Below are 72,089 nucleotides of genomic sequence, written 5' to 3' on the forward strand. Positions count from 1 at the left end.
CGTCGTTTAACTTAAATTTTTGTAACCAAAATTTAATTGAAGCAAAACTTTTGCGGACAAAGAAAAAAAAGCGTGCGGCTCGCACAAGGCATCGCCTACTTCCATCATTGATTTCACTCAAATCTGATTCATTTTTTAACTTCAATGGAAGACGGAAAACTATGAACATAATAAATATCAATTTATTAATGTCATAATCAACTTCAACTTCTTAATGTCATATCGCCAAAACTAGAGCTCATGTCTTATGTATCATGTCTCAGGTCTCAGGTCTCCGGTCTCAGGTTTCTTGTCTTAGATCTCAGGTCGCATGTCTTTTGTCTCAGGTCTCAAGAATCATGAATTATGTCTCAGGACTCTGGTCTTATGTGACAGGTCTCTTGTCTCATGCCACAGGTCTCATGTCTTATGTCTCAGGTTTCAGATCTCATGTTTCATGGCTCTTGTCTCATGTCACAGGTCTCATGTCTTATGTCTTATGTCTCATGTTTGATGTCTCATGTCTCATGTCTCATATATCATATCTCATGTCTCATGTCTCAGGTCTCATGTCTCATGTCTCATGTCTCATATCTCATGTCTCATGTCTCATGTCTCATGTCTCATGTCTCATGTCTCATGTCTCATGTCTCATGTCTCATGTCTCATCTCTCATGTCTCATGTCTCATGTCTCATGTCTCATGTCTCATGTCTCATGTCTCATGTCTCATGTCTCATGTCTCATGTCTCATGTCTCATGTCTCATGTCTCATGTCTCATGTCTCATGTCTCATGTCTCATGTCTCATGTCTCATGTCTCATGTCTCATGTCTCATGTCTCATGTCTCATGTCTCATGTCTCATGTCTCATGTCTCATGTCTCATGTCTCATGTCTCATGTCTCATGTCTCATGTCTCATGTCTCATGTCTCATGTCTCATGTCTCATGTTTCATGTCTCATGTCTTATGTCTCTTGTTTCAGGTGTAAAGTCTCATGTCTCAGGTCTCATGTTTCATGGTTCTTGTCTCATGCTTCAGGTCTCATGGCTTATATCTCATGTCTCATGCTGAGGTATCAAGTCTAATATCTCTTGTCTCAGGTCCCAGGTCTAAGGTCTTAGGTCTCAGGTCTCAGGTCTCAGGTCTCAGGTCTCTGGTCTCATGTATCATGTTCTTAATCTCAGGGCCAAGATTTTTCCAACTTCAAAAAGATTCTAAGGACATGTGTGTGACCGTGTAAAAAAATTGTAATTCCTGAAAACTATGTAAAAAAAAAACGTGTGAAAAAAACCTTGGTGTATTTATACAAACAAACATAAATAATCCAACTCATCTATATGAGAACTTTTAATTTAAAAGATGAGGATGGATATGTTTTTGTTTATCGCTATCTATTGAAAATGAGTGGTTCTTTTTTTAGGGCCGGGATGATTCATATAATACTGGCTGCTTTAAAGTATCAGTTCGAATTTACCTAAGGATCTTTCCGAAGCTTATGCCAAAAGAAGGCTCAAAAGCCTCTCGAATACAAACTCTTTCACTCCAGAAAACACCATATCATTTATTTGTTTTTTTCCTGAAATTCACTAGCTAATGATATAATTTTGCCACCTTGCCACCTTATTTGCAGGATCTTAGGGAGTTATTCCGAAGCAAAACCGAACCGAAACTTTGGAGAAGACATTCTCGTAGCAAGGATCGGCTAGTCGCGAAAAGGACAATTTCAATTAGCCATAATTTCAGCTTAAATGGATCCAAGTAACGACACAAATCTTCATGAAATCCAATCAAAATTCAAAATAGTAGGTACATATATAAAGTTTGTAAAACATTTTTTGAGAAGTTTTGGAGTTCTAATCGAATATTTTTGTGTTCCATAAAGTTTTTCGTAAACTTTTACAGTCATTAAAAATCCTTTTTTTATTCCAAAAGCCTAAATGGGGTATAATATTGTTCGCTTACCCTAAAGATTAGCATCTTTGAAACAACGTGCTTTAGTAGTTTCCCTGGACACACTCAATCCTTCTGAGCTATTTCACTTTCACTTTCCAAAAGAATACTTCACATCAAAAGTATGATTCGTTTCACTTTTATTTATTCTGGAATATTGTAGAGTTTAAACTGGAATCCCATAGAGTTTTTTTTTTGGGCAGCGTTGTTTCACTTTCAAGAATCACAGTTCATTTGTAGATTGGTTTCAACAACTGTTTATCTTTTCACACTCTGTAGTACCATCTCTGGCTAATTGTCGCCCTTCAATCACTCAGTTTCTAATCAGTTGTACTCGCACAGTCTCGACTCTAATATGCACAATTTGCCGGAAAAAAATTATCCAAATGCGGTCCATTACACAACAATTCTTTTCGCCCATCGCGGACGCCATCTTCGCCATCTTCACCGCACACGGTCGACAGTCAGTCAAACGAGAGACGACAAGAGGATGACGGAACTCACACACTGTAGTCCTACCTCCTACTATACGCATCGAGGCGAGTGTACCCGATCCTAATATTACTTTTCAGAAGCTTTGGCTCAAACAACCACCCACCCACTCATCAACTGACCAATCGTGGCCGATTTCTATATTTTCGAATTAATTGGATGATCTAAGGGACATTTTACGTGGTTTGATGAATTAATCTTCGATTCGGATCGCAACCGCATGGTTTTGGTGTAAGATTGTAAACTCTAGCGGTTAGAAAGATGCCAAAACAAAAACAAAAAAAATCCAGCCATCTTGTAGCGCGGTGTGCGAATTTCCCCGGCCGACGAAAACCCCGGATGGGTGGGGTGTGTGGGTGGACGGACACGGTGCCACGAGCACTCTCATTCGCAGGGCTACACCGTAACGCACAATTTTGTGGAATTTCGTTAACACCACATAAACGAGTACAGTACAGCTGGTGACTTGCTATTCCAAATCATCCCCCCTTACCACGTTTTGGACATTTTCGTTTCTTCATACTGAAGAGTAGATCTTTTATCCAATTGATAAATCAAAACCATATGATTTATGAAGTTGGTGTTTTGAATCGTTTATTTGCTTCATGTGTGAACTTAAACAAACAACCAATTGTTCTCAAGCAAAACTGAACTGTGGACTGTGGACACCATTATTCAGTCAGCAATACGTATCGTAAAAGGGGGGAATAGGGAATACTTTAGAACTATTTCCGTAACATTTCTGTCAAATGCTGCTTGTTTTGGTTATCGATTTGTTTAGATGGTGTAGTTTGTTGTCCTGAACCGAACTTCTTCAGAGAAATAAAGTTGAAAAAGTTTTTACTATCAATTTTTGAACATTAATCTTTGTTTATTTTCCTAGTGGGGTGAATAGAGACAGTCGCTTATTTATTGAGAAACTTGCGTACTCAAAAACTGTTCAACAATAAAACAACGTAAATTTTAGCCTTACAGATATTTTTTTATTTTTTTAAATCCCTAAGAATCACCTTTTTTAAACCCCCTACTTGTAATCGAAGAAATGTTCACGGTGGTAACTAATTTCAGGGGCAAAAATCTCGTAAAAAAAATTTAGATTTTAATTTTTAGACTCTCTGTAAAAGCTGAAAACTCTTTTCTTCCAAGATCATCTTAAAAGTAAATTTTCATCAGTCATTTTAAACTTTTTTATGGACAAGTACTGAATAACCCCACGATTAGCCAAAGAATATTTTGATAAGATGTGTCAAACCGTTCGAAGCTTTTGAATCAATTGTCTTTGTTTTTTCGCCAAAATTAATATGAAAGAATTTTTAATCAAATATCAAACTTGTGGACATGTCACATTATTCGGATTTGAAATTTTGAAAACATTTTCTCCTTCTTTTTTGCTTTTATTTGAAGTAATATTACAGTGCACACAGTGGTCCAGGACCGTACTTTATCGTAACAAATGATGTCTCCAGCAAAAATGCTCATCAAACCATAACAATCTTAAATCAAATATAAGAGCCGTGTCATTTTTTTTTTCCAGTGAGCAGATAGAGCAGAACTATCTCCTACATAGTTGTAGCCAATGGTTTTTGAAGCAACTTTACCCAGAACACTACATACATACAGAAGACGTTTCGTAAGCGAGTTATGATTTTTTGTATATTAAAATGTTAGAGTGTGTCGAAAACCGTTTTCTGGTTCTAACTTTTGAGAATAAATTCATACAATAAAAATGTCTTCTAAGCATTGGTATGAAATAAAAATTTGCCCATTTTTCTCTTGAAGCAAAAACTTGTATCTGGAGGCGTTCGTTAGTTATAAGGGATTTTTTTAAACTTGTAAATTTTAAACCGTCATGCCTCGGATAAGTGCAAACCAAAAAATTATTTTATGACGGCATTATTTAGTTTAAATATCAAATTTGATTGTGAAATTATGGGAAAAGTTAATTTTTTAAACTCGAGAAAAAAATCCAAAATTTGTTAAATTCACACGTTTAATGACCCTGTGAAAAAGAACATCTCAATTTCTCGAATTTTCATCGTTTTGTTATTGTCTCTGAGTCCATTACGATGCTTACATAAGCAATTTAGCACGTTTTTCTCGCTTTTAGTAAAATTTGAAACAAATTAAAAATTTTAAAAATAATAAAAAATAGTAATTTTATACTTGTTTTTTTTTTATTTGACTAAATGTGCTAAAACGCTTATTTAAGCTTTGCAATGAACTCAGAAAATAACAAAACGATCTCTCTCCGTGGTCCGATTACCGTGGTTGAATTAAAAGGAATCTTTCGATTGCTTTGATTCAACAAAACGATGGAATTTCGACTTTTGAACGAGAAATGGGGATGATCTCTTTCATAGGGTCTTTAAATGTGTCAATTCCCTTCCAGCTGGAGTGTTCCAAACGCCATTTTGAAAAAAAGAATCAAAATTAACTTAAAATTTTTTTAGAAAAATCTGTTGAATCCATAGATGGAAATTGATGAAATTTTCTGCGAATTTTCATAGTAATGTAATGTTTTCATGTGCAAAATTTTGTGGCGATCTGTCAACTGGTGTTTGGGATAGCGTCTATGGATAAGTTCAAACACCAAAATTAGAGTCGCTGGAAAAACAATGTTTAAAAGCTTAATTCATTTAGAAATGGGACAGCTAATTTCCTAGTTATTGGACTTACAAAATTTTGACAACATTTTGCCTATAAAAAGCACTATCCGTCCTATTTTTTTTTTTTAATTTTCAAATTAACGCGTTTTTAAGATATTTACGATGCATAAGAAAAAGAAAAAAAATGTTTCACAGTTTCCTTCAAAATCCATCATTATTAAATCGATAGCTGGAAAAACCGTTGATTATTAAAAAAAAAATCTGTGGTGGAGAAGTATGCAAACACTGTTTAAAATGGCCATAAAGCTCAAACCATGGTCGGCCACAACAATTAAGGGTCATCAGGGTCAAACAATTTTTGCACTTTTTTGATAAAACAGTGAAAAATTACAAACATTTTAAAAATAAAGTTTTCAGTTTTCTTTTTGTTTAATTCAACCTATTTACGGGAATTTTAACGAATTTGAAAGAACTTTTCAAACACATTGAATCCAACATGTTTTAAAGAAAAAGTGAAATTGGTTTGCAGGCTTCAACAAATTTGTTAAATAAAATTAAACCGTTTATTTAACTTTTTTGGGTAGGTATGTTTAAACCAGGGTTGAAAGTATTTTTTCAGCACGTATCCGGGCCGGAGAAATCCGGGCAATTTTAAATGAAAACCTGGCAAAATTCGGGTATTTGATTTCAAAATTGACGACCAAGAATTCGGACAATATCCGGGCAAGTTTTGTCAAACCTCAGAAATTTCTGAACAAAAATCAAGAAAAAAATTGATTTTTTTAAACAAAACTTTTCGACAGTTTTTAAATCATATTTATTCTTCCAAAAAACCTTTCATAATTATTTTTCATACATAACTTCAAAAATATATATTGGTAAATATTGATTCCTCTACTGGTTTGAAGAGTATCAATATTATGATCACTATACTATGTTAAAAAAAAATAATTTGCATACAAAATATTTATGTGGTACGTGAAATCATTTTATGTTAGTTTTCACTCATTTCCAAGTGTTGTCTATGGCCGGACACTACGAATTACTTCAACAAAGTTATGACCAATGGCCCCAAAACGTAGCAAAATGACTCAATCACTTGCAAAGGTGGGGGGGGGGGGGAAATACGGTTTTTCAAATACTGACCATCCTGGGAAGCCTTTTATAAAAGTTTTTTTGACAAACCAGAATGAAACATTTGTTTCGAAAAAAAAAACTAGAGAAATATTGTTTATGACCGGACAGCAAAATTGAAAGTTTTTCAGAGGACACAAATATTTTCGCTTTTGAATACTTATCTTCTGCTTACCATTTGATTGTGTTATAGAGAGGAAAAAAACCAGTTTTAAATTAAAATCATATTTAATTTAAAATATTTTCTTGTCCGGTCACAGACAACAATATGGTGTCCGGTAATTTTTTTAAATTTCCTTAATATTTCGTTTGAATTTCCGTTTTTTTATATCTTATGTACTGTAGACGAAAGATAACCAACCAACGATGACTTTTATGTGCAATTCACATTTCACAAGTCGAAAAAACTGACCTCAATACAAATGCAAAGTTTATGCAATCATCTACGTTCTACTAGACAAAAGTTTTTGATGCCTATCATTGGTTTACCTTTTCAGATTGGATTATCATATTTAAAACACCATATCAGGCTGCTATTTACTTTATTTTTATGGTGTTAAAATATTATTAGGTAAATGCGTTTTCGGAAAATCGATGTTTTCTGGTCATAAGCGGAGTCCGACGATAGACAAGTTCCCCCTAATACATAATTGGTATGAAAATTTAAAAAAATCAGCTGCCCCTAATGGAAACTTTTGAAATGTATCCTTATCGTTTTATGTAAGCAAAACAGTTTTCCACACAACCATAACCTTGAAGCACTGATAAATGATTTAAAAGCTTTAAAACCACGTGGTCGAGCCATACAAACTAACGTTATCGGACTCCCTTCGCCGGTGGGTGGATGTTGATTGCTCCGTCTCTCTCAAAACACCGAGAGTGGGTGGTTTGGCGGCCATCGAAGTCGGCCGAGAGAAAAAGCTCGTGCGTCGACATTGGACACTTGGCACTATCAAGCGAAAAACGTCAAGAAAAAAAGAGTGGTCCTTATCACACACACGCACGCCACCCGGTCGGTGTTTCCGAAAAATTCGCCGCCGAAAAACTGGAACCAAACGCGGAAGGAGATGCGCACGCACTACTGCTTCTAATCGAACTGAATAATTCCAACAGTGAGGCTGCCAAAAGGGTGCAAAATCGGTTCGGTGGATTCAATTGGGAAAAAAACCAGGAGCAAAACCTCATGTCTCATAATCATCCCTTCTGTTGCCGTTGGCTGCCAATCGGGTGAGATTCTCTTCGACGCTATTTTTTTTGGCTCTCACGCCAGGCGTCGTCGTCGACGTTTTTAAAAAAGCATTCCGTTCAAAAGCCTAACCGGTACAAAGCATAAAACAGGGGGAAAACGGGTTGTGCGAGTTACGCACCTCAGCTGAGTTGTAGCGGCGAATGATGAAGCGAAGTTTGAGAGTTTAAAACGGTTCGATTTCGGCGATGTGTGTTTGTCGAACAATTTGTTTGAAAACTTAAATCCAAGAAAATTAGATCTTGAAGAACACACCACTTAGAAATGTTCTTCAAAGTTGATGTCAGACTCACTGACGGTCAGAGTAATAGGATTAACATCATTAACCGAAAAATCACTTTCCACTTTTAATTGACTACCCGCATGGAGCAGTATCATACAATAACGATCCCCATTATCTTCTTCCCAAGACACCCAAAAGATTCCAATTATAGTTTTTGGATTATAAATGAACGATTATACTAATCGTTTTTTCATCAAATGGAATCGTTTAGACAGAAATAACGATTCAGGGAACGGGTTGTTAAGTAAATAAACGATTCATTTTTTTTGCTTTTTTCTAGAGAGATTTTTCTAGAAAATGTAGGAAAACGATAGATGTAATCGTTGTTATATCATCAATTTCAACTTTTTAAAACGATACTATGTATCTTTGAAAGATCTTTTCACGATTTATGAAGTAAAAGAAAACGATTCGTGTTGAAATTTATTAAATTTTATTCTATTTGTTAAACTATGGCATTTGATAGTTACATTATTTTACCGTTACCAGGTCCTAACTCTTTACTGGTTCAAATTCGGCGCATTTTGCAATTTTTCTAACAAGCATATTGTTGTAGCTACATTTCTTGAATTTTAAGGTAATAATGGTATTATTATTATAAAACTATATTGATTTAGATCTTCTGAAACCCTGATGGAAAACAGATCTTGGGTTCCCTTTTCCTTTCCTAAAAGTTGTTTACCAAGACTATAATGGCTCCTCCCTTTTACTAACATAGTATAATGAAATGGATACTTTCGGCAAAATGAAGCTTTCAAAGTAAAATACCTTAATAATTATAAGTATGAAAAAAAAAACTTCTGAAATGTGCAGAATTAAGACTTGATATGACTTTCTTCACGTTCGGGCACTACTGTAGTAACAATAACAGTCCTATATAGAAAAATCCCATGACCTTATCTAGGCAAGGTTCGTTATCGCCATTCTGGTTGAAGTAATGCTCGATTCAGTCATTCCATTTTCTTCAGCAACACCTCGCTGCTTCAATTACGGCATCCAACGGTGGATAGCCTTGGACAAGATCGAGCTCAATCGAAGTAATTGATGTTTGAAACATTACCGGAACCATGTGTTCGTTGAGTTTTTCAAGGTGTCGGTTTCCTAATTTTTGAGCTGCTCTGGATTCCTATGTTCGAAACGAAAAATTATTATTGTATTCTGACAAAAAAAAAAAAACTGGAAACATACCTTGCCGATTTAATGGGCAATTTTTTTTGTCTTTCGCATCCAGTTCGAAAACTGAACCATTTCCGCCGCCTGGAGCTCTTCCGCCGTTTGAGAAGAAAAAAAAAGGCTGCCGGGGTGAGGCGAGAAACGCTTTCGGCGGATGTCTTCTGTTGGATTTGGTGGTGCTGCTGTTGCCGCTGGTGGTGGTGATGGTGATACAATCAGTGACGGCTTTGCCTGTAGTCGCAATAGGAAGAACTGGACAAGTTATATGATGATATTTCCACCACACATTGCCGCTACTGTTGGTGATTGTTGTGGCTACGCCTGCTGACATTATGCTTATGGCTAAACCTGCAAAAGAAAGAAAAATCTAAAGACCATTCAACCGATGAGGGATGTTGGATCTTACCTTCATAGCTGCGTGGCCCTGTGATTTTTGATGCTAGCTGGATTCCGATCATTAGCCGTAGAAATAAACTGCGTAACCGCTAACTTCCTCCCCAAATCGTGATTTGTAACCGAAGTTCGTAACCGTTTTGGTCAACAAACCAGCCATCGTGACCGCTGCCTTAGCCACTTCCACGCCTGGTGCGGTAAACTGCGTTCGCTTTTTTGCAGTGATGATAGAAATTGTAGCTACTTAGAGCCGTTTCAGCCGCACAATTTTGTCCGGCTGTTTGCACTGGCCACGATGGTATGCCGGAAGTTCATTTATCTTCCACCGGAAAACGGGTTGTGGTGCGAAGGAACGCTTCCGACGAATGTTGTATTTGGTGGTGCTGCTGTTGCCACTGACGGTGGTGATGGCGATATGATCGGTAGCTGCTCGCAATCGTGAGTGAGGAACTGAACAAGTTTTTTTCTCACCAGAATTATGTTTACCGCTGCTGCTGTTGACGAAGTTGTGTTGGGTCCCGGCCCAGCGGTTTAGCGCTGGAACTGTTCCCGTGTATGTCCGGTCGAATAAAGAAGTTTGTTTCCGTCGAGCTGTACGGAGAAAAAAATTTCAAATTTTGCCAAACCAAACCAAATTTTTGACTTACCTTCACCGCTTAAGTTGTTGTCGGCCTTGGTGAGATTATTTTTAATTCCCTTTCTTACCATTTATGGGTTTTCTGGCTTAATTACGAAGGTTTTTCTTTCAGAATCGTGCTGGTCCAAATGCCTCGTGTTTTTTTTTTTCGTGACGTGACGACAGCATCAGCGAAGACACATTACACTCAGATACGCGAAAAGTTAATTTTTCTAGATCATTAATCGTATCTTTCGGAAATCCTTTTTTATCATCCCAAGCAAAGACGCAATAAGCGAAGACGCGAAAATATTCGTGACTATTAATGTAATCAGAATCAAATAATTCAGACGATTATGTGTACGGTATTTGATTATGCGGGTACTTACTTGAATGTATTCAGCATTGCTAATAATGCATGGTTTTAAATGAACAAAAAACTGATTTCTTTATTTTAGCTAAGTTGTTGGTGTTTCTTCAAATGGATTGTTTTTTAGATAATTACTAACTTGTACAAATGATTTACTAACAGTACCTACAGTAAATTTTTAGGATTTGCTCCAGTCTTAAATTTCTTCGCGGTCCTTAAAGTATTAAACAACTTTGTGAAGAAAGACATATTTTAATTAGTTCATTTACGCAATTGCACTTGAATTTAATCATCAAATAATGTCGATAATTGCCAATGCGAATTCGAAGGAACATTTCTAAAGTTCAATTTATCGTTACAATTATTAAAATTAAACACATTTTTTTGCATGTCGGAAATAGAACAATAACAAAACTTTAGGGATTAATACAAGACACCGTATGCCAAACTTCAGTTCACTTAGGAAAATGCAAAAATGACAAAAATGACAAAAATGACAAAAATGACAAAAATGACAAAAATGACAAAAATGACAAAAATGACAAAAATGACAAAAATGACAAAAATGACAAAAATGACAAAAATGACAAAAATGACAAAAATGACAAAAATGACAAAACTGATAAAAATGACAAAAATGACAAAAATGACAAAAATGACAAAAATGACAAAAATGACAAAAATGACAAAAATGACAAAAATGACAAAAATGACAAAAATGACAAAAATGACAAAAATGACAAAAATGACAAAAATGACAAAAATGACAAAAATGACAAAAATGACAAAAATGACAAAAATGACAAAAATGACAAAAATGACAAAAATGACAAAAATGACAAAAATGACAAAAATGACAAAAATGACAAAAATGACAAAAATGACAAAAATGACAAAAATGACAAAAATGACAAATATGACAAAAATGACAAAAATGACAAAAATGACAAAAATGACAAAAATGACAAAAATGACAAAAATGACAAAAATGACAAAAATGACAAAAATGACAAAAATGACAAAAATGACAAAAATGACAAAAATGAAAAAAATGACAAAAATGACAAAAATGACAAAAATGACAAAAATGACAAAAATGACAAATAGGACAAAAATGACAAAAATGACAAAAATGACAAAAATGACAAAGATGACAAAAATGACAAAAATGACATAAATGACAAAAATGACAAAAATGACAGAAATGACAGAAATGACAGAAATGACAGAAATGACAAAAACGACAAAAATGACCAAAATGACCAAAATGACAAAAATGACAAAAATGACAAAAATGACAAAATTGGCTAGAATTGCAAAAATGACAAAGAAATTTAAAAACTACAGTGCGACGTAGAGTTTTAAGATTTTTTCAAAATTTATGTTTTAACTAAAACATGAAAACGCAGTTTTGTGAAGTGTTTTTCAAATTTCAATGAAATTTAACCTTTTTTTTCTCAATACTCTTTTTGTTCATCAATTCACTGTATATTCCTTGTTGAGATAGGTTGGCTTTGATTTTTTGACGTCGCACCCATTTTTTCGAGCTCCGTGAAAATTTTCAATTAAATGAAGTTTTGAAAATCAGATTAAGAGTTTTTTTTTCGGTTGTGTTTCTCTTAAATGTTTGTGAACCACATATGCAGTTTATTGTGTTATGGTGAAACAAAATATTCCCCCAGCGTCGGTTAGCAATTGGAGTCAGAGAATGTGCCATTGTGGTAGTGAATTTTCCTCAGATCTCTCGCTGTTTTCTTTGGATAGTCCGCCAATAGGCCAAAAAGAAAATCATATCAGAAAAAGGTTTCCAATGAAGTTGGATGTGCATTTTATCAGATTCGATCCAATATGGAGCTTAAAAGATAGTAAAATGTTTTTCGGTGGAATAAACCACTGCATTGGGAGCAGTATTGATGGTGTAAAAAGGTGTTTTTATTTTCAGGTCTTCTAAACGTCCTCCGAATCACGGCTTACTGGGACCTGCAAATTTTCTATAGTTGTTATAAATTCTGTTACATTGATGGCAGGGCCGGATTAAGACATCGAGGGGCCCGGGGCAATTTTCCTCAGGGGGCCCCTATGATTCGATTTTTTTTTTCAAATGCTATTCTAGAGAACACAAAACATTTTAAACGTGTTAAAGTACTGGATATGAGATCAGTATAATGTCTTAAAATAGCCATGTTCCCTGCGTAGAAGAAAATGCCAGAAAATAGATGCCACTATTTTATTCGGTTTATTGATAAACGCACAGAAGACAGAAGATGTAACAAGAGAGCCAGTTTTTGTGTGATTCTTGTTTACATTACATAAAAATCGAATAAAACATGCCTATTTGAGATAGGACATATAATCTAGAACTAAGCGCATTCTAATAAAAATTTTAAAGGTATCCAATTGATTCAGTATTCAATATGAGAACCGAAATAAAATATCAGCTTATCATGAATAAGGTTCATCTGAACCTGTTTTAAGAGCTTAAGAAGGAAAAAATATCAGAATGTCAGTCAGTAGATTTCAATAGAAAAATTTAAAATTTCAACTTGAAATTTTGAAAGTATTATATGGCATCATATCAAAACTATGATTTGTCCATGCGAATAATAAAAATATAGCAGTTTCTCTTATAAAAAACGAAGATGGTATGAAGACTGAAAAGAAAGTATTAACAATTTTCGGTTAAGGTTCGGACAGCTAGATTTTTTTTCTTACCGTATGACGATCACTATAATTCGAAAAACTTGAGTTTCAAGATTAAACTAAGTCCTCTCACACATTTACATTCAACTCGCATAAACATATCTTCAGTTTTGATCAAATGGACATATTTATTCGCGCATTTTGAAACGAGGGAAACCATAAAATTTCATTCGGGAAAACCGGGAATTTGAAAATAGAAACTCGCTGGCCACCCTGTTATTCAAAATGTGACAAAAGTTTCATTCGATACCCTCGAAGACAAAGGAATGAAAAAAAAATCATTATAGAGAATATTCAAAACACAAAATGTATTTAGTACCTTAAATAAAGATCCTGAGTTCTCAAAATTCAGAAAAACCATGAAACTTCAGTAACTAAAGGAACAACATAAGATTTTTAAATCTCAATGAATTGATTCTGGAAAAAAAGACTAAAAACATAGAAATATTCATGTTAAGAGTATCACTCAATGATATTAGCAACTCAACTATGAGATCGTTTTTAATATAATTTGAGAATGGTCATTTGGAAAATGACATGCTGAATTCAGGATATTTACTGAATGAATGAACTGATGAAAATTTAATAAACAAACTCTGTACTGTCGATTGGTCCAATTCAAACGATAATTTTTTTTTTCATTTTCAAAAATAGGTAGGGAAAAGAGTTTAGAATTTATAAACCAACGGAAATTTCAACAGTAATGATTGAAAAGTGAAAATAAATAATAATATCAGGTATCAACCCGAATACTGCTCGCTCAGGTAAAATTCTGAAACGTTTATCATAATGTTTCTCTGTTCTCGCTTAGCACTGTTAGCCAGTTTTTGCATTTTCTGTACAGAATATCCTTACTGACATGTTTGGATGAAAAAAAAATGAAAATTTGAGATGTTTTGCCTCATATTCTTTTTAATTTATGTCGATTTTTTTTCTAATTCAATTTACATTATTTTTGTCCAAATTTTGAGTTGAAAATTTTGGAATTCAATGCCAAGATTTTGACTGTTAACTCAAGGGGGCACATTTAGCTTGTGTGAGAAAAACTATTCTAGATATTATTTCACGAAGGCTATTGTTATTATATTTCAAGTTTTCATTCCGATTTACTAGTTTTGATTTCTTTCCATAGATTTGAAGAAATTGAAGTGAAATGTTTCAAGTAATGTTAAAACTTTTTTCCCTCGAAGGAAATTCTTAAACATTTATTCTATCTTTAAAAATTTTATGGATGTTCTCATTCTCGGTGATTTATTAAATTATTCTCTCGATAAGATGCTGCAGCTGAAGCTGAAAAATCATCCCTTTCAGCTGAACGTACATTGACCCTTCATACATGTGTGTACCTATATCATTGTTCCTACCTTGGGCAAACAATCATTCAGAAGAGGCAGACGCCTCGACCGGTCGACCGAAATCGGAATAAGATCAGACAGTTCACTCAGAACCTCCGCCGAATGCCTTCCGAGGTTTTCCGCTCTCCGTTTTTTTTATTCACTGGATAGACCGTCTTCCGATGTTGATCCTGCCATAGGGTGCAAGGGGTGCTTATTCTCTAGACGCTTTTTTCAGTTTTTTCACTTAAGATTTATTTCGGAAGGGTCTTGTGAATCGTTTTCTTTACAATTGCTTGCATTTCGTTTTTTAACGTTTTTTTGGGGTTCATTGATCGCAACGTTTTTCTACTTACAGAATTTTAGGAATAGTGAAATCATTCAAAATTTTTATAAATATTTTAAATTTGAGGCAAAATTTTATCTGATGATCTAAAGAGTTTCGATCCAGAACACCTGGATTCGCTAAACACTTCGAACGAGTGAGAGGAAGTAAGAAACAGCTGAAAAAAATTGGCACAAGAGGGTCTAAAAGTTTACTGGTGGATAATGAAATAACCCACTTTGCAATCACCCCTTGCAACACCCTTCACTAATATTGCGGAATAATTCTGTGCTGTGTTCTTTATTGCATTTTCCAAAAAAAAACTTCCAAAAACAAAATCGACAAAAAAAATCATTTTTTTTATTTCGGATGCTGGAAGCATGACATCAGCGGAAATAATCCACATTGGCCGATGAGCGCGCCAAATGTGTCACAGCTCGCGTGAGGATGGGCTAGGGCGACCAGTTGCCCTGATTGACAGTTTAAGGTTTGAGAGTATTCAAAAAAAAAAAACGATTTAATAAATGTGGGGAATGGTGAAAAAACAAAAAGAATTAAAAAAAAAAACTTCGAGACCATATATGAGGTCAACATTCGTTTACGCTTGAAACAAAAATACAAATTTCCAAAAAATATATGGAAAATGGCTAAACACTTGATGCTGACAACTTCACCGCTGAGAAAAATTTAAATAGGCAAAGCAAGCTTAAATTGTACAATATATCCCTTTAGAGCAAGTTCACTGGTGTTGGAAAAAAAGTGGTAGAAATTTTGACATTTTGAAAATTTTACCATGCAAAAATGTTTTCGAGATCTTTGGGCGTTGTATTTTTTTTTACAGCACTGTTTCTATTTCAGCCGTATGTGACAGAAATATTGCTATTTTTGCATGACAGCATGCGAAACTACAACACGTGTTGTTAAAAAACTTGAAGGCCACAGATCTTGAAAATGTTTTTGCATGGCAAAATTTTCAAAAATGTGCCAAAAGTGACAAAATTTTTACCACTTTAACCCAACACCAGTAAATTTGCTCTTATAAAATTAGGAATTCTATAAACTACTGATTGGTCACCTGGTTTCGAAATTCGTCCTGATTTAGTAACCCTACCTTGAAAACCCCGTTCAAGTGTTCACACCAAAGCGATAGCAACAGCATCAAGCAACAATCAACAGCAGGATCAGAAGGAACTCGATATCGGATGTTGGCTCGAGGAGTTGGTCCAACCCAACGACTGACTACCCAGGACCAGAAGAAGGGGTCTTACGGTCGGTCTATTTTTCTTTCTCTCGTTTTTTTTTTTCGTTTCATTTGTGAGATCGGTGCCTATGGATTATGATTAGGCTCGGGTTGCGCGCGCGTAAACTTTTCCCCCTTTTTTCGTATGATTATCAAGCCATTGTGTGTGAACCCTTACTTTAAAGTTGATGTCTGGCGCGTTGGTTTCTCTCTCGGGCGTTTTTTTTGGCTGTGCAAACCCCTTTTTAGGTGAAACTTTAGGATTAACAAAATGCGGTACCGGTCTTCTCTGTTCTGTTCCTCTTTTTCCAGGCTCTGCTTTGCGCCTGCAGGCTGCGCTACTCACTATTGCGAAGGGACCTTATTTTTTAACGGTTTTGTCCGGATGAATTGTGCAATACCTACCGATTGTTAGGAGTCTGGCACCAAAAAGGAAACAGAGCGCCGGCCGGAGTAAGAAAGAAACATGTTAACCGTGTGAATGATATTGTACTTTTTTCCCCGAGACTTGAGAAGAGTGTTGGTTTTTTTTTCGTTTGCTTTTTTAAAATTTGGCGCATCACGATGCCAGACACAAATCTGGTGAATTGAAATAAATTGTAACTCGTTTGATGATGAATCATGCACAACACAACTAGGTAGGAGCACAACCCCGTTCAACTCGGCAGCTGTCGTTTGTTCCGTTTCAGAGGAGAAGGAGAGGCTCTAAACCTATGGTAGCTGATCGGAAGTATTAGTTACTTACCTGGAATGTTTGTACGGTTTGGGTTGGAATGATTTGTGACATATGTTATGTTAGAATTATTGTGCATTCTTTATATTACAAATCTTAGTAAAGTTAGGTGAAATTTCAGAAGAAACAATGTAAAACATTACATTCGATAAAAAAGTTCATTTTCACGGTTCCATTTCGGGATGTAAATACGTAAAAATGCATCTTAGGCATAAATTTGTAGGAAGTGCCTGCTATTCATACAGAAAATATCTGCGATAGAAAAATGCCAACTGTTGCATATGTGTCACAATCGTCGTCATCGCGGACATGTTCCAGAGATCACTGTAGGTGATCTTACCATTCCAACAGTCAAAACACTCAAAATCCTGGGTGTGACTTTTGATAAAAAATGAATTTTATGAAGCATGCCAAAGAAAGACGGGAGTCTGCTTCTAATATGATAAATGTTTTAAAAATGATTGGTTCTAAAGTAAGAGGCTCCAGAGAAACGCTAATAAAGATCGTCAAAAGTATTGTTGTTCCCCGATTATTGTATGGCATAGGTGTAGCTGGTAGGAAAAGAGAACATGTACTACCTATATTAGAACCAGTGTATAATAAAGCTATGCGATTAGCATCAGGAGCTTTTTGCACAAGTCCTACCAAATCTATGCTATGTGAAGCTGGCCAACTTCCTTTCGGTTATCTAGTAGCATTAACTGAAGCTAGAATTGCTATAATAATGCTTGAAATGGGAAGAACATTAGAAGATCTTGTCCTTATTAAAAGAGTTACCACATCTTTTGAAGCAATAACGTCATGCAGTTTTCCTAAAATTTCACCTTTGATCAGATGGGGACCACATAGATGGGATTATAAAAAACCTATAGTTGACTGGTCCATTGCCCGTCAAGTTCGTGCAGGAGATAATTCTAATAAAGTCCTATCAGTTTACAATGAATTAGTTAGAAATGTTTACCCAGACTGTGTGAAAATATTCACTGATGGTTCGAAAGCAAATGGTACAACAGGTTTTGGTATTTTCTCCGAAAAAATCACTAAAAGTGAAAGGTTACAGGATACTTGTTCTGTGTTTGCTGCTGAAACTATGGCAATTCTTATGGCCATCAAAAATTCGCCTAAAAACAAAAAGTGTGTCATTTTTTCTGATAGTGCAAGCTGCTTAAGAGCAATTGAGTCTGGAAAATCACGAAATTCATGGGTGCAATCCGTCGAGTTTAATCTAGAACAAAGAATGGTAAGCCTAGTGTGGATTCCAGGGCATACTGGTATCCTTGGAAACGAGAAAGCCGACTGCCTTGCTAACGAGGGTAGATCGAAAAGAATCTTCAAAAAAGAAATTACAGGTTCGGATGGAAAACTATTTATTAAAACGAAAATATGGCATGCTTGGCAAGACGAATGGAGTTCTACTAATCCTGCACAAAAACTTCACAAAATTAAAAATAATGTTTGGAAATGGATTGACCGAAAAGATTATTATGAGCAAAAGGTTTTGTCAAGACTTAGAATCAGCCACTGTCGTCTAACTCATGAATATCTTCTAACTTCCTATTCTGTCTCTCCTATCTGTTCTTATTGTTTAACCCATCTTACTGTTAACCATATCCTCTTAGAGTGTACCATGCTATTTCAAAAGAGACAATTTTTCAAACTTGGTAATACTGTTGGCATCATCCTGAAGAACGAAAAACAACAAGAAGACAAATTAATCCAGTTCTTAAAAGACATCGATATGAAAATACAGAAAATATCATGTGTGTTTTGACTTTGGCTATAATGATGTGAGAAAAAACTTCACACAAATTTGAGTTTTGCTGAGTGACCCCCCAGAGTGGACCAAATAAGCTAAAAAGGAAAAGGGCCTTCTGGCATCAACAGCTATTCTTTCAATTCCTTGAAATGACAAATGTTATTTTTAAATATGTACATACAGTTAAGTGGGGTAAATCGAAACTTATACTCTCACGATCTCTACAGCTAGAGTTAATAAGATGACTAGAAAAAGTGGCCCTTTAGGTAATTCTAGAATATGATGGACCTTAATTCGCTAGAATCCTGTAGGGTATACGAATAACTAGGGTAGAAGATATAGTTATTGAACAGGTACCAATCAAACTGAACACTACAGAATGATGAAAACAGAAATCAATAATAATTAAATATTACTATTGATTTATGTTCATAACCATAATGTTATTGACGTACACTATCAAATTAAAACACAATTTTCTGGCTCTATGATTTCAATCTGAGAAACAAAAGTAATGATATAAACTGACTTTTTAGATTGAGGGGAAAATTGGATTAAATACAAAAAAATATACATAGATCTTTTTGATTTTATTTTTGACTTCGTGACAGCTTTCATCATCTAAATTTAAAATCGTTAACTTTGACCCTTGAGAACGCAATTCAAAATTAAAATCGTTCTGTCGATTATTGGTGCCGAACAATGAAAAATTGTAGAAAATAGGTAAAAAACTTGAGGGAAAAAATCCTGTCTATTAAAAGTTATATTAAAGGATTTTTGATGTGGCACAACTTCGCTAAATTCAAGAGATGATGTTCACGGTACACAGGGGAAAAGCATTTTTGATGCCTGATTTTGGAATATTTGGTCGCCTGAATTCATTTGTCATATTTTGTCTATCACACCTAGTTTTAGTGAAATTTTGAAATTTTTCAGTTTTGGGTAAAATTTATCTAACATAATTGATAAACAAACTACCCAGCCAACATGAAATCGTAAAAGAAATCATCGTCGAACTCGTATATGGATGCAACTTTAATCGGAATCGTAAATATGTACACTTACCATTCGACCATATCCTATATTCATCGTAGAAGATGCAACATCTCAATGAAATACGACTTAGTTACGATATGTTGGATGACGTCGTATTTAATTCCACCGATGTCAAATGAAATCTTATAACGATCGCATAAGATTTCTTAAGATGCATTTTATTGGTACACAAAATACTTTCGAATCGAAATCGTAAATGACTTCAAATAAATTCGTAAAGAATTCTACGTAAGCATCGTCTTTCGTATCACTTGGTATGTTTACTAGAATGTCACATAAGTAGGCAAATTAACACCGTGTCTTTCCGATATAGCTACAAATATTATAACAAGTATAATTATAATCGTATAATCGGTCACTTTGCCCACGATGTAAATATATTTAATGCGATCGAATCAGATTCGTATTAACAGATACTTAGCGTTCGCCCACATCTTATCATGATATTAAAACTTCATCGTGTTGAATCGTGTTAAGTGGATGTGCAATTTTGCGATCGTGCTTGCAATTTTGTATCAGCATTTGAATTTTGTGTGAATTGACGACTAAAGCAAACGGATAAAGTAAAATAATAAAGGTAGGTTTTGAAAAAACAACGTTAGACAAAAACTTCACTAAAAATTTTTTTTCTAAAATAACAGGTTTACTCTCCCCTACTAGGCATAGATAAATAAAAAGCCCCGCCTGGAGATTACCCGGCAATTGATGAGCAACCCAACCTAAAAAAAAGCTGACAAGGTGTCGTGAATTGACGATCAGGAGGAATGAAACGCGCACTTTCCGCACGCGCCCGGTACCTGCGAAAATATATTGTTTTAAGAAGTGAAGATAATTTAAGTGCAAGTTTTTTAATGAGCCTTATTGTGTAGTGCATTTCAATGTTGTTTATAATAAAAATCAGTAAAAGTCATCAATTAATTTTATTTCTTCCCAGAGTTGTATTTCAATCACAATATTACACATAACATGCTACATAAAGTGGTCTGCAAAATCGTTTATTGGTACAAATCGTACATGAGTACATCTCAACTCACATAAAGTATCGTTTAAAGAGTTCATCAAATGTCAAATTGGATCATATCGTACAAGCTTACAACACACATCTTATAACATGTGACTTAAGTTGTCAATCGATGTTAAAATCTATGAACATCGTATAAGACTGGAACACATCTCGCATAAAGGGGGATATAAATCGACATTCCATCGTCAGATTTCTTCGAGTCATACAAGAGTACAAAACATCTCGCATAAAGGGTGACTTAAATCGCCAATCCATCGATAGATTGCTTCAAGTCGTACAAGAGTTCGGCACACCTCGCATAAAGCGTGACTTAGATCGCAAATTCATCGTCAGATTGCTTCAAGTCGTGCAAGAGTTCCACACACCTCGCATTAGGGGTGACTTAAACCGCCAACTTATCATCATATCGCTTCAAGTCGTAAAAGGGTAAAATACACATCGTATAAAGTGTGGTTGGAACTGTCAATTCTCCCATCATCGTAAATGCGCATGAATCGAATCCTTTAATGTAACGTATAAAATGACGCCAATGCGACATAAAGTACCAAAGTATTTCTAACATCGTAAATGACATCACATATGATGTTGTCGATGTCGTAAACCAGAAAATAACGAAAAGATGTACGTATATTGCCTCCACTTTTGGTAGGTATATGCTTTTTTCTAACGTCATATACGATGATTAGTGTCGACATAGACGTACGTATATCTTTTGATATACCTACCAAATTGTTGGCTGGGTACAAATACACCTACATGAAAACTACAAGCTGATTTTGAATCCTTCACCAAAGCCTTCACTCAATTAAAGATTCAGATCTGGCCTAGACATTCTACAAGTTTTATGAATTTCAACACATAAGATCACAACTATTGCTGACATCATTGAATTTATTTTTAATTAAGAATTAATAAGAGCAAGACGATGCATTTCGGCGAGCTTAGAGCAATCGATATTTCCAGATATAACATCAAAAATTAATAAATTCTAGAGAAGTTCCGCCTATGGATGTAGGTGTCCAGATTCGGATGTTATACTCCAAGCAAAAAAGACTAGTGAGCAGTAGAGGACTTTTAAAGCGGTGATGTCACTGAATCCTTTAGTGTGCCGTACGATCGATTCCAGTACCGTCAACTGGGGCATCATGCAACACTTTTCAACTTCAACGGCTTCTAAAAACTGAATGTCCACAGATAGTCATACCGCTTGTACATGAAAAGTTTTAAGGTTGATGGGACATCAAATTTACGTAGTTAGAAATATTATTGGTTTCACCAGTCATTTTTAAATGTACAGAAACATTTTTTTTTGTTTCGATTATAGTCGTTTTACATCTTTATGTCATTCTCGACTTATATCAACGATGCAGTTGGTGGACAGTCATTGAAAAACTTATCCGGTACAACTGTGACCGTTGCTTACTCTTGGTCTCGAACTCACACGGACATCGGCTCAGGAAGCTACTGACTTGCCAACTGAGCTATATCACAAGCTACATGCATACGATTTCCACCATACTAGGATAAACGGGTGAGTTATAACAAACTTTGTTTTTAAGGAAAAATCAAATGAAAACGTTTGAAAATTTATTGTTCTTGATATATTTGTGATGTCTTTGCGCATAATGCACCAATTTCAGTAATTTTTGGTTTTGTTCGAATTAAATTTGACATTTTTTTCTGTCAAAAATGTGTTTAAAGAAAAACCATATGGGTTCTGCATACATTTAGGGGTAAAAAATACTACAAACAAATCTCCTAACTGAAATCATAGAAATTTAAGATTGTATGGATGAAATTTCGATATTAACAAACGCGTGTCTCAAAACAATCATATAACAAGAATTATAAGGTGAATCTTTGATTTGCATTTTGATGAATTTTATAGCCCAGACTGGTAACTGAATTATAAAAATAATTATTCAAAAAATTTGGTGATTGTCTGGAATATATTTTTCCACCGACAGTGTTAGTATAGGATGATAAAAGCCAATACGTTATAATATATAATATAATACGTTAAGTATGTATATATATATATATATACTGGGTAAAGTATTTTACGACATCGAAAATTATAAATAATTGTACATCTATTGCTCGATTTTTTTAATGTTTTATGAGAATCAAAAACTTTCAACAACTCTCTCACGATGTGAGAAACTGCGTCATTAACATTTTGTTATCATTAAATGATAACTTTATAACATTATGTTAATATAAAAATTGAAAAAGTGTTGTGGTATACAAATGTTGCATCTAACCCTGCTGTTGCATGATGCCCTGTTTGACGGTACTGTTTTTGCTTTTGCCACGGTTAACGCTATATGTTCCTCAAATGTGAGTGATTTGTCTAGAATCACTCTAAGATCTCGTATGTATTCGCCCATTCAAGCACTGAATCACCCACTCGGTAACAATGGGTTATCTCAATCGTTCTTATGGTGAATGTCAGGATTTTGCATTTTCTCTAGATTCACGGTCATTCCATTCGCTCGGCTGTCTTTCAGGAATGACTCGAGTCACATGACTAACCACCTGGAGAGTCCGATTTTGCCAAGCTTAGCGATGTGTTATCTGTGGCGCAGTCGATCAAACGCCTTGGCAAAATCTACATAAATTGCGTTGACTTATTTCTTATAACAGAAAGACCTACTGATGAATGGAACTGACGCCATCATGTTCGTTAAGGTTAAGGTCTTAAGGCAGATCTTTTAACGGAATCCATGCTGATCTTCGACGATGATACGTGATGACTCCATTAGCAACTGAGGTCGAGAAGACTTAGCCCTCGCATGAAGTGTAAGCTGTACATGACGCTCATTAGATCGGTTGTCCTCTACGGGCACGAGACATGGATATTGCTCGAGGAGGACCTGCGTACACTCGGCGTATCCGAGCGACGAGCATCAAATCAAAAATTACATTAAGAGGAACATCTAAAATTCCAACCAACAAATCAAATGATCAGTTTGCCAATTCTGTATATTTCAAGCCTTTACTGCATATCAGCCCATATATGTCCCCGAAGTTTTTCACTTTTTCCCCGAAGTGTTTCGCTTTTAATGCATCAAAAATTCAATTATCAATTTATATAACCTTGAAAAAAAAAGTCATTTTTACACTACTTGAACAAAGAAACTATTGAAAAATCAATTTTGCTTAATTTTCTCATCCATTTTTTTTTTTGCAGAAATATTAAGTTACTTGTTATGAGTAAATGTCTAGTAATCTTAAGTTTTGTATGCAACAATTTAATTTTTTCTCTGAAAAACGTATATGATCTGCATTTTTACTCTGGAACCGAGCTGTCTAATCGTTTTTGTGCAAATTTATGAATTCTATAAATAATTTTTTTTGCTGAACGTCTTGTCGAAATTTTCGAAACATTCGAATTTAAGTAGAAATTGGAAAATAACTATTAAAAAAATACTACTGAAAAAAGTTAAAAACAAATTGAAAAAAATGGGATGTACCCATTTATATTCTTGAATACTAATTTTCACCTTTTTGAGCTCAAATACGTTAATTTGAAATTCAATTTAAAAAATTACCTATTTGAACAAAAAGCTAAAAAAAAGCTTTATTTTAAAATAAAATTAAAAAAGAATTGAGATATTTTAAATATTACTTTATAGAAAAAGACGAAGTATAAACGTTGACGGAAACACGTTTTTATGCATTTGCAAAGAAAGTTTTTAAAGGTAATATGTAATCATTTTACATAACTTGTTAAAAATAGTGACTTTAGTTATCTAATTTCAAAAATAGTAACTGGAAAGTGACAGCTTAAAAAATGTGACAATGTTACTGCTATTTTCAAAAATTATCTCGAAAAAAGATCTTATAGAAAAAAATACCAAATAAATATTTGGAATCAGTGGCCCAATAGGCCTTGTGTTATTTTTCTTTTAACCATCTCATTTCAGGAACAGATGAGCAGTGTTTCGAACCTTTAAAAAGGTAAGCTTAAAAAATTTTGCTTAAAATAAATGAATAAAATGATTGGATGAAAAATGATGTTGAAAGACATGCGAAAAAAAATCGCCTTTTCTCCAGGTAGGACTTGAACCCACTTCCCGTACTCTACCGATTGTGAGTTGTACTTCTCTGTGGTTGTACTTACCAGGTGCTGCAAATATTTCTAAAACTATTTAAAAAGAAAAAAGATTGTTGTGTAAAACGACAAAACTATATAAATAAATAAAATTAATCTTTTTAAGATAAGTTAATCACATTTCAAATCACGTTTACTTAGATATTATTGCCTACCTACCTATTTTATAAATAATTTTCTATTCATTTTAACGGATAAAACTATAAAAAAATCATGAATGAAGATCTACGAGAACTAAAAAATAATGAAGATCGACAAGATATCATAATGAAGATTGACGGATAAAGTGGGAGGGGCTTTTTTCGGCGTGGTGGAAAAAACCATCCGCTAAGCTTGGCGTGTCCAGTTCGTCACCATTGGTCAGTTGCAGTCTTTCATTTGTGCTTTTTTCCTCCACTCCTTTCCATGCATAAACTATTTCGTTACGTTGTCCGTTTTGTATCTACCTTCGCTAGCTTTGCTACCTTCATATGGTGAAGGTTCTCCCTCCACCCCAACGAAACGAAACCAGCTGTTGGCTGGTTTTTTGTTTTTAGTTTCTCTTGTAGGTATGTTATCAATATGTTGCCTTTTTCGTATGACCCATTCCACGCGTCTGTCCACCACAAAGTCACAAAGTTTTATTTTTCATGTTCGTTAATATTCATTTGCATTATTTGAAAGGTAAATTCTTCATCATTATTTTGCATTTAAAAAATCAAGTTGGACTTATAAAAAACTAGCTGACCCGGCAAACTTCGTTAAGCCTTTGAATTTCGCAAAAATAATGAACATGTAAATAAGCAGAATATAGATAAATAATTATTTACGCTCATGAAACTGGATTGCTACTGCTTTCGTAATACTTCTGTCATATTATGGTATTGTCTACCTCCAGGGGCAAAAATTTTCGAAGAATATTGACTTCCAAAAAAACTGGAAAGCTAATATCTTCTGGGTTTAGGTTAAAAATCTATTTTCTTCCGTTTAACTATTTTTTTTCATTTACAGAGGATCCTTGACACCGATATGTTCAATTTCTATTAACCCCAAGATAAGTGCCATAAAATGTTTTTTTTTTCAAAATGTGTCGTCATTTTAAGCAGTTTTGATCAACTGTCTTTCCTTTTTCGCCAAAACCATGTTTGAAATTTTCTTTATCGTATTGGTACCAAATTTGTAGAAATGGCACAACACTTTTCATGGTATGAAATTTCTCGAATTTTTTTTATGCTGCAAATATATAAATATCAACAAATTTCCATATACCATTCTGTTTTTCGTTATCTATCATGCATTTGATATGTTCTCTGTATTAGATAATCTCCTCTTAATTTTTAAAATCATCTTTTTTATATTGACTTTAACTTTATCATATTTATCGAGAAATGGATGCTTAAGCACTGAACAAAGAAAATTAGAATATTCAATATATGTGTAGTACATTGAATTATTATTCACAGCAATTTCAAATCAAACGGTTATGAAATCTTTTTTTACTTTGAGATCTTGAATTCAAAATCAGAAATGAAATTCAAAAAAGTCTTTGCAAATCTAATTCAGTTTTCATTATCTCTGTTTAGGGTCTTGAATCGTCGAGACTAAAATTTGTATTTTCCAAGCTTCTTGTATTTGAAGATGTTATTGAACCAATTATCTGTTCCTGATTTCTGATACTGAGTGTTGGATCAAATTATGAATTTTATTTTTACAAAGTCAACCCTATTTATATCCTTAATTTAGTTTAGTTTTCTAGCACTTTAGTATGAAAGGTAGAAGTGGATAGTATTTAACATTTCCTTGGTTTTCTGATGAAATTCACATAGATTTACAAAGTTAATATCATTCTATTTTCGAACTTATTCATTACATTCTTGACGTTTATAAAAACCAAGTAAATCAATTTTTGGTCATCTTATTCTAATAATTAAAAATTAGACGTTCTCTTGGTGTTATACCATAAATATGAACAGAAGATTCTGTAATGGAATATTTCAATATCCGGAATACCAAGCAAATTTGGGCTAAATTCAGAAACTGCTTAAAAAAAAATTAAAACGAAAACTTCAATAATTTTTTTCTTCGAAACACATCAGAAATTTTGAATCATATTTTAAGCATCCAGAAACCGTATCATTATTATGTTAAGAGTTGCTCGTTTTAGTACGCAAAATTTAAAAAAAATTAACTTTATAGCAAAAACGTACTTTCTGATGAATACTCATATTTTTTTTCGATTCACAGGTTATACTTAAACAAAAAATTACGTCCAGTACCCAAAAACATGGCGAATCTGACAAAATTTTAATCTTTGAAAAGATGAAGGATAATAAAAATAGATCCAAAATCAGCCTTTTATTTTAGGTTTTCATTGCTGTTTCTGTGTGTAATCAATGTAATGATTTGTTTATTTTCGTTATAAAAAATTTCACATTTTTTTTCATGTTTGAATTCCGAGAAAAACACACTTCAGCTTGAGGAACTTTCTTTTATCTTTGTTATAAATTTCCTGAAATCAAGCAACCTAGAAGCAGTTAGATATTTTCCGAAAATTAACGACCTCAATGTAGGTTTTCTTTGATGAATTTTGTATGCAAATGTCTTAAAACCTTCAAACAGCACTTTAATCGGAAGCGGTTTCTTCAAAATATTTTGTGCAATTAAAGGTTCACTTTTGCTAAAAGCATTGCACGCAAGATTGTACCGTTGTTCTCGTGAATGATACTTCTTGTGACTTTTCATATATCCTAGTGAGGACTCAGACCTTACCGCTAAAATCATTGCACGCTAAAAGCATTTTGTGCAATTAAAGGTTCACTTTTGCTAAAAGCATTGCACGCAAGATTGTACCGTTGTTCTCGTGACTTTTCATATATCCTAGTGAGGACTCAGACCTTACCGCTAAAATCATTGCACGCAAGATTGTACCGTTGTTCTCATGAATGATACTTCTTTATTATGACTTTTCATAAGTACTAGTGAGGACTCAAACCTTACCACTGCTCGAATTGTAAGAAACGCCGACCAGATGTGCCAGGTGCACTGATAAATCGGGATTTGTCATGATTGTCTATTTTCTCAATATATGTTGAGTAACTGTTTTTTAGCCTTTGGGTATGCAATGTTCAACCGGTGTGGAGCCAAAGATTTTTTCTGATATTAAAGAGAACAGCTAGGATATTTTATAATTAAGAACCACAATCGTGAGGAAATTTCTCAGCAAATAAAACACCACGATCTATACACAAGTTTTATCTTTACTGTTCAGTATTGATAATTTTGTTGTTGATAAATACAAACATTATATAATGTAGTAAATTGTAGGTTCAGCACACGACTTTTCCTTATGTTAATATTCTGCTGTTTCATGGATTTGCCTGTGTTTTAGTTGTTTTGTTCGTTTCGTTTCCTTTTATTTATTACTCATAGAAATATCATACTGGTACAGATACCTTAATAGTTATTGACTTTTACACACAGATAGAGGTATATTTTGCATCATTTTCTGCAGTTTTTTTTTCTTTTAGTTAATGTCATTACTTTTCTCCAGGTGAATGGATTCCTAATGATGTATTTTTCAACATGAAAAATAACTACTTTTCTGTAAAGTTCCTAACGCTGTCACTTCCCACACATGCTCGTAATTGTTTGTTTTTTTTACTATTTCAACCATTTACCTACACCTTTCTAATGCTTCGATCACAAACTTTCAGCTTTCTCTGAGATGTCATCCTACGAAAATTTTTTGATTCTCTTTCACCTTTCCCATCAGTCATTCGCATGCTGGCCATTTTAGTGCTCGGGATAAGTATGGATGGAGACCGGCATTTCCTCTAATGGTTACGGTTATAAGTATTCGATGGCTATTTATAGTGTATTGTGCCTACTTTGGATGTGTAGAATTGGAAGGACATAGAGCTAACATTTGGGACAATGTAAACTGTTGTAATTTTTCAATCAGAGTGGAAATAAAGTTTAGCGCTAGTGGCCTAAAATGAAACGATTAAAAACGTCTAAAAATGAAAAATCTCTTGAGCGTTTCGCCTGTACTAATCTCATTGCCCATCCGGCTTTGATTTGTTTTGAACTTTAGTTTGTGAATCGCATTCATGATTTTAAAATGAAACTTAAACTAAATACACAATTGCATACAAGAAGCAGTATAAGCATACATAGTAAGGAATAGTCGCATGCGGTTTTCGTTTCCTGCGCCTGACACATTCATATTTTTGTTTTTTTTTTTTCACTATGTTTGTTGTGTTTGAAAAAACCCCTGAGGGTATGAAAAATTATACATATCTCATAATTGTGATTTTTGTCAGTGTTTTTTTTTGTTCTTTCACGATTTAACTCCGCGACTTTCATACGTATTGGTTATCTTAGCAATAATGTTGTGTTTTCCACTATATGTATAATGTTAAGCTTATCAACAATCGGAAGCTATGCCTAGCGAGATTTTGTATAGATCAGCGAAATTTACAATAGCTCTATGCAAAAATTCGTATTGTGCCTGAAATTTGGAAAACAAAAATATTGTTGTTAAAAATATATTTCAATTGTCAATTGAGGTGTATACTTACATAAGTTTCTATCATTAAACTACGTTGTGCTCGAAGCTTTCTGACTACCGAACAGATATCGATCCGTTTCTCGGTTTTCAACTGCATTACTAGAATGCACATGGCCACAAATAAGGAGCTCTTGTCCGATCCCAAGCTGAAAAGAAATTAACGTTGTAATCGAATTTTCGTTAATTGTACATGATAAGGCTTGAGTTGATTGATTTAAAAGAAATCATTAATATACAGTTGCTCACCTGCAGTGAACGGCAATGGTGAAGATATCGTCCTGCTGAGAGCTGTGCTGCTGCGCTTGGTTGACTATTTCGATCATACCGCGGGTCACCTCCGGCACTTCGCCTTCCACCGTTGGCCACCCGTTGTACTGGAACTGAGTCACCTGGATGGTATCTTTTGTCTTGCAATTAGTCACCGTAAACTCCCGCTTCGTATAATACGGCCCACTTTCACTCTGGATGTACGTCACGAGCAAGTTCTCGTATTGCATCTCGTCATCAGCCCAGTACCGGGGACACTTATTGGGACCATCGCCAATCTGAAAGAAGAAGGTAACATTACTAAGATTACCCTTTTGAGCAGTTTATTTTCGTCTTACCTCTGAAAACATTACGATAGTTTTTATGCGCTGCTCGAAGATCATCCTCCAGAAGTCAAAAATAGTGTTCTCCATCGGATCCTGGGTAATAATAAAGTTGTTTTCATCGTCATAACCATCAATGAATGATGCATTTATGTAAGTGCAGTTGTCGTGACCCGGTATCGGAGCCAGGATGACTCGATTTTTGTCGTAGGGGACACACGCATCCGATCGATTCTTGGCCTTGTTCTCCTCGCTACCACCCATCGCAATTGTACGTCGGGAGTCGTCTTGGAAGGACTTCAGTCGCTAGAATGGAAATTTTAGCCGTTTGAATATGTTTTTGAAAGAAGGGAAATTCATGTTCTTTTTGTTTACCTGGAATTGTGCTTCTAATTTACTTATATCGGGGTTATCCGATGATGGCTGTTTCAGACTTTCCACGGTTGTAGCTAATGATTTTTGGTCAATTTCAGTATCCCCAAAGTATGCTAACTCAGTAAGGGCTCGATATAAAAATATGTATTGTTTCTAAAAAAAATGTAGTGAGTATTGGAACCCTAAAAGGTTTGCAAAAAAACCGCTAATCTTACCAGTGACTGAACGAGAAAATTTCTTTGATATCGCATATCACAAATTGTGTTGAAGATGGAAACCTGACCCTCCTCGTTCAATTGTTGTGACAGTGTATCGAGGGCCACGAAAGTACCTGTTCGACCAACACCAGCACTGCAATGAACCAGTATCGGGCCACGCTGCAATGAGTATTCTGAATTGATGCGTTTGATGAATTTGGTGATTCCTTGTGGGTGTTCCGGTGCCATGAAATCCTTCCAGGTCAGATAGTGGAACTGAGAAATGTATCGAGTGTCTTCTACATCTTCGCCAGCTGAGTTGATAGATCGTTTTGTAACCTGAAATAAGGCCATTATGAGACGAGCGTATTTCACAAAACCAAGACTACGTACCTTCAAATTTCGCACTATATAATCGGCATAGTAGCTATCGGAAGTAAAAGTAATGCACAGCTCCCCATACTGTGTCGAGTCGTTAATATTCTCCGGCCAATATTTGGCACATTTCGTTTTATTGTACTCCTCCAAATTGGTCAACATGACAATAATTTCCAAATGTTGCTCCCATATCATTCGCCAAAAATCGTTCACCGTACTGTCCATGGGTCCTTGGGCGCAGATAAACTTTTTACGTTCCTTGTAACCGATTACGAAATTGGCATTGATATAATCAGAGCCAGAGAGACCGTTCATCGTCGACAATTTGACCCGCGTTTGGTCATAAGACTTGATATCCGGATAGCGATTCTTATGTATGTTCTCCTTCAGATCAGAATTCTTCGTTGTACGATCAATAAATTTGTCTGGCAGAAGTTCAAACTCGTGCTGAAAGCCATAGTCCGAATCTTTGTGCTTTTCAAAATATGCTTTGGAAAGATCATCCTTGTTGATTGGTGGAATGACAGGAGGTTTGGCACTGTTATTGCCCAATAGGTGGCGATGATGTACATTTGAATTCCGTCCATGACAAAGGGCTCGCCTGAAAAAAAAACGTGCATAAGTTATTTATGTTTATAAGCATAAGCACTCGTATGAGAAATATATTACCTAAGTGAATCCCCTAAACTAATTGCCTCTCCTTCTTGCGCAATGTTTTTGCTAAAGTGCTTGTGTAAAAGGCAGAGCGACAGAAGTACCAGTAAAACTATCAGTATCAATCCACAAAGAATTTGAATCACTATGTTCAGGATGTACGATAGGTCCTTACTATCTAGTTCACTGGCAGCCGGAGCCCCAGCACTCATTTCCGCAAAGTACTCACTAAATGTAGACATGTACTGTAAGCCCTGATCCCCTTCTGTCCTCACTGAAAATAAGACAATTTTGCGTTAATTCAAATTCTTATAAAAAATTAAATCCATCAGTAACTTACCAACAACTTCAACAAAACCGGTGTAGTTGCTGTTCGGGTCAAGTAATCCATCGTAAATCTGCTCCAACTGATGGCCGTTTTCGTGATCGTGGAAGCTGTACGCACCGATCTCGCGTTTTTCATGACTAGAAACCTTCAGTTCATCCTCCACTGGGACCGCTTCATTGCCGGTGCGAACTGGGTTCGTGGAATTTTGATTTCCATCCTCATCCTCCCTGTTGATGGCTACAATGATAAGTTATAAATAATAACGACTTACTAACAAAGCCAAACGAATAATTTACCACTATGCTTATCGCTATGATGAAATCTGGTTTTGTACAAACATTGACGGCACAATCCGTTACTGCGGAATTCGTTGGTTTTACCGTCACCGAGGAAAACCTCCGGGCTATAGTTGAGACTAGAAAATATTTCTGCCAGATACGTTCCCCCGTGGGAGTTGTTTAAGGAGTGGACGTCCGCATAACTTGTCACCGCCAGAGTATCCGGTTCCGGGAGGGATCCATTTCGCTGACCCAGTCGAGTGAGGTAAACCTTGTAGCAGCAGATCGGACCATTGCGTTCGGTTATCCGAGGCAGAAATAGTTTGAAAATCCACTGATTGTCTTCGGTGCGAAGTTTGCCCCACATCAAGCGACCAATGTTGTCGGGAGTAGTTGCTGGCATCGTGCAAGTGGCGCTGGCCACATCACCTGGCCGTTTGGTTCGCGTCAGAGCTGCTACTTTGACCGTGTAGTTAGTGTTCGGTGGTATGCCATCGTAATCGGTTTTGGTAAACTGCTTTTGGACGTTTTTAATTTTCGGCCCGAATGTTTCGTTCTTCATGGAACCATGTTCACTTCGAAATTGCGACACACCTTCCAATACGACCTGATAGGATTGAACTTTTCCATTGGGTTTTGCCGGAGGATCCCAGTGTACCCTCACGGAATTACGTCGAGAGATATTGAAGTGGGAGCAAGTGACATTCAAATTAAGTGGCATGGATGAAAGACCGTCGCTAGTCGTCCCATTTACTTCTTCGGACCAGTTTCCGCAAACTTTGGCCAATTCACTGCATGCTCGGACTCGGAAACTGTACTCAGTGGCAGTGTCTAAATTATCAAACATATATGGAAGATTGCGTCTATTTTGTGGATAATATGTTTCCCATTTGGAATTATTTTGGCCAGCTAATGAAACAGTTAGATCGTAATATTGAATATACTCCAGTAAATCAGCTGGAGGGGCTGTCCATCCAATGGTTATGGTAGAGTGAGTATTTCCTGTAACTTCAATAAAAGGTGTAAAACTGGGATCGCTTTCTAGCGTTTTCACTTTGACCGGAGGCGACGGATTGCCATTTCCTTGGCCGTTATGAGCAGTCAATTTGATCTCATAATCGGTAGCGGGTTCAAAATTTTCCAAAACAATGGAAGAATTTCTTCCATCTATACGATTGGCATAGTACGTGAATGTTGAATCACCTTTCTTCATAAACTGTGCATTATAATGTTTGATAGGATCATTGCCATCGTTGATGGTCCAATTGAGATAGATTTTGTTCGCACCAACGGCTTTGACGTAATCGATAGTTACTTGAGGTTTGTCAAGCACAAGAAGGGCCATAAGCTTTTTGTCCGTTCCGCTTATTTCGTCAACCATAGCTGATGGGCCAACATTACAAGAGTAGGTTCCATTGTGCGTTTTAGTCACACTAGGTATTGTTAAGGTGGCGTTAACGTGTGTTCCGTTCAGCGCTCGAACGGTGGAATTTCTCAAAAAAATATTGTCGGTGGTATCGTCTTCTTTGAACCATTGAATAGAATTATTAAAGTATTCCAGTGGGTACATGTGTATGACGCAGTACAGTTGAAATTTTCGATCCTGTTTGATTTTTGTTCGCTGTGGGCTCGAAGCGATTATTTTTGGCAAAACTATTTTTCGAACCGAGTACCTTGTGAGCACAGTTTTGTCCGCCCCAAGGCAGGAGTAGTTGCCCACATCAGATGATGTAAAATTGTGTATCGTTATGGTGGAAATTACTATAGGACCAGTCGTTAGTGCATCAGCCGTGGTTGTTGTATCGATAGATTCATCTGCCGACTTATCCTGGTCACTTACAGAGAGCCGTTCGACATCCGCTTCACTGTCTACTATCATAAATGTTATCCTGGCACTAAAAATTTAAAAAAATATTATATTGATTTTGTCAGTCTTCTACAAGTTAAAAAAAAACCCTGATTACTCATATTAAACAAAATTTCAGTCAGTAACAATTATCAAAACTGTGTACCAAATTCTCGAAAGTGATATGCGTTACAATTTAATCATAAATCTATACATGTTTCTTGGTGATAAATACGCCACATGTGTTGGAGCTTATTTTTATCCCAAGTCTATGACTCACCTGCCGTCAGTGAGATTCTTTCCATCCTTCTGCCACAGAGGATTTTCCACTCCAGTAAACTTGCAGGACAACGTGCCATTTTTGCCCGCCAAGAAGTATTGTGACTCAACTAAAAGGAAAACAAATGATTAATCACAAACATGTAGTATGCATACTTTTAGGAAAGAACAGTTTAGTAGGCCTTTGGCAAAATTCATCATTAGGAAAAATAGTTCGTATATTAAGCCTCATTTCAATTGGTTAGCAATTGCTCACAGCAACCCACGACATGTCTAGTCGTCTGGAATGAGGAGTCGCCTCCTGGACGACGTCGCCTCCTTTTGCATCAAATGTATCGACAATGACTATTATGCTATGAGAGATAGAGCAAGGCGATATTCGCACCAGCAAGACAGAGATAGCAGCTACGAGCTGTGGGAAGATTGTCGATGAAGAGCACCAGAATGGATGAAAAATGGGATTCCGATAGCGGCTTGAAATATGATTTTTATCGTACTTTCGACTGCCAGAATTAACAAATTTTATCAAAAAATTGTCCACAAACGACGTACCCTTGGATCCGGTGGCTTTACTGGCGAAAATCCGTTCGTTCAGCGACAAAATACAAACAACTAGAAAGCACAAGTGGGCTTGGTTCTTCCACATTGCTCTCCCTCTTGTCGCAAGTGTGTAAATCCTGTCGTCCGTCGTAGTCTTTTCTCAAGATTTCGTGCCGATTTTGATTGCCTTTTAACCCGCTATTGCAACGGAATACTTCCGACTGTCCAAGCTCACACCATTCTCGCAAATGATCTACAGCGATTTCACACACTTTTTCTCATGCTGGTGGCTAATTTAATCTAATTATTTCGCGACAAAATAATGGAAAACAAAAACGAAGGAGGTTTGTCGAAAAGAATAATGGACACTCTTTTTTCCTTCTTTCCACACACTGGCGAATTGCTATGAGGAATGCCCTGTCGAAAAGAACGCCTTTCGGAAAAAAGCTCTTCAAGTTTTGACATTTTCCACTCCTTCGCTTGAAGATCTGTCAAACCGGCAATTGATGGACAGTGCAACCAGAAAATAAGATTCTGCGAAAAGATTTTAAACATCCAAACGAAAATGACAAAAATGACAAAAATGACAAAAATAAAATGACCACAATCACAAAAATGACAAAAATGACAAAAATGACAAAAATGACAAAAATGACAAAAATGACAAAAATGACAAAAATGACAAAAATGACAAAAATGACAAAAATGACAAAAATGACAAAAATGACAAAAATGACAAAAATGACAAAAATGACAAAAATGACAAAAATGACAAAAATGACAAAAATGACAAAAATGACAAAAATGACAAAAATGACAAAAATGACAAAAATGACAAAAATGACAAAAATGACAAAAATGACAAAAATGACAAAAATGACAAAAATGACAAAAATGACAAAAATGACAAAAATGACAAAAATGACAAAAATGACAAAAATGACAAAAATGACAAAAATGACAAAAATGACAAAAATGACAAAAATGACAAAAATGACAAAAATGACAAAAATGACAAAAATGACAAAAATGACAAAAATGACAAAAATGACAAAAACGACAAAAATGACAAAAATGACAAAAATGACAAAAACGACAAAAATGACAAAAATGACAAAAATGAAAAAAATGACAAAAATTACAAAAATTACAAAAATGACAAAAATGACAAAAATGACAAAAATGACAAAAATGACAAAAATGACAAAAATGACAAAAATGACAAAAATGACAAAAATGACAAAAATGACAAAAATGACAAAAATGACAAAAATGACAAAAATGACAAAAATGACAAAAATGACAAAAATGACAAAAATGACAAAAATGACAAAAATGACAAAAATGACAAAAATGACAAAAATGACAAAAATGACAAAAATGACAAAAATGACAAAAATGACAAAAATGACAAAAATGACAAAAATGACAAAAATGACAAAAATGACAAAAATGACAAAAATGACAAAAATGACAAAAATGACAAAAATGACAAAAATGACAAAAATGACAAAAATGACAAAAATGACAAAAATGATAAAAATGACAAAAATGACAAAAATGACAAAAATGACAAAAATGACAAAAATGACAAAAATGACAAAAATGACAAAAATTACAAAAATTACAAAAATGACAAAAATGACAAAAATGACAAAAATGACAAAAATGACAAAAATGACAAAAATGACAAAAATGACAAAAATGACAAAAATGACAAAAATGACAAAAATGACAAAAATGACAAAAATGACAAAAATGACAAAAATGACAAAAATGACAAAAATGACAAAAATGACAAAAATGACAAAAATGACAAAAATGACAAAAATGACAAAAATGACAAAAATGACAAAAATGACAAAAATGACAAAAATGACAAAAATGACAAAAATGACAAAAATGACAAAAATGACAAAAATGATAAGAATGAAAAAAATGACAAAAATGACAAAAATGACAAAAATGAAAAAAATGACAGGAAATACAAAAATGACAAAATTAACAAAAATGACAAAAATTACAAAAATTACAAAAATTACAAAAATTACAAAAATTACAAAAATTACAAAAATTACAAAAATTACAAAAATTACAAAAATTACAAAAATTACAAAAACTACAAAAATTACAAAAATTACAAAAATTACAAAAATTACAAAAATTACAAAAATTACAAAAATTAAAAAAATTACAAAAATTACAAAAATTACAAAAATTACAAAAATTACAAAAATTACAAAAATTACAAAAATTACAAAAATTACAAAAATTACAAAAATTACAAAAATTACAAAAATTACAAAAATTACAAAAATTACAAAAAATAACAAAAATGACAAAAATGACAAAAATTCCAAAAATTACAAAAATTACAAAAATTACAAAAATTACAAAAATTACAAAAATTACAAAAAATTACAAAAATTACAAAAATTACAAAAATTACAAAAATTACAAAAATTACAAAAATTACAAAAATTACAAAAATTACAAAAATTACAAAAATTACAAAAATGACAAAAATGACAAAAATTACAAAAATTACAAAAATGACAAAAATTACAAAAATTACAAAAATTACAAAAATTACAAAAATTACAAAAATTACAAAAATTACAAAAATTACAAAAATTACAAAAATTACAAAAATTACAAAAATTACAAAAATTACAAAAATTACAAAAATTACAAAAATTACAAAAATTACAAAAATTACAAAAATTACAAAAATTACAAAAATTACAAAAATTACAAAAATTACAAAAATTACAAAAATTACAAAAATTACAAAAAATTACAAAAATTACAAAAATTACAAAAATGACAAAAATGACAAAAATGACAAAAATGACAAAAATGACAAAAATGACAAAAATGACAAAAATGACAAAAATGACAAAAATGACAAAAATGACAAAAATGACAAAAATGACAAAAATGACAAAAATGACAAAAATGACAAAAATGACAAAAATGACAAAAATGACAAAAATGACAAAAAATGACAAAAATGACAAAAATGACAAAAATGACAAAAATGACAAAAATGACAAAAATGACAAAAATGACAAAAATGACAAAAATGACAAAAATGACAAAAATGACAAAAATGACAAAAATGACAAAAATGACAAAAATGACAAAAATGACAAAAATGACAAAAATGACAAAAATGACAAAAATGACAAAAATGACAAAAATGACAAAAATGACAAAAATGACAAAAATGACAAAAATGACAAAAATGACAAAAATGACAAAAATGACAAAAATGGCAAAAATGACAAAATGACAAAAATGACAAAAATGACAAAAGTAACAAAAATGATAAAAACGACTAAAATGATAAAAATGACAAAAAAAATTGATTATCGAATTATTATCTTTGATGACAAAAATGACAAAAATGACAAAAATGACAAAAATGACAAAAATGGCAAAAATGACAAAATGACAAAAATGACAAAAATGACAAAAGTAACAAAAATGATAAAAACGACTAAAATGATAAAAATGACAAAAAAAATTGATTATCGAATTATTATCTTTAATTTGCTCAGACTTTTTTAGTTAGATTAAAATAAGCTTCCTCTTGTATTGCAATGCAAAAGATGAAAAACGACCTAACTGGCTGATATATTGTGCATCTGAAAAGTCACCAATTTGGGTCTTATCATCCTAAAATAAAGTACTCATATATTGAACTTCATTTGTGATTGATCATCTTATCATGGAAATAGGGAAGCAAAGCAAGAAATAGATACCCAACACTTGCCTTAACAAATTGATTCAGTTTTATGCCCGAAAACGCGTATGCATGTCAACTTGATGCATTTGATTACGACAAGATTTATTTTGTTTGATAAATTAAATTTTTGAACGCCTTTTTTTTCATTTTTGTAATGTCACTACTTCTGATCAGAAAAAGAATTTTTGTGCTGTATATAACTCTCATTATTTAGTAGTAGGGTTGTTGTTTTTGCTGTAGTCAGCAAAAAAAAAGGTTTTTATTGATGTATGTATAATGTAATCTGATCACACGTTTTATCAATATATGTCAACTTCTGGATAAGTTACCTCACTATCAAAAAAATCATCGTAGCTGCTTCAAGTCAGGCACCTGAATAATCTTGACGACATATTTGTAGTGTGGCATCGATCGTAATAATACTTGGCTGGGTTGGGGTAATACACATTTTGTCTTTGACCATCTTATCGTCCAATGAGCTGTAGTGATATGACTAATTGGAGCTACTGCGTTTGATTGATTGTCCAATTGTGATTGTCCAAAAGGTGCTTTTATTTATGGCTTTAATTTTTTTTTGAGCACTGTAAAATCAGGCGTGTTTGGTTTGCGATTGTCCTCAAGAAGGCCGATAAAGCCTTATCATTCGGCTAGAATTGTTCAAGTAAATCTTCAAGTATCCTCTTGGTTTTTTAAGGCAAAAACTGTTTACAATTTACATGTGTTTACAGATAATCGACTATCTACTAAATGCTACGAATTGCTATAAAAGTTGTTCGTATAGCCATTTTTCTGACATTTTTATGATGAATTTCTCGTTAAAATTTCTCCAAAGTGCTGTGCCCCATTCCATGCTTCGGACTAATATGCAGTTTCAGAAGACATTGGCTGAGTTTGATTTATAAGAGCTAACCGAGCAAGTTGACAAGAATTGATAGGTACTATTTTTATGAACAACAGATCGTTCCGAGATATGGAACGATCTGTTGGTTATTGTTCAAAGTGCGACAGACACAACGTGTGCCACTTTGAAGAGGCGATGGTAGGCAAAGATCGTTTAGACGTTCAATTCCTTTGTTAAGCCTGATTCACCATTGCTTTTTTGGCGAATTGTCGTTTAATAGTGAAGATTCAGAAGTAACTTACACACTTGGTACACAATTGTGGTATCTAGTCAAAGCCTTGTATAGATATTTCATGATAAATCGTTTGAGTACACATGTGCTTCATTACGTTGACCTTCGTATATGATAGCCGAAGTATTCAGTAGACACGTTTCTATCAGCAGCAGCCTTTTCGAAACGCTTATCAGACCCTCGGATGGATAACAACATGATGACACTAGAACACTTCAGTTAAAAATAAACCGGCATGTTTGAGATGGGCAAGATGAAAAATAAAATAAATAGCAGTTATTCACCGCAATGAATTTCGAAGAACTTTCATCTTTTTTTCGAAACTCATTCGCCAAGCCCATGTTTTCATCACTCCAGCCTGGCTGAGCAATCACGATTAAAATCAAATAGCCCAATGAATGGGACCAGATATCAGTTGGTTTTACGTTCTTTTGAAAAAAAATGTCACGAGCTTTTTTTCGATTACAACCCAGCCCGGTGACGATGGCGATAATGAATTTACGATAGGTGTTCATTTGGGTTATTTCACTTTTAATCGAGTAATTTACAAACAAGCACCGTAGAAATTATCTGCCGTAATCTATCTGCACTTATGGAGCCGTATCAATTTCTGGAAGATGATAGCAATATTTATATTTTTACGACTTTCACGGTTCTTATTTAATACCACTTCATACTAATGCAACATTTAAATGACTATACCTATCCTGAATATTTACAATTTTTGTTTTGAACGTTAAATGGCCGTTTTCTCTTCTATTCGTGCTTGTGTTAATAACTTGAATAAGTACAACACTCGTTTAGATGATCATATATTTTACCTCAATCGTACAGTCACTTAATATTTAAAATGTTATTGGAGAATCCATACAAACACCCTCAAGCCACAGAGCCGATTCCATTTTTACTGGTTTGATCAGGTAAAAATTTGGAGCTCTTTTTTATGTGCTTCATACGGTGTTGCACAAAACCAAACATCAACTTTCCACACAAAAAAAGAAATTGCCTCTAAATCTGTTAGGATTTGGTTTAAAAATAATCATGTTCATGATTTAATTTTTCTTCATCCTCAACCAAATATTCAAAATTTGATAAGACACACGTTTGACGTTGGCGCTTTTTCCCCATCAAGGAAGATGCTTCGTTCGCTAATCCTGGTGCGCTTAACATCTCGCGATACCAACGCAACGGCACAGGTCGTCGGTACATCGGGCTTAAATTAAAGCATGGCAGCCCAATCCCCCTGGAGACGTCTATTTCGAGCAGCGAGTCGAGTTGATCCTACCAAACAGCCGACGTGTGTAGCGACTCGCGAGTCAACGAAACCAAAAATCCAACTCAAGGAGCTCCCAATCAAAAAAGGCAGCACACTTCTTCGGGTACCTTCATTTCTTCCAGCCGAGCGGCGGATATTTATCTAACCACAAGCCGACAAATTAATAAATAACCCACAACATTCATTACAGGTGGGTTTTTATCGTCGACGCGCGGTAAAAATTAAAGGACAAGATAATGCTTTCGAATTAAAATTGATAATCCAATAAATCCCTCACTTGTCGCTGGTTAACCCATTAGAAATACGTTATGTTGTCTTTTTTTTAGAAATAGGCGAGAGAAAGACTAATTCGAAATTTTGAATTTGTTCCAGTTTTGCGTTTTGATTAAATTTGAATTAAACGAAAAATTGAGTTAACTGTAAAGAGTAAAAGCACCCAATTTTTGTTTACATAATAATGAGCGTGCAATTTCAAAACAAAACAAATAAAAATGGTCGCGCGGCGGATGCTAAATTTTTTTTTAAACCGATCCGAAATAACCGGAAGTGCCGTTGAGTGTCGAAAAAACGTGTACGAATATTGGGCAAGCGTTGTAATCTTTTGTGCTGTGGATTTCGAGGAAGGTTGCTGCTTCCCTTCTCTATCAGTGATCTTGTGATTTTTCTTTGATTTGTGGTTGTTCTAAACCGGCTGAGACCCTTGTTATTTCGTCCATCGAGTCCGTGTTATAACTGTAAGGTATGTATCGTTACTTAATTTAATTTATTCATTGAAATAACTGCAGCATTCAAGTCAAGAACGACTTAAAGTAGCAAAAATCCTCTTCCTCTTAGGAGGGCCTTTAAATATCAAGCGAAAATATTGTATTCTACATTTAAAATTTCAAATTCTTAACACTCAAAGGACCAACGGGTGTTTTGGTTGGACAGCCGAGAAAAAGCTTAGTATCTCAGACACTACTGACACATTCCACGCGCTTGTACCGCTTAAAAGTGATTTTTATCCGTTCACGTAGGTATCAAAAAATTTCAAAATTGTCTATAATTTTGATAATTAATTAATTAATTGTTTCGATTATAGTCGTTTTAAATACCATCTTTATGGCATTCGCAACTTTATCAACGTTACAGTTGGCGGATCGCTATTGAAAAACTTATCCGGTACAACTGTGTTCGATGTTTACTCTTGGGCTCGAACTCGCGGACATCGGCTCAGGAGACAACAGACTTGCCAACTGAGCTATATCACAAGCCCATTTGATAATTCAAATCACACAAAACCAACGGAAAAAAGAGAAAAAAAGTTTTTTTACACATGTTTTAGATGATTTTGAAAATCAATTTTTTTGTTGGAAAAAGTGGTTATTTTGACAATTTTTAACAAAATCATTAATTTAAATATGTATATGGATGATTTTTTTTTAGAAATGATTTTAGTATGTTTTGAAGCCAAAAAAACACGGCTTCATTTTGTAAAAAAAAGAATTTGTTTATTTCCAATGTAGTTGGTTTGAAAAGCGAACAAAACCAGTCGCAAATGAATGAATTCACGCCACAAAAAAGGGAACTTTTTAATTTTACGACAAAACTGACATTTTTTTGAATAAAAAAATGAGATTTTCTTTTAAAATTATTAGACGATTCTAAAACTCTAAAATTTATATAAATCGGTTGGAATCTAGCTGAGTTACAACAGCGCGAATGCTTGAATTCACGTCACAAAATTTGATTTTTTGTTAAATTTTATATGAAAAATATGCTCTGAAAGCTGTTTTACCCTCCAGATGGTCGGATTTTTACAAATCGAGCATAATTTAGTTAATTTGTTTTAATTAGTTAATTATTTTCAAATAAAAATACAAAAAGATTGAAAAAAAAATTTTTTTTTTGTGAATCCTTAAATGAAGACAGTAGTAATTTTAACATATGATCCCTCAATATGTTGCTATTCAAGTGCCAATCAAAATAAGGAGAAAGTTAGGTGCAGATACTGAAAATTTATGATTGTTAAAGTCGGAACAACTGAATATCGTTTTTGAAAGTGTACATAAAATTTGAAGGCTCCGAAGAATGGTTCAGTATAACCACAGGTATAACTTTATATTCGTGACGTGAATTCAGTCAACTACCCGTTCTGTTTGAATGAATTCACGTCACAACTTCAAATAAGCATAACTTCGTTCGTTGTTGTTCAATCGAGAAGCTACGTACATCAAATTGCGGGTAATGGATTTTTTTACAACTCATTTGAAGACACCGATATTCTATTTCCACAGAGAGAACAGGAAATCAAAGTTGTATGTACTAAAGTCCAAAATGGTTAATTCTAGCGTGAATTCACGTCACAAAAGTAATCAATCACAACAAAAACAACTTAAATTTTACAATGATCAAATTATATTCACTTTGAAGGAAATTCAATTTGCGACCGTTTGCTACATTTTTTTTTCATTTTCAATTTATTTGGTTGACTTCTAGAATGATAACTTGATAACAGTACAAAAAAGTCCGGAAAAGCGATTTCACGTCACGATGGAATGTGTCTACTGACCAATTACTACAACACCATTATCTACTTTCAATTACCTATTTCAAGTCTCAAGATTTTGTTTGTCATACAAAACTTTTTTGTTAGGATTTCAGCAATTAAAATTCCTGAGAAAAAAGGGAAAAACAATTTTAGCGTTTTGAACTAGACATCGAAATGTTGTGGTAACTTTTTTATGTTGAATGATATTTTTTACCTCAATTTGATTTTCTAACATACCTGCACGGCCTAGAGAATCGGTTAAAAGTGCATAACAATTCGGTATCGAATTTTGAATACGGCGAATGCGCCAAGACCTTTGTTTTGAGAAAAACGCATTCCAAGTTACAGAAAATAAAATCAATATCCTATTTAGCTGCGTACAATCATTTTCCTAAAAAGGTCGCTGAAATGCTTTCAAATTGATTTAATTTCATCATCCGATCGATAAATATAGCTTTTCCGTACTAATTACTTCAAAAAATTAATAAATATAACTGTGGACCCTTCAGGGCTAGAAGCGACCATGCGGTAAAAAAGTAGGGCAAAATAGTTACTTTGAAGTGAAATTAGGGAAAAAATTAGTGACCAGATCAAGACGAAAACTAACTAAAAAATGACATAAAAAACTAAAATAATACGCTTTAAAGACAATTCTGTTAATGGAAAAACGTTTTTTGGAAGGCTCTTGGCCTTACTAATAGAAAAATAATATGTTGGACAAAAGAGGAACATTTTAAATTTAGATAATTTAGATAATTTAAGAATAGCGGACGCAGAATCCTAAAATTCTAAAGAAACAATGGGAGGGAACCAAAAGATCGTTCTGTAAAGACTAGGACAACTAAGCCCGACAAGAACTTCGAGTTTATCCGTTTTCTTTGAAAAAAAAAAACACAAATTTTGAAATTTCTATAGTGTATACACCATCAAATTTTTTTCAATGTCACTAAAACAGTTGAAAAAGTCTATTGTTGTATTGAAAAAAGTTTAAAGAATTTACTTGAAATTGAGTTAAGATTTACATTTATCTACAGAAATTTCATTTCATGAAAGAGTCATGAAACTAAAAATTGGGAGGTCCTCTAGAAAAAGTGACAAAACAATGATAGAGGATTGAAAAAAGATAAAGGACAAAATGTTGACAGAAGATTGACAACAATGACTTAAAGAAGCTTATCGAAAAATTGACTTAAGATGATAATAATACAAAAAAGGCTTAACAAATTTTACGAGATTAATTTTCAAGGTAGAATATAATTTTTCAAATTTAAACTAATTCAAAGAGAATTTACTTACAAAAATGGAACATTTTCAAAGAGATACACTGCAGACTGCATGATTCACATATATATCATTAGAAAGATTTACTAGAAAAAAAAGATGTTCAAAAAGCAAGGAATTTAAAAAAAAAATATTTATAAATGATTTAACACGAAAATTTCTTTAAAAAATTAACAGATCCAAAAAACACCTTAGAAATATTGTATCCATCCAAGAAACACCTATTCGAATATTGCAGAAAATATATCAGTAAACCTCTTAAAAGGTACAACAATTACTGAAAGTTATCGAAAACTTCAAAAAAGGTTTGAAAGCTATGCATATCTACCAATCTTTCAAATGATTCGAAAATATCTAGAAATAAGGGAACTTAGAAATGAAACATCTGATATTTTTGATTCAACTGAGTCACTTTTTACAACTTTGCCTTCCATTCAATACAACCAAGAGCATTGAAAGCATGAAATGTTCCCTGCCATGTGATTTAGTGCACTGTACATATTTTTACTGATTTTTTTTAAATTCAGTTGAGAATTATTTTTAACAAATTCAAGCTTTAAAAGTTATAACACTTCGAATCTTGGTTAAACATGTTGTAATAGTGTCACTTTTGGAAATATTTTTTCTTGACACGAATTCCAAAACTTTGGTAAAGTGTCTTAAATAAACAAAAAAAACTACATATTTTTTTTAGGCGAAAAACTATTTTCGTTGGAATTCCAATTGTCATCCATATAATGTTTAAGTGTAAGCGATATATCAAAGCAAAACAAAACAATAATCTTCCTTACTGAATCTGAGCCATTTTCTCAATTTAGGTCGTGTGAATTCCCACAGGACTCGAAAGAAAAGGAACCCGTCAAATAAATAATAAACGAATAACCTAATAATAAACTAATGAATACATACCACTTGTTGTGAAACAATATAATGTATTTAATAATGAGTAGAAAAAAAATGCTCAGAAAGGAAATTATATTAAAAATAGTGACTTTAGGGACCAAATTTCAATAAAAGTAACTTTTGAGTGACCAGTCTGAAAAAAGTGACAAAGTTACTAAAAAGTGACCAACTTCTAGCCCTGACCCTTTGACCACAGACTGGTGCTTTCATTTTGTTCAATCGCCAAATTGGAGCGCCCTTTTGAATTGCAGAATGACTGTTCGCCTTTTGGATCACTCATTAAAGAAGCAATATTCAAGCAAAGCTTGAAAGCGGGTCCAAATGTTCACATTAAAACATTAGCACATTCAACGATCTTATAAATACTGATTTGTGCATTTCCTCGTCCTGGAAAACAAATTTCAAAAACTTCAATGTTCTTTTTCTATCTCGAAATAACTATTGGCCTTTTTGTTCGCGACGAAATTTTGAGGGGAAACGAGCGAATGAACTGTGGGATTACACACTCATAAAAAAGTTATTCGCCTTATTTAAAAAATTCAATTTAACTTCACTAAAATAAGAAAAATTAAAAGGAGATTATATTTTCGGATGTAAAATAAAGAGTTTAACGCATTTTTGTGATTATCTGGATTTGTTTACAGTTGGCGCATTCGTTACCGAATTTTTTATTTTTCTAAACAACAACGATTCTTCTAAACAATACTGTGAACTTTTTTCAAACTTTGGATGGAGAATGATAAATTTACTTGTAATATATCCAATAACTGTAAAAAGAGATACGTTTCCGACAATAACGAACAGTAATAATACAGCGACTTTTTGTTAATTTTGTGAAAAAGGTAGTCCGTTGTCCGTTAATTGGAAAGTTTTCGTGATATAGTGTTGCCGTAAGACGAAATTCTACGTCAAAACTTTTCAAAGTAAACAAAAAACTTAACTGGCATGATCGGTTCAAAATAGGTTCAACGAAAAACGTGCCGCCGTCGAGGACGGAACTAAATGAAGAAGCCGCCAGCTGCCGCCGCCACAAAACCTAATACCTATGTATGTAAGAACGCCGCGTTCGGCGACAACGACAGTGACCGATTTAAAATCCTCTATGCATTCCTCCTTCCGACTCGACGGAGTTGAACCTTGATCGTTTGCAATATCGTCGACTGTCGTAGTCATACTAACACTTTCCTGGTGTCACAAAAATCCGCCCAACCTCCGCTCATCTTTACAAATCAATTTTTATAAGATGAAACTGCTTTCTAGGGTACCGGTAACAGTTTGTAAACATTTATACTTTGTAAATTTGTAACCTATAGGTATATTTCGACTAGTCGTTTTAATTTTAACCTTTCAACACTATATCTATAGATAATGTAAAACTAGTGATTTATGATCCTACTCTAATGAACCGACAGTTTTCTTTTTTTTTTTTTTTTTTTTTTTTTTTTTTTTTTTTTTTTTTTTTTTTTTTTTTTTTTTTTTTGAGCAGGGAAAAGCCCCTGGGAGTGTAGCTACTTTCAGGCCACTTCTCCCAAAGGCATAAAACCTCCTCATCACTTTATTATAAGATTTTTTTTTCAATGATTTTTTACAGCATTTGGTTTCACAATTCTAGTTTTCATAACGACAGATTGATATTATGCACTTTATTATTGGGCGATGCGGTGACGGTGGATGGAGGCGATGTTTCGTGGCGGTGGGCGGTGGTGGAGGGCGGTGATGGAGGGCGGTGGCGGCTGGTGGCGAGAAAAAAAAAATGTGTATACAGTATACACACATGCATTAGTTACAAAGCGTGATGAGGAATCAGGTATTGCGCGCGTTCTCAGTGAGGAGACCCTCTTTTAAGAGAACGCAGTCTGTTAGGTTACCGGAAACCGGACTGTTGGCTTAGATCATTGGATGTACATTTCTAAATTAGATCTAATGTGCCTCTTAATGAGCACTTTGAATTTGGCGAGGTTTCTTTCAGATCGTATATTTGCCGGCAATCGATTATAACAGACTTTACCATAGTAGGTAAAAGCTTTCTTGGAAAATTCTGAAGTGGGCTGTTGTACGTACAGGCTACTTTGATGTCTCAAAGAATATCTGTGGTCTGGACGATCATATTGCAGATTATGATGTGCAAACGGGTTATGTAGGTGATTGTGGATGATAGATGCAGATTGTAGTTCTCTCAATGCATTCAGTGGTAGAGTAGACTTTTCTGCTTCGTGGTAAAGGCTCCTAGTTGGATACAGCCTAGGTCGCTTGTATACGGCCTTTAAACAGCGGTTTTGAGCTATCTGTAAGGGTTTGATACTCGTTTTGGATGCGGCTCCCCAGATGAAAATCAGGTACTGTAATTTGGATTGAACAAACGCCTGATACATAATGGAAAGTTGCTTTTGGGGTACGAAGCTATTTATTTTCCAGTACAGCCCGCACGCTGCGGCAACTTCATTTTTGAGTGTTTTAATATGGTGTGTCCATTTTAAAGCTGAGTCGATTGTTAATCCAAGATACGTGAAATTCGCCACTCGTTCGATTTTAACTGATTCAACAAAAAGCTCACATTGTTCAGTTTCAGCGGTCCGAAATGGATTCAAAACCATGTGCTTCGTTTTGCATAAGTTCAGAGACAACATGTTTTCACTGAAGTATTCCTGGAGGAGTTTTATATCTTCAGCTTTGTGCTGGATCATATCGTTGAGATTGGTTTCGGTATACAACAAGCAGGTGTCATCAGCAAATAATCGTGGTTTTCCGTGGAGCTGCAAGTTAGGCAAGTCATTGACGTAGATGAGGAACAACAAAGGGCCCAAGTTACTTCCTTGAGGCATTCCTACTTTAAGGGGGCGAAGATGACTTTTAAATCCGTTCAACATTACATACTGGTTTCTGTTAGACAGAAAGCTTTTGATGAGATCGTACGCTTGTCCACGAATTCCATAGATCGCTAATTTCTTTAGAAGAATAGTATGGTCAATAGTGTCAAACGCCTTTTTGAGGTCTAGAAAGAGAAGGCCATTTCGCTTTTTCTTCTCTAGTGCGTGATAAATTTCAGAAAATAAATCGCAAGTTGCTGTGGTGGTGCTTGAGCCTGAGCGGAATCCATATTGGTGTTCGTAGATAATATTATTTTGTTGGAAATAATCTGTTATTCGTGAGACTAACATTTTCTCGAAGAGTTTACTCAGGACTGGCAAAATTGAGATTGGACGGTAGTTGTTGGAATCTGTTTTTGACCCTTGTTTATGAACAGGGACAACTCTGGCAATTTTAAGGCAATCTGGAAACTTTCCAGTTGAAAGGCTCTCGTTAAATACGTCTTTTATTAAGTGCGAGAAAAAATTGAAGTGTTGCTTGATAAAATGGGTTGGAATTCCGTCATCACCCACACTTTTATTAGAGTCAAGGTCTTTGATAAGCAAGATAACTTCCTGGAAACTTGCAGGTCGAAGAAATATTGAGCTTCGTTGAGGCGTAAGTGTACCAAATCTATTGGGGTCTCCTCGACTATTAATCGTAGCAGCAAGCTGGGGCCCTATTTCACTGAAAAAATCGTTGAGTTCGTTGGCAACCAATTCTTGATCCTCGATAAGTTTTCCTTTTACATTTAACTTGATTTCTTGGCTCTCTTTTTTCGATCCCACAAGTGAATTGAGGCATTTCCACATGTTTTTCGAGCTAGCATTTGTTAACAGGTTCCTATAGTATTCTCTTTTAGACGTTTCTTTCAGGATTTGAAGATTTTTGGAAGTGTGCTTCAAAAGGTCTCTTAGGTAAAGGCTATTTGGATTTCTCTTATATTTACTTAGAATTTTATCTTTCATTTTCATCCACTGCCAAAGATCTAACGTAATCCAGGGACAGAATCCTTTTACCTTTGCTTTGATTTTATAAGTGAATGAACATTCCTCCTTCAGATTTTTATACAAATCAATTACCTTGATCAAACGTTCATGTGGTGTGTATTGTTCGAGATCGCTTAAGTTTGCTTCGAATTTCTCACTAAGTAAAATATTTTTGACGACAACTTTTTCAAGTTCCTGGTGACATACGCTTTTCCGTAATCCTATCGACGAAATTATGCAACAATGATCGCTGATATCTGTCAGAACAGTTTCATTTATGATCCTTGACTGAACTGCTTCGGAGCATAAGACATGGTCTAATATGTTGCTGCTTATAGGTCTCGTAACATTCGTATTTGTTACACAAAAATTGTAAGATTTTAACAGATCTGTATAGTCGACAGTATTTGGATTGATGAGATTATTAATCGGAATGTTTATATCACCAACTATCACACAAGACGAGCCCTGCTTTGATTTTGATAGGATAGATTCAAGTTTAGAAAAGAAGTTAATAATACTGTAGGAAGGGGGCCGGTAGATTGCGTGTAAATCAGTTTTTTGGTTATTGATTTTCAGGGTAATGTTAATATGGTGAAAGCCAGCATCATGTTCACAACTGATTTCATCATATTTTAGCGTCTCTTTCACAAAAATTGCGAGTCCACCTCCCGCACTATCTGTTCTACAAGAGAATAAGCTTTTATAACCAGGGATTTTTAAAAGATGTGTGCGATTCTCTTTAATCCATGTCTCCCCTAGTATTATAACATCCATTGATTCCGATAGTTGTTGTAAAATAAGTTTTAGATCATCAAATTTGGATAAATTGTTTAATCCACGTATGTTTAGTTGAAAAATGTTCAGTCGATAGCAGTTTTGTTTTATATTAGCAGCATTTTTATTTAATTCATCGATAGTATTGTATTTATAATTGTTAATTGTATAATCCATAATTAATGTATTTTATTCCGGTGTTTTCTTAGTTGCTCCTCTGCATGCGCTTCGGTGATGACACGATAATTGACGATGAAGATGAAGCGTTCAGGTTGCGTTTATTTTTAGACTCCAACATAACCAGCAGTTCTCCTTTGGTACAAATCTTCACCACCTTAGATCCATCACATTTCTTCATCAGCACTTTCCCGTCTCGTCCTGGCCAAACGTACTTGAATCCTAATTCATCCTGAAGTTGTTTCGATTCCTTGAGCAGATCTTTCCCAAATGATGTCAGCTCATCTCGAAGCGTTACAGTTTTAATGGATCCGCGATATAAATCACCAATATCCGAAGCCTTAAGAACTCCATGAACGCGTTTCTTGTAGAATAGTTCTTCTTTTTTTGTTTCCGATTCGAAGACAATCAAAACCGGAGCATCTCTTTGAGTATTATTGCCATTCAACCGTTTCACGCTGACGATCTCTTCATTAGTTAGATTGCACTTTACGGCATTTGCGAGAGCAACGATAGCATCACGTAAGTTTTCATTGTTGATGTGCTATATTCAGTTGCCAACCTTCCACTGAATATAGCACATCTGGACCTGTCAGGTTTTTTTTTTTGCTGCTGTCGGGTACCTGAGGTTATGGAAGTCTACGGTATTAAAGTCGCGTTCCATCGCCGGGGCGAGTAATTGGTTTCGAAAATTGATGTTCATTGTTCTCCAAATTTCGACTGTCTTTGCGAGGCTGGACGTGCCTGGAAATGCTAATGGCGACTTATTGACTGACGATCTATAAATATGCGCCAAAATTATTAGCTGCTGTTTTGCAATTAGTAATAGGTATTAAATAAAAAAAACTTGATTGGTTGTAGAGATGCGTTTTGCTGTGCAGAAAGTTTCAAAAATTGGACTGATTCTATTTTTGAAAAAAGTTACAAATAAGCAGAAATACTCTATTTTTCTATTTTCGTAACGGAAATGAAAATTACTTTTGGCTTTTATTTTTATTAAAGAGGAAAATATTTTTTAAGCCTTTTCGGCACCCGTTTCTACTTAAATGATCGTCTAATTCTGTCTAAAACTGACCCATGTGACTATTGAGTCATTTTCACAGGGTTGCTAGCGAACCGGGAAAACCGGGAAAACCTGGAAAAACTTTGGAATTCGATCACGTCACCGGGAAACCGGGAAAAATCCGGGAATTTCGGCATCTCACCGGGAAAATTGACATTTTTGGATTTTTTTCACGAAGTTTCAAAAATATTTTTAGAATTATTTCAAAATTCAAGAGTTTTTTTGAGAGTCTCGATATAGATTTATCTCATAATCGCTTGTTTTCGTTCATTAGTAAAATAAGCGTTTATGTTATCACTTTTTCAACTAATTGCGGAGAAATACGAGTTATCTCATTTTTTCGGTCTTCGCTAGTGTGCTACACTTACAAGCATAACTCAAATGATATTAATTTATTAATGAAACTATTAACGACTAAACTAAACACAAAACTGAACTTTTTTCTTCTCATAAAGAGGTTTCTAACTTAACTAGGTTCTCTTTTATAGAGGATCAGCAACATTGTATTTGATAAAAATCCACCTGACACCAGTTGATGCATCAGTTCGAAGTTTTCTGAGTAAGTTTCAATATGGTACAAAAGTGTTATTTTCTCTAACTTCCTTGGTCTAGTCAGGAAAACGATTCTAGTTCATGGAGGTATTACACTCTCACTTGAAGAGGTTTTGTGTTTTGCAAATCTTGAGACTCATTGTTTTCTCTCACTATAGAGGTTTCTCGCACATCCAGGTTAGGCTGTACAAGTTTCAGTTTCGACGTAAAATTATTCAGTATTCGATATACATATTTCATAAAATTATTTTATGCAAAAAGCAAATAATTTGGCAGCGTGAGACGTTTTTAAGCGGAGTTACACCTCTTTTTTATCATAAATTCAAAATATAACTGGATTTAGAAAATAACTAAATATTTTCCGGCAATATGATGATTTTAAGTTTTGTAATCCCCATTCAAGTTGATTTTATAGTATGTTTCGATGTATTGTTTACATATTTCTATATAAATTATAATTTTTTTCTAGAACTCTATATAAATTCTAGAAAATTTATATTGGCCGAAAAGTACTACATCATAGTTTCAAGATCAATTTAGCCGGACTTTTTTTTGCAAAACTGTTGAAATAACAAGGAATAAATGCCAACCAACGAATTAATGCCCAGTTCGTTATATTTGTTTTAAAAAAAATCATGAAAGCCTGTAAATTTGAAACGAAAAGACTTCGTGTGACAAGACGCCGAAGTGTTTGCCATGATTTCTAATCGGTTAACAAGTTTTGGGATACAATTATTAGAAATTTGAAGCCTTTTATATTATTTTTTTTTATTCGCCATGATTTTAAATAAAAAACGAGTATAAAAAATATCGGAAAAATCATCATTTATAACCGGGAAAAAACCTGGGAAAAACCGGGAAAAACTTTGGAATTCCAAAACGTAAAATCGCTAGCAACCCTGTTTTCACTTTTAAACACTATAAGTATTAACTTTTATTTAAAAAACACAAACAAGTATACTTTGTTCAGAACTAATACGAAATTTTCATCAAGGTAGTTGTCTTTCTGTTGATATTTCTACGCAAGAATGTCACACTACAGAAAATTCTTTGAAAATGCAAATTTTATCAAAAAAGTCTTTTAAGATTAGTTTAAACTGTTGAATATTCACCGAAAAAAAAATACTAGAATAGAGAAGCGAATAGCTTTTATGATTTACTTACAGAAATTTTCACCAACACTTTTCGGTAAGCACTACTAACCAGATTGATATTAAACTATATATTTTTATAAACAAAAAGGAACCTTATCCACGAGTTAAGATTCAACTTGATTTTTTGGGTAAAATTCACGGCGGGGGTGTGCATGCGTGTGATAATGATGGTTCACTATCATTGTCCTGAAAGGGTCGTTGCACACATCTTATCAAGCATGGATCATAATATGATTCAAATTAGAAGGCGTGATGGACACCTTTATTTAAATTAAATTAGCGGTAGATTCAATGGTGTCCCAATTTTTTATGATCCATACAGATAAGGTGAATGGGAGTTGAAACACTTGCCCTCCCTTCCGTTGAACAATGGGAAAATTTTGTAGCGAAAATATCACAATTTGCCGTCATAAAGTGATACTTTTCAATAGGGTATAATCTGTTTGGTAAGATAGTTAGCTAGTTTAGTTTCATAGAATTAGGATGTTTCAAGTATTGCTTAGTTAGGTATAGGTAATGGTATTCGCCTCCCCAATGCTCTAGAACAGCGGTCGGGGTACCGGGGTAAATTACCCCAAATGGGGTAAAAGTGAAATTCTTGGGGGTAACAGTGAATATTTTGTGAGTAAAAAGTGTATATTTTCATTTTGAAATTTTATGAATTTGTTGGCTTCATTTCGAAAGTAAAGAATTGAGCGTTATTTGCAGAAGTGAATATTTTCCCCTGAGGCATTCAAATAACACCCTTTGAAAGCTCGCTCAGTATTTACGGATACAATACATAAACATTCATTCAAACCACTCCCTTTCATAAGTATTATTTCAATTCGTTGAACTGTGTCGGTGACAGTCATTGAAAAACTTATCCGGTACAACTGTGAGCGATCTCTTGGGCTCGAATTCAAGGACATTGGAATTTTTTTTCTTCTTGAAAGCAATGCCAATTTTTATGGAGCAAATATTTTTTCTTCATCGGTGAAAATCTTTTCAGAATGCACATTGCCATTCGGACGTGAAATGAACGTGGTATTTATAATCACTCATGTTCGTTTTCCGTTTTCACGTTTGCTCAGTCCGTTTACACTTCGAGCGAAATGGCACTGAACGCGGGAAAAATATTCCGCAGTGAAATCGGGGGAACCGAAATTAAACCAATTTTAAAGGGTTTTGAACAAGAAAATCCGTTCAAAAATAATCTTTCAACCATTCGGCATCTATTCCACCTAGTTTCGCAATTATAAAATGCAGTATTATCGAGTTAATGAAGAATATAAGTGTTTCCATTTTCACGTTCATAAGAGGTGTAAATGCACCTTTACATAAAAAAGTCCCAATTTTGGAGCAATTATTTCGAACATGAAACAACATCATTTCTCCAAAACGTAGAAGATTGTTTTAATTTTTTTCTTTGATTTTAAATAAATTTTTTGATTTACAACTATTATTGTTATTTTTATTACTACTATATGATTTAAATGATTTTTTTTAATAATTTTTTACAGTTCCGTAACTTGTTAACCCTCAATTGATTTTAATTTGTTACATGTCTTCTATTACTATTATCATCGTTATGTGTTACTCGGGTTTATCAATAAACTTAATAAATGATGTTTGAATTAATTTTTTTTGTTAATGTTTTACAATGTTTTTCAAAATTATCATGGGGTGTTATGGTGGGCATAATCTGAAGATGCTGAAAAAATTCGATTTAATATTTTTGCTCGTCGTCATGGGGTAATATCAACTTAAATAAAAAAAAAAATTGGGGTAATGATTCATAAAGTTCCCCGATCCCTGCTCTAGAAAGTGTGCCTTTGCGGTTTATGAATTTCGTTGGCTTATTCTTCAATCAAGCATTTTACAAGAACTAGTGATGACTAGTGATGATAGACGATTTTTTTTTGTGGGAAAACAACGACCAGGCAATGTTTTTCGGGGAATTCGAGCCAAAATTTCCGGGAGCATGTGGACCGGCTAAATCTTCAGCAATCCAGACATCAGCCGGTGTTTCCGGCATCATCCGTAGCTTCGGGGAGAAATTGTGAGTTCCTGAGAAGAGGAACAGCAGCGACCATCAGTTCCGTCTAACCTGATGGTTGCGGCGACAGGTTTAAAGAAGAGCTTATAGTGGACGTTGAGGAATTAGCATCTTACGTTGGGTGCCGATTCCCAAAAGTTGAAAAGTGAGCTCCGTTCATTTTTTTTTAAATTTATTGTTCGAAAATATTTCGTTTTGCAGGATGAATCTGTTCTATTGGAGAGTGCTTCGAGGGAATTTGGAGAAGCTTGGAACGTGCAAGCCTAACCTATCCGGGTAAATCAATCGTGCGGTCCATTATGAAGACGCAATCGGCATCTGCATGGTGCACAGAAGGATCTAGCATAGCATAGCATAGCATTGAGTGACTACACACATCTTGAGTTGGCTGATACACGAGGTACAACTAACAATCAAGCTCAAGACTAGATGCCAAAATGAGTATCTGGATTCAATACTCATTTCAAGTGTCGAATTGAGAGTCAGTGTGGTACCATTATGCACACCGTGACAAGTCAATGTAATCATACAGGGATAATCTGAACAGCGAAATGAACTTTTCAGGTGCAAGAGAACTCATGCGACCCTACAAACAAGGATGCTGTTTCAGATAGGTAGGGGGAGGGCTATTTGCGTTAATAGGAAATCCTACTTGGCAGGTAGGATTAATGTGTAATTTTTTTTAAATGGGCTCGAATACACAGTTAAATAAAAAATGGAAAGAGCTCACCAATTTGCGGGGGCCTGATGTTGCGAATGATGCTGCAATGCATTAACATTCCGCTCTAGAATCGTTAACCAGATTCCTATTTCTTGCAATTTCCGGTCCGTCCAAATGAATTCTTGTACTAATATGACCTTTTACCAAATTTCTTATCATCCGGAACCAAATGTTGTGTGTATCCAGCTGAGCTTGGGCAAAATTTGACGACACTTAAAGATGCTGCGGCGCAAAAACTATCCGCTCTACTATCGGAAACCAGAACTGCGCGGTTTCCTGCTTCCGGGATTCGAAGATTCCAACACGATAAAAATGCACTAATTCTTTCTCTAATTTCTTGCTTTTCGGAACTTTTTCACCAGCTTGAAAAATAAACACGTCACAACGCAACAAAGGATTGCTTCGATCTCCCTGCATGGTGCACAGAAGGATCTATTGGAAAAACGCATAGTGCACTTTTGGGGATAAATTGCAGCCATTGACGACCGAAAGAAAAAGTGACCGCGAACATCGCTATAGCATGCGACGGTTATGTGATTTATTTTCTTTGTGTGTGAAGTGAAATTATTATGTTAATAGATGAATCTAATAAAAATATAAATTATATGTAAATTTCATTAATGATATTTATGAATGAACACATCAGAACCAATCAGAAAAATATATTGGAAACTACTGTAGCTATAGATGGAAGCGTAAAATAAACTTTATTTAATTGAATGTAATGTATAAATACGGTTGAATGCAAAACATCAATCCTAAGATATAATTTAATCTACTATATGTACACTGCCGTTGGACGCATAATTGTCACATGTGACATTTCGACGTTTTTCACTTTTTGATGCCAATCGTCATAATTTGATACGTATTATTGAAATTCTTTGTCGAAACATAAAGTTTATTCTAGAAATTTCGAGAAAAATTCAAAGTCAATTTGTCACACTGGGACGATTGGACGCATATTTGTCACACTCAATAAATGAACGTCTTATAACTTCGGAACGTCTAAATAGATTTTCACCAAACTTGGCATACGTGTCCTTGATAGTCGGGAGGGGATCATGGAAATATAAAGGCAGGGAAGGGTCACTGTTTTCGCGACATCTCAGTATGTACAAGAAAAACTCTGCAAACTGCTTCGGGTTCGTTGCTGGCGTTTGGAAGAGTGTATGCAAACGAAACCCACTTTACAACATTAGTCAGATATTACTCTTCCGGCGCCTTGGGACTATAATCCAAAATTGTCCAGGATGGCCATATGTGATTGTCGATGGTTTTAGCAGACCATTTCTTCTTTGGATTTGCCTTGAGTTTTTGATTTTGACGCACTTCGCAAAATACCGGAAATGTCTGTATTAATGTTCCGCCAGAGTTACTTCATCCGGAACTTGTTCCAGGACCGTATTCACTTCAAAAAGATTGATTGTCCTCTTCTGGTATCGCTTCTCTCGTGGTTGCGACATTTCCAGCACGGCAGCTGACAATTATTTAGTTGCAGAAATGTTGCTTCCTGTTAAGTGATTGAGCTGCCGCAAATTGCTCCTTCGTGCCGTTTTATTAATCGAACCCGTTAAAGACTCCCCCCCTTATTCTGCGCCGCGCGTGAGGTGACGATAGTCGAGTCACCCAATTCCAGTAGTCGCTTTAGGTGAGAAACGTCTTTTAGAATGAACTTTTTGAGTTCTTATCCTAATCTAGAAGTCACCGTGAGTAACAAATCGTATGCTCTGTCACATCGGCTTCGGGAAAAAGGTGACAAGACTCACGTGACTCCGACTCGACTCGACTATCGTCACCTCACGCGCGGCGCAGAATAAGGGGGTTCATGTTTGACACCAGATAATGTACGCTTTCAAATAATCTGATTCAGACATGGTTTTTTCAATTTAAGCTTCCATTCACGAATAAAACACAAGAGCCGCACACGAATTACCAAACCAAACAACTACTGGGAAACTGTTCGTGGTGTGACAAATATGCGTCCATTTTTCGACTGTTCACAGAATTTCGCGTCATAAATGTCACACAAGGATTTTCATTGAAAAACCAGTTCATTTTCGAAAAATTTGATCGAGGCTCATATGATAGGAGTAAACTTCAGAGATCTACGGCATTGGAGTCAACAAAAATTGCGAAACTGTGCGATAACAGCGAAATGTTTTTGTGAAACTTTGATTGCCTTTTTTCTCGCTTTGCCTTTTTGTAACATGTGACAATTATGCTTCCAACGGCAGTACAGTTGAATGCAAAAAACCAATCATACGTTCCTATCCGAGAAATATATTATAGTTATAGTTGAAAGCTTAATATTTATAGTTAGCCGAGAATCTATCAGAAATATAGTTCAATATAGGCGGAATATTGTTGAAAAAACTATACTTTATTCTCCATGTACAGTTCATTGTTGATAAGTTTAAGAGACATTTTTTCTAGATTCTGTTTTTATGATTTCCTAGTTGAGTTATCGAATAACTTTGTAGTCACGTAGAATCAATCACTTCAATACATCTTTTACTTAGCAAATCTATGATTATTTTTAAATCAAACTAGCAAGAATCCAAATGTATGGAAACGAGTAAAGTGACAGGTAGGGAAAATTCAACTACGGTAAGATGGCGAACCCTTCTGACAACGACATCGAGGCGTTAGCATATGATATCATTGCTATTGCTCGGTTGAATTGAAGGTTGGGTTAACTCGAAGTTCATATGGGGCCCACCAACCGTCCTAGTCCGTCGAGCACTATCTTAACGCTTCCCTAAACTGGTGCTTCAGAACCCTTGGGCTCTGTAGCCGTTATCCTTTTCTAAGCTATTCTACTCTCATTTAAAATTTTCCTCTTCTGTCCCCCGTTCTGTTTTTCCTTTCCGGGTCAGCCAGGCGCTCATAAACCCATAAACAAAAGAAAAACTTGATTTTTTGGGTAAAATAGAAACTATACGAGCTTTTAAAATGATACAAAAAGTATAGCTGCGTGACAGTTTTTCGTAGAACTAGCATCGGTATGCGTTCTGATTCTACGCAAAAATGTCACACGAATGGCTCTTATTTTCCGTTTGTTGTAGGAAATTTATTTTTTTGGAAGAAAATATTGTGAAACAAATAACTTGAATTGTTCACTACGAAAAAACTGTCGGTGAATTTTTAATTTCCTATGGGACAATTTTACATGGGTGATTTTACAAATTTTATAAAATTCTACCAATAACAAGAATTTTAATATCTAGTGTAAAAACGTTAATTTTAATAAAAAGTAAGAGGACAGAGAAGATCGGTTTACTGGCTCTTCTCCTTCAATTTGATATCATTGTACTAAAACAGGGGTATCTGTTTTTAAAAATGTCATAATTAGTGAAGAATTTAAAACTGTGAATTTAAAAGGCTTATTTTTATAAAAAATTATTTCGATATCCTTTGATACAACTTCAATCTGCGATTCTATAATCTTCCATGCAAGATAATGTCGATTAAAAGATGATTTTCGAGTTTTGTATATCTACAAGGGAGTTAAACAAATCGACTTATCTATGGAGGAATTCAGGAATCTCTCTCTATAAATGTCATTTTATAAATGAATATAATGTACATGTTGTTGAATAGAAGAACATTTTAAGAAACTTTTCAACTAAACGTTTTTCCTTAACTTCTTTATGTTAGCGCAAGGTTAACACAACGAAATTTTAATGATTTTCGCAACTATGCATATGTTCGTAAAACAAATATTTGAGATCAGTTTTTGACGAAAATTTCTATGAATTTTCAACTGATTTTAAAACTCTAATATATTTTTTTTATTCTGTTATTCTGTTCTTCTGAATAGTAATTCGGAAATCGGATTCATGTTGTTTTAATTTATCCTGAAATTGATTTCACGTTGTGAATTGTGGTCGAGGAATTTTGTTTTAAAATCTCTCCTATTTCTCCGATACACAAGTCTGGAAATGCTCATAGCGTGGAAAACTACCGGCCAATATCGATCTTAAATGCAATATCGAAGATCTTCGAAATACTGATGCACGAGCGAGTGTATGCCGCTGTTAAACCTTTGATCTCGGAATATCAACATGGATTCGTCAAGAAAAGGTCAACAGTTACTAATTTGATGTGCTACGTAAGTTCACTGAATAAAAGTATGGAGAAAGGTTGTCAGGTGGATTCAGTTTATATCGACTTTGCCAAAGCCTTCGACCGTGTGCCGCACAAAATATTGGTTGCAAAGCTGAATCGACTAGGTTTCCCGGCTTGGGCACTCGAGTGGATTGCCTCATATCTAACCGACCGTCAGGCTTTCACCAGGATACGAAACACGCGCTCACGAATGTTTGCCACACCGTCTGGAGTTCCTCAAGGGAGCCATCTCGGACCCTTGCTGTTTATAATCTTCGTGAATGACCTGTGCTCAACACTTCAGTCCGATACACTCCTCTATGCCGATGATCTGAAGATTTTCCGAAAGATCCATAACACTGTTGACCCCTACAGCCCTGCAAGCTGACATCGCTAGACTAGATGAGTGGTGCCGCTTAAACGGAATGTTAGCAAACGTAAAAAAGTGTAAGATTATAAACTTTTCTCGTGCAAGAAGAACGATTCATTTTGACTATCAACTAACCGGAATTAGGCTGGAGAATGTGCAGTCTATTCTCGACCTAGGAGTAAAGATCGATAACAGGCTCACATTTGCAGAACACGTCGCGCTTACTTCTGCAAAAGGATTTGCTGCTCTCGGATTCCTACGTCGGAACACCAAGGATTTTGATGACGTTTATGCATTGAAAGCCATATACTGTGCTTCAGTACGTAGCATACTGGAGTACGCCGTCCAGGTGTGGGCTCCGGCTCAAAGCACACAATGCCATCGTCTTGAACGAGTTCAGCGATGTTTCCTAAGATACGCTCTACGGCGTCTTCCCTGGAATGACCCGATCCAACTTCCACCGTACGAGGAAAGGTGTGCTCTGATATGCCTAACCTCACTCGAAAAGCGGCGCGTCGAACTGCAGCAAGGTTTTATATTCGACACATTGACCAACCGTATTGACTGTGCTTACATTCTACAACGTGTTAACATTTATGTACCAACGAGAACACTTCGACAACGTCAGTTTCTTTCAATTCCTCACCACCGTACTGCCTATGGCCAAAACCACCCTATTGACAAGTGTTGTGAACTTTTTAATTTAGTGTATCATTTGTTTAATTTTAATATGTGCAAACGTCGTTTTAAAATAGGCTTAAGAAGAATTTCCTAGTTTTTAAGTCATCAGTCTGCACGGTAATTAAACCAAAGACGAAATAAATAATAATAAAAATCTAATCTTAATTCTGAAAATTGTTTGATTATTTCTTGATGAACACATTATTCCCAACATTTCAGAACAATTTTTAAGAAATAATTAAAAAATCATTAAATGAAGAATCAATTACTGATAGCACAAGGAAAAATTCACATTTTTTCAAGGTGCGAAAAATTTAAGAGCTGATTTTGACTGATTCGGGAGTGCTGAAGCCAAATGTGCTTACAATAAACTCTCGATTCTGAGATTAGAGTCTAATATTTGAAAATATGTACCAAATAATTCAGTAAATTTGTGCTTTCTAGAGAGAAAAACTGTAAAATGATGCAAAGATATTGAAAATAGCTTTGCAAAATTTTACTTTCTCTGTTGACTTTCAAGAAATGGTAAGGTACATAAACAAGTTTTTTTTTCCAGTTGTTCGAAAATTCAAGAATTTAACAAACATAAACCATAAACGACTTTGAAGAACTCTTAAAACCAAATTATACCAGGCTAAGGCCAAATGTCTGTAAACTCACAGAGTTTTTGAGATCTGTATATTGATCTAGTTTTGTAAGTTTATTTTGGGATGTACTAAAAAGCAACATTTTTTGATGTCAATGCCTGGAAATCTTTACAATGTATAGTCTTAAAAAATTTACAAAAAAAAATTTCGGGCATAATCTGTGTTAAAAGGCGTTACAGATTTGGGTATAGATTTTCTGAATGAAAAGGAAGAATGCTAACAATCCAAAGTAAATTTTATTTTTAAATCTGATTTGTTGATGTTTAATTCAGTCGATAAAAATTGAAATTTGGCCATTTTCCATGATCAAACATCAAAAGTTATCCAATTTTCACTATATTGTCGGAATTAAGTTTTTTGAACCTATTTTAAATTTATAGACCCGAGAAAGAAACAGTATTCAAATTTAGTCTACAATTGTCATAAATAAAAGCTTAAAATTTATTTTATCATTAATAATACTATGTATTTTTCTTTTTATGCTGGCAAGGCAATTCAATTAGTAAAGAATTCTGTTTACCAAAACTTGGAAAGGCTGTTTGTTATTAGATAATTTTTTTCTTTTAATTTTTAGTATTTGTCCTGGAAAATTTATATTTTGTTTAAATTTCAGTCTTGGGGTTTGAAGCAATGGTTATGGTTCGATCTTCTCAAGTTAATTTTAACAATTTTTGATTGTGCTTCATTGAACGTTTCAAATTATACTACATTAAAATTTCAAAAGCTTATGGTTTTGCAACGATGCCAATCAGCATTCTCTCTAAAGATTTTTCAAAAAATTGTTCTGGGGGGCGCAGAGCTCGAAAACTTAGCAAAAGGAGGCGGTAAAAGAAAAAAGTTTGAAAACCACTGCATTAAATGAATCCAAATCTTTAATATTAAAAACATTAAAACGCATTTTAGTGATGTCAGAAAAGTTATACTCTTTCCAGTTAATTTTTTTTTTTAATTATACTTCATTTTTTTTCTAATTCATTGAATGTCTAAAATAGAATATCGGAGCAAAATCTGAATTTTCCATCCATAAAGGATAGTAAAAAGGTTTAAGATCGGTTTTCAAGTAGTTTATCATCAATAAGTCCTGATTTCAGTAAAAATATTTATATTTTTATTCCCACTTTCCATAGTAGGTATCAAAACTAAAGATAATAGTCAAAATTTGACGAAATATTCTAATTCACATGCATAAGAATGCTGTCATCTTGTGTAGCAAGAAGAAAACGTAAAAAATTGATTCAATATATACATCCGTCGGAAAAAGAAGGAATTCGTCTGCTATCACGAAACCTCAAAAACATTAAATTAGACAAAGTTACAGCTAATTCTGTGAAGCCATCTATGTCATCGAAAAACACGCTTTCGTATCAGTGTATCACAGAATGTCCCAAAAATAGCTGATACAAAGTGGGCGATAGAGTAAGGTTGCCAGATTGCTCGGCTTTATCCGGGTTTGCCCGGATATTTTGTACAAAATTTAAAAACAGTCTGGCAGATTTTGCAAAAATAATCATGAAAAGATTTTTCGAAAACCAAAATACGATTTCAAATTTGTTTTCGAATTTTGATGAGAAAAATATTTTTTCAACTCTTATTTTGATTTTTTTTTATTTGCCCGGATTTTCGGTCTCGATTTAGAATAAAAATGCCCGGATTTTGCCAGGGTTTTTATAAAAAATTGCCCGGATTGTCCGGCCCGGATACGTGCTGACTTCTGGCAACCTTAATAGAATAGTATTCAACTTGTTTACAGATAGGGTTATATTTGGAATTTGTCATCAGAGAAAAATAAATCATCGATAGCTGTTAATCAAAAACTAAAGTCTTATTTATTCAACCTTTCAATGAACGCGTATGAAGGCAAAGGTTTTTCCGCACGTTTCAATTCCTCAGAATGATATTTCTTTCGATGATCAAAACTTGCCCCGCTACCTGAAAATGTTTCTCCGCACAAAGCGCACCGATACAAGGGCTTTTTAAAGTGAACGTTAAACTTGTGCTCTAACAAATCCCTTTTAGTATTGACGGTCTTCTCACAAATGTCACATTTATTGCCGGTCTGTTGATGGTCAATCTTGAGATGATGCGTTAGATTGATTTTGTATTTGAATATCTTTTTGCATACATTGCACCGGTATTTAACGTTCTTGGAATCAGCGTTCTGTTCTTTCGCCATACCGCATTCATGGTATTGGTAGATTTTTTTGTCTCGAAACCGATATTCGCAAATATCACAGTGATATTGGAATTCTGATAGCGATTCGTCATCGGCATTTTTCAGCTTACGACACATAGAGCTATCGAAAATTCCGTGAACGTTAATTTGATGAAGAACTATGGAATGATTACTATTCCATAGATCTGTTTCACTTCGATACTTTTTTCCACAGTAATTACAGATACTCATCAACTCCTGTTGAGTTGCGACCGTTACATCAGTCTGCTCGATTTCCGATTTAATCGATGGACAACTAACTTCATCATCGTTCCCCATTGGTTCTTCTGCTGGGGGTTCTGATTTTATAGTAACACAGTTTTGTTCTTCATATGAGTCTCTAAATAAGGAAAAAAAGAAAAGAATAATCAAAAATTGTGTTCAAAGTTCTATTAGGATTTTTTTACCTCGGTTTCAATAGCTGATTTTCCAATGGAACTCGTTCAACAATCAAGAAGCCGTCCATTTCGTACAGTTGATCACAACTCTTCTGTCGCAGAATTTCAGCGTATTCTTTCGGATGTTTCGTCTTGTGATGCAAACAGTACTCCTTTATTGAGTCGAAGTTTTTTACACAAATTTCACACCTAAACCAAGGTTTATCGGCATGAATTTCAGCAAAGTGGAGCTCCAGGTCCAGCTTAACGTTGAACATTTTATCACATCGATTACAATCATAGTTTTTTGGCAAGTGTTGGCTTTGCATGTGTTCTAAATATTGGGGTTTGGATATAAATGTTCTAATACACATAACGCAGCTCCTTTCACGCAGGGTGTCGTTGGTCAGTATTTCGTCAAGATCATTCCCTAAGTTCAATTTTTTGTAAGATATAACATGAGTTTTATTTCCTCTTACCGAATCCTTGTATTCCTTAGAATGCTTTTTCTTGAGATGCAAAAAATATGCATATCTCCAGGTAAAACTTTCTCCACAATATTCACAAGCATACCTGATAACATTTAGGTGGTCACAGGCATAATGATCTTCCAAAAAAATCTTTTTTTCATAAACTTTATCACATTTATTGCAAGCAAGCATCCATTTCCTCTTTTTGTGAGCGATCTTTTTATGTCGATCATACATTTTCTTGCTGGTGCATGTCTTGTTGCAGATCTCGCAGCGTAGTGGATTGGGACCATCATCGATGACAACACAGCCATCCATAGAGTAGAGCTCATTGATGGGAAGATCCCGGACGCCTCTGGCCACCAAAGTTTGATCGTATTCTTCGAGGTGCGAAATTTTAATATGATTACGGTATGCTGGGAAGAAAAAAAACTTTTTTCCACAAGTTATGCATTGATATCTTGGCTTGCCGATGTGGTAACGAGCATAATGGTCTTCCAACTTCCGTTTGGCATTGCAACTTTTGCCGCATTTGTCACAATCATAGCTTTTTTCTCCATTATGCATATCCCAAATATGTGCGTCGAGATTGGGTTTATCATCGAAGTTCTTTTCACAAATCGAACACTGGAACTTTTGCCTTTCGATACTTGTTTCAGTACTCTGATCATTGTTCGCTTTAGGATTTAAGACATCGTCACAATTGTGAAGTGGAAGCAGTATATTATAACGAAAGTGCAATCCACACTTGGTGCAACGGTTTGGCCAGGCGGTGTAATTTTCTCGAGCCCAACGTCCGATGAGAATTTTATGAAAAATAACTTCGTGACGGGCTAGCGTAGAGATTTGACGGAACGTTCTGCTACAAATCGTGCATCGGGTTTGGCTTGAGGACTTCAGTTTGATCTTGCTTTTGGTTTTCGACATTGTTGTGTTACTTGACACGAGTTCCGTAGATCACACAATCAACACACGGGAGTAGAAGTTTAAACGAAAATCTGTTTTCGATAGCGTCTTAACTGCTTTCTAAACGACACTGGAGGCAACTTTTACAGAAGATGATAGGTAATGTTTTTTCACAAATGTGTAGGTACATATATGATTCTACAGAGGTAAACATTGATTTGATTTCTTAGCCTCCAGCTGAGCTCTTTTAGCCATTTCTTCACTTGTCGAACGTTCACATTTTTTTCTGGCAATTCCAAGGAATAATTGAACTAAACTATTCTTTAACGCGTAAAATGGAAATAAACTGTGTTGTTATGATTTTTGTTTCAAAACATAAACAAAAGCATAAACGTACCAGCAAGCAAGGCGAATCAAGTAAGGTGAGCTCATGTTGGCAGAATGTAGGCAAGGTTTGGATGTGGTGGAGAGAGAGCGAAAAGAAAACAAAACTTTGACTGCTAGCTGCTGGCTGGCCAGAAAATTTTGAATGGCGTTGCATTAGTTTTGACACTGCCCTTGGATACTATTGCTATAACATCGTATGCCAGCTTTTAAAATGATTTGCTATATCGCTGAATGTGCGATTTGACAGTTGAGACCACCTTGCGAGACCACCTGAGAAGTTATCGCTTTCTCATATATTTGGAGATATCAAACAAATCATTATCAGTATCGTTCGATTTGATTCCTTCAATTGAAATATGAAAGTAGTGTGTGTTATCAAATAATGTTTTGATTTTGAAGAGAAATTTTATTATGTGAGATAATGACATTTGATAGGCCTCCAAAGCGGACCTGAATGTCCAGCTGCTCTCAAATCACAGTCCTTGACAAAAGCAAAAGATATAAATTACAATCAATTTTTACTACTACTACTAAAACAGCACTTGTACAACCCAAAATGTCTCTACTTGTCCGCACCAACCATTAGCAGTTGGATCGACACCACATTGAGTCCTGCCTATATTTTTCTACAGAGGTTTTATGTTAGCCATTCTGAGTTACAGTCCGTCTGTACGGGAACACTGGATTTTCACTTATAGACTGTTATAAACTGCGAAAATGATAAATACACTTTCTTTCTTAAATAAAAGAAACAATGATTTTTTAAAATTATTTTATTCTCAACCGTACTGCAATGTAGTGTTTTTTTTAAATTTATAATTCATTTAGCATTAGTTTTCCTAGGGTAGGTTCTCTTACTTTTCTCTTAACACTATTCATCAGCATCTGCGCACAGTGCTTTCTCCGACAATTTTTACCACTTTAGACCAAACTTTCTTGAATTTTTCAACCTTTTCCGCTGGTTTCATGTATTTTCTCAGATTTTCCTTCGACGAAGCCCTAAAAGTTTCGACTGGACGAATCTCTGGACAGTTTGGTGAGTTCAAGTCCATTAGTAAACATGTGACCTTGTTGACTTCATACCACTTGAATGCATCCCCAAATGTCTCAAGAAAAAACCGAAACCACAGTAGGCAATAAAGCAACATTGTTGCTCAGACAACAAGATTGCGATCAGGCTGCTAACATTTCTCCCTTCTATCTCCAGAACACCAGGTAAGGCATCCGGACGGTTCGTTGGGGCCTGACCCGTTCAGGAACGCTTGAAGAACTCTTCACTGCGAGCAGGGCTTTGTGGGTCAAAGGTGTCCTCGAAAACAACAGATGAAGAATCTGATGTTCCCTCGGATTGTTGGACTGGATGTTCAACCGGTAGTGGAATCGCTGGATCTTGAGCTTCGATAGTGCAATTCGATGTTGGAGCCACGGATTGAGATGATAGACCAAACATGTCCACCGAAATATTTAGTGGACAGCTTGGATTGGTGGTGTCTTGATTACCGTTGAGCCGAGGTTTCAATTGATTGACATGGGAGCGAATCAGCTTTCGTCGGCCATGCCAGGAATCCGAAGCACGTTTGCCGATTGCCTCGATCACATGTCCAGGAACCCATTTTCAGCTGTTGGCTGCGTGAATTTTGGCGTAAACCTCGTCATCAACCTTGAAACGTCGGGAGGGAAGCGTGCCTTAACTGGGGTTTGACTGCGGCAGGAGTAGTAAATCCAGTGTAGTGCGCATTTTCCTTCCGATCCGAGTTCTGCCGGAGATTTAGCTTTGAGAATCCGACTGGAAGTTTGCAGAAAAATTTGAAGAATTTCCCTTGCCTTCCTCGATTTTGAGCATGGAGCGCTTCATCGTATCGACAAACCTTTCTGCTTGCCCGTTTGATTGAGGATGTTATGGTGCAGTTCGCAGGTGTTGGATACCATTCGATTTGCAGAGAGCAGCGAACTGTTCAGATGTTAAATTGTTTCTGGAACGCCAAACCTTGAGAACAGCTCGTTAAGGAACTCGATGACCGCCAACGTTCTGGGAGAACGGACCGCTTTGATTTCGGGTCATTTTGAGTGGGCATCGATGACAATCAGGAAATGTTGGTTGAAGAATGGACCTGCGAAATCGAGATGAATTCGGTCCCAGGAATGTTTGGTTGCTGGCCATGGCTGAGGGGATACCTTCGGTGGGGATTTGGAATGTATGGCACAGCTACTGCAACGTTTGATGTACTCCATGATGCATTCATCGATTTTGGGCCAGAACACGTAGCTTCGGGCCACAGCTTTCATCCTCTCGATGCCAGGGTGCCTTCTATTCGGGCGCAAACTATTCGGAATCACCAGTCTGTCGGCCATCATCAGGCAGCCTTTCACAACTGCTTGCGATTAACGATTGAAATGAAAATGTTTAACCGTTTCATGCTGGATACTGCTGAGATCGGAAGGCCATCCTTTCTGGGTGAACTCGGTAACTTGCTGGAGGACAGGACCTTTGCTTGTCACACGTTGGACCAATTTGAAGGAAACAGGTAACGATTCGATGGCTTCATCCAAAGGAACCTCAACGTCTTCTTCGAGTTGGAGGGATGCGATTATGAAATCTTCATCCGGCTTGGTGTGGCTACTGATCAGAAGGGATAGAATGTCTGCATATCCGAATTGATTGGTGGATACGTACTGGATGCCAAAATCGTAGCACAGGAGAGTGAGCGCCTAACGTTGGAGACGATTCGCTGTATGTAATGGAATGCCCTTTTTGGAACCAAACATTCGGAGCAAGGGCTGGTGATCCGTCTTCCTATTCGATCTGACTGTACCCGACCTCAGCTGACGTAAGCGTTCGGGAAGCATGAGCGATTGCCTTGAGAGAATCATCCGGAAATCGATGCATAATGACGGCACCAATTCCGGATTTCGACGCGTCAGCAGCAACGATGATGTCCAAGCTCGGATCGTAGTGGGTCAGCAGCAGATCTGATTGGAGCGTTGTCTTGAATTTCTCGAAAGCTTGTTGGCATTCTTGAGACCAGATAAACTTGACGTCCTTTTCCAATAGTGCATCAATAGGGCGCCTAAGTTGGTGCATTGCGCGTACAAACTTGCCGTAGAAATTAACCGCACCAAGAAATGAGCGGAGGGATGAAACGTCTGTTGGTGCTGGCATTCGGGCGACGGCTTCAATCTTCGTAGGATCTGGGCGTATACCTTCTTCGTCAACAATATCGCCCAGATACTTGATTCGATGCTGGAGAATATTGCATTTGTCTTCACGAAGACCGGAACCCATACTCGCAGAGCCGGTTGAAGAGTGCTCGGAGTCGTTTGTGATGGTCGGATTCGGTCTTACTGAAAATGATGATGTCGTCCAGGAACGTTTCAACGGCTTCGAGATTCGCTATCATTCCGTTCATCAACTGCTGGAATGCCCCGGGAGCGGATTTGACACCAGGAGCAAGTCTGTTGAAACGGTACAGTCCTCGATGGGGGTTGATTGTGAGCAGCTTCTTTGATTCGTCGTCCACTTCAACTTGGAGATAAGCATCGGACAAATCAATGATGCTAAAAACCTTGGATCCATTCAGCTTGGTGAGGATGTCGTCCGGCACCGGAAGAGGATAATTGTGCGGCTCTAGAGCAGCGTTCAGGCCGGTTGAGTAGTCGGCGCAGAATCTCACTTTGCCAGCCGCCTTCTTGACAACGACTATTGGGGCGGCCCACGGTGAGAAATCCACTGGGGAAATGATTCCGAGATTCTCAAGACGATCCAATTCTTCTTCGACCTTCGGTATGGACATGAATGGAACCGGGCGTTTGGACTTGAAACCCGGTCGTTCGTCTGACTTCAAAAACAGCTTGACTCGAGTTTTCGTGCAATGTCCGAGTGAGTTGGCGAACACCCTGGGAAACTCTTTCTTGTACTGCTGGATCGGTTTGGAGTGGTCTTCTTGAACTATGTGGCAGATCAATGACAGTGGAAGAGACCACAGTCCGAACAGCTCAATCCAATCCAGGCCGAAAAGATTGAGGGATGGTTGATTGGTGACATAACACGTTCCAAACTTGGTTTGGTTGCCCATGGTGACGTTGCATTGTATTTCGCCGACAAACTGCAGAGGTTTGCCAGATGCTGGTTTTGCCTTTTGAGAGTTGGTTGTAGAGGTGGAGATCCCAGCTTCTTCCATGTTGGCTTTGAAATGACGGTTATATCGGAAGCGGTGGCGAATTGCAGCTGTATATCGAGAGCCGTCATTGACGGAAACGTCGATGAAGTTGCGTCGTAGTCCGCTGCTGATATGGTTGCCAGCGAACTTCCCGTCGATCGATTTTTTCTTGCTGTGCTGCTTCGCTGAGAGACAGTTACAGTATCCCTCTTTGTGTCCAGTCTTCCCACAGGATTTGCAGAGCTGCTTGGTGAAGGGGCATTCTCGGACGAAATGCATACCTCCACATTGCCAACACGGTGTCTTGGGTAAAGTTGATTGTTGCTTGCCTTGGAAGGAATGTTAGTAGCCTGATCGCAGTAACATGGAAATTTATGTCATGTGAAAATTGGGAAAATAAATCATTTTTTGTTACTGCGATCAGGCTGCTAACAAAGATTTAGATCATAGGACCCAGGTGTAGTGATATCAGTGAAACACTTATTGACAGACTGCCGAAAATACTCCATCCAAAGACAAAATTTTTCAATAGAAGGTGGATTACAAAAAAAATTTGGAAAACAACAAGGATAGTGAGAAAAAACTAATTGAATTCCTTAAACTAAGTGAATTAAACAGTGAAATCTAGTGGCATGTAAAACAGTTGAGACTTTGATTGAAATGAGGGCGAAAGCGATTGGTTAAACCCTCTATAAATAAAGCGTACAAAAAAAATAGGAGGCAGGGGCAGATTTGAATAAAATTTTCATTATTACGTCAGACAGAGGAAAATTTACATGTGGCTTTGCTTGTACGAATAAATCGAAGTGTTCTTTTGTGAAAAAAAAATCTACTTTTTCTATCACGGTCCGAAATTTGAACTTCCCCCAGCGGAAACTTCTTGAAGCGACAGGTAAAACCCATTAGATTACCTACTTGGCCAGTAGAGTCCGAGGTTTAATAAACGTAATGAAATTTCTTTACTGTTCCAGTTGTTTTTGGCATTTGTCATCCGGGAAAAAAATTATCAAAAGTTCTCAAGCAATCACTAAAGTCTCATTTATTCAACTGTTCAATAAACGCGTATTTAGGAAGCGGGTTTTCCGCACGTTTCAGTTCTGCAGCATGAAATCTCTTTCGATGATAAGAACAATCAGAGCTAGTTGCAAATGTTTTTTCGCATAAGGTGCATCGGTACATCGGCTTTTTGTAGTGAACGGCAAACTTATGTTCTTCCAACAGCCTTCGAGTAAGGAAGACATTCTCACAAGTGTCACATTTATTGCGGATCTGTTGATGCTCATCCCTAAGATGATTGGCTAGATTCGTTTTGTATTTGAATATCTTTTTGCACAAATTGCATTGGTGATTGGCGTTCTTGGAATTGGTGTTCTGTTCTTTCGCCATACCGCATTCATGATGCGTGTAGACTCTTTTAAATCGAAACCAGTAACCGCACACATCACAGTAATATTTGAATTCTTCCTTCGATCCGTCGTCGTCGTTTTTCACCTTACTACAGAACGCACTTTCAAAAATTCCGTGAAGGTTAATTTTATGAAGAATTAAGGAAAGTTGCCTAACGGATGGTATATCTTTTTCGCGTCCAAACTTCTTCCCACAGTAATTACAGGTGTACAGCAACTCCTGCTCATTCTCGACGGCTACTTCAGTCAGATCGATCTCTGCTTTTATCGATGAACTACGAACTTCATCATCGCTGTCCATTGGTTCCTCTGCTGGGGGTTCTAGTTTTATAGCAACACAGTTTCGTTCTTCATACGAGTCTCTGAAAAATGAAAAAAAAAAATAATCAAAAATATCGTACACAGTTGTATAAGGAGAATTTTTACCTAGTTTTCAATAGCTGATCTTCCAACGGAACCCGTTCAACAATCAAACAGCCGTCTACTTCGTACAGTTGATCACAACTCTTCTGTTGTATCAATTTAGCGTATTCTTCCGGATGGTTTTCCTGGTGATGGAAACAGTACTGCTCCTTTGAGTCGAAGTTTTTTACACAAATTTCACACCTAAACCAAGGTTTATCAGCGTGAA

The 72,089-nt window shown here is 35.4% G+C and overlaps 5 protein-coding genes across 8 annotated transcripts in view; all 5 read right to left on the reverse strand.

Moving 5' to 3' along the window:
* Window positions 1-8,186: 8,186 nt before the first annotated feature.
* Window positions 8,187-10,139, reverse strand: LOC129748527 (uncharacterized). 2 transcript variants are annotated; one of them, XM_055743182.1, is made up of 4 exons: window positions 9,906-10,139; window positions 9,272-9,849; window positions 8,881-9,213; window positions 8,187-8,818 (listed from the first exon to the last, which is right to left on the reverse strand). In XM_055743182.1, exons 2-4 carry the CDS (start codon window positions 9,321-9,323, stop codon window positions 8,778-8,780), a joined length of 426 nt encoding a protein of 141 aa, XP_055599157.1. In that variant the 5' UTR covers window positions 9,324-9,849; window positions 9,906-10,139; the 3' UTR covers window positions 8,187-8,777. The 2 variants fall into 2 exon arrangements, with proteins under 2 accessions (XP_055599157.1, XP_055599156.1); XM_055743181.1 differs by lacking the exon at window positions 9,906-10,139 and having other exon boundaries at window positions 8,187-9,213; window positions 9,272-9,864.
* A 17,608-nt stretch (window positions 10,140-27,747) lies between these two features.
* LOC129746687 (tyrosine-protein phosphatase 69D-like) lies at window positions 27,748-34,956 on the reverse strand. Its single transcript, XM_055740535.1, has 12 exons — window positions 34,556-34,956; window positions 34,005-34,113; window positions 31,897-33,773; window positions 31,613-31,837; window positions 31,288-31,546; window positions 30,634-31,219; window positions 30,259-30,579; window positions 30,044-30,196; window positions 29,684-29,974; window positions 29,325-29,623; window positions 29,089-29,224; window positions 27,748-29,018 (listed from the first exon to the last, which is right to left on the reverse strand). Exons 1-12 carry the CDS (start codon window positions 34,647-34,649, stop codon window positions 28,935-28,937), a joined length of 4,434 nt encoding a protein of 1,477 aa, XP_055596510.1. The 5' UTR covers window positions 34,650-34,956; the 3' UTR covers window positions 27,748-28,934.
* A 28,384-nt stretch (window positions 34,957-63,340) lies between these two features.
* On the reverse strand, window positions 63,341-65,896 carry LOC129746166 (zinc finger protein 197-like). Its single transcript, XM_055739685.1, has 2 exons — window positions 64,163-65,896; window positions 63,341-64,095 (listed from the first exon to the last, which is right to left on the reverse strand). The coding sequence occupies exons 1-2, from the start codon at window positions 65,527-65,529 to the stop codon at window positions 63,366-63,368; spliced, it is 2,097 nt and encodes a 698-aa protein (XP_055595660.1). The 5' UTR covers window positions 65,530-65,896; the 3' UTR covers window positions 63,341-63,365.
* A 3,262-nt stretch (window positions 65,897-69,158) lies between these two features.
* On the reverse strand, window positions 69,159-70,331 carry LOC129741939 (uncharacterized protein K02A2.6-like). Its single transcript, XM_055733765.1, has one exon. It carries the CDS (start codon window positions 70,329-70,331, stop codon window positions 69,159-69,161), a length of 1,173 nt encoding a protein of 390 aa, XP_055589740.1.
* A 734-nt stretch (window positions 70,332-71,065) lies between these two features.
* The window catches only part of LOC129749333 (zinc finger protein 567-like), a 2,438-nt gene continuing 1,414 nt past the window's right edge, over window positions 71,066-72,089 (reverse strand). For all 3 annotated transcript variants that reach the window (XM_055744272.1, XM_055744270.1, XM_055744269.1), the window contains 2 exons: window positions 71,885-72,089; window positions 71,066-71,820 (listed from right to left, as the gene is read on the reverse strand). The exon at window positions 71,885-72,089 is cut by the window's right edge. In XM_055744272.1, coding sequence (XP_055600247.1) covers window positions 71,088-71,820; window positions 71,885-72,089 — 938 coding nt within the window. In that variant the 3' untranslated portion in view covers window positions 71,066-71,087. The remainder of the gene's footprint in view (window positions 71,821-71,884) is intronic.

The sequence above is a fragment of the Uranotaenia lowii genome, chromosome 2 (genome assembly GCF_029784155.1).
Source record: "Uranotaenia lowii strain MFRU-FL chromosome 2, ASM2978415v1, whole genome shotgun sequence".
Taxonomy (NCBI): domain Eukaryota; kingdom Metazoa; phylum Arthropoda; class Insecta; order Diptera; family Culicidae; genus Uranotaenia; species Uranotaenia lowii.

Bases quoted from the DNA above. Each gene is read 5' to 3' on its own strand.
- LOC129741939 (XM_055733765.1), bottom strand. From the start codon at position 70,331: ATGCATTTCGTCCGAGAATGCCCCTTCACCAAGCAGCTCTGCAAATCC.
- LOC129746687 (XM_055740535.1), bottom strand. From the start codon at position 34,649: ATGTGGAAGAACCAAGCCCACTTGTGCTTTCTAGTTGTTTGTATTTTG. The intron at 34,114-34,555 runs GTACGTCGTTTG...TTTTCCTTTTAG, and splicing joins TAAAGCCACCGGATCCAAGG to TTGAGTCACAATACTTCTTG. The intron at 31,838-31,896 runs GTAAATTATTCG...TTATCATTGTAG, and splicing joins TCATAGCGATAAGCATAGTG to CCATCAACAGGGAGGATGAG.
- LOC129748527 (XM_055743181.1), bottom strand. From the start codon at position 9,323: ATGATCGGAATCCAGCTAGCATCAAAAATCACAGGGCCACGCAGCTAT. The intron at 9,214-9,271 runs GTAAGATCCAAC...TTTCTTTTGCAG, and splicing joins AGGGCCACGCAGCTATGAAG to GTTTAGCCATAAGCATAATG.
- LOC129746166 (XM_055739685.1), bottom strand. From the start codon at position 65,529: ATGTCGAAAACCAAAAGCAAGATCAAACTGAAGTCCTCAAGCCAAACC. The intron at 64,096-64,162 runs GTAAAAAAATCC...TTCCTTATTTAG, and splicing joins AATCAGCTATTGAAACCGAG to AGACTCATATGAAGAACAAA.